Source organism: Falco cherrug, chromosome 11 (assembly GCF_023634085.1).
Source record: "Falco cherrug isolate bFalChe1 chromosome 11, bFalChe1.pri, whole genome shotgun sequence".
Lineage (NCBI taxonomy): Eukaryota > Metazoa > Chordata > Aves > Falconiformes > Falconidae > Falco > Falco cherrug.
The window spans coordinates 8,727,615-8,799,703 of NC_073707.1; positions in this window are offsets into that span (position 1 = coordinate 8,727,615).

Here is a 72,089-nt window from a genome sequence, read left to right on the forward strand (position 1 = left end):
AATGGGATACCATTTGTCTAATTTAAGACAACAGTAAACTGACTTAAAAAAACACAGTGGGGGAAGGCTAGACTGTTTAATTTATTGGCGAGATATTTTTCTGAATTATGCTGGTTAATTTTATTATTTTATTAAGAGGAGCCGGGACACTGCAAAAGCTCTATTTCCAGCGTTTAGTTTGTCCCTGGCAGAGTTCAGTGCTGAATTGATAGTGTATTCTTTTGAGGAGACCTACAACTGCGACCTGCAGTGCTGTCTCTCAGCCTTTGTACTCCAGCTATACTTTCTGTAGAGTATGGAAACATACCCCCTTCCCACACGTGTGCCCTGCCCCTGCTCTCCTTGCTGAGGCGTTGGGCTTTTACTGAGCTGGCTGGAAGTGGCCATGACCAGCAGAGAATGGTTCTGGTGGCCCATGTGCCGATCCCAGCAGCCTCCCACTCTCCAAATGCTGCTGGCTATGCCCAATATAGGAGCTTTATAGGTAGGGAGCCCTTCTGTTCTCTCTCTGCAAGAGGCTCTATGGTCTGCTTGGGCTGAATACAAGCCTAGTGGTAACATTTATTTAAAATTGTCCAATATTCAGAGGTTTGTCCATCATGAACTGTCAGGGGCTAAAATTTTTCTGGCTGATGCCACCCTGAGTTGAACCTCTGATAGATTCAGGGCCAGCCCAGGCTAGCAGGGGGCTGTCATCCTGGCAGAGCATGGCACTTCCGTCACTGATTTGGGAAGCAGCTGGTGGAGGAATGCAGGAACATGGCTGTTTTGGAGGAGTGTGGTGGGAAAGCTGCCTGCGGCCATCTGAAATGAAAACATGCCTGAAAACATGGCTGCAGCAGAATCCCGGGACCATCTGGATGTACTGCATCCTTAGGCTTCCTCCTTTTGTAGCTAAATTCTTCAAATGTTTTGTTTGCTCCAGGCATTCAATATTGTTCTGTAGATATGGAGCACCAGTGAAGTTATATGTGGTAGTTTGTCAAATTAAAACCAACTGCTCTGTGCACACATTAATGCAATTGATTTTTAAGAATTACTTGTGGTGGTTAACCTTGGCTATGCCTGACTGAATACCATTTCAGGCCATTATACTTGTATTTCCTTGAACATTTGTAGGTTGTAATGAGCTTGAGGCACTAGGGTTTCGTATGGCTGGGAAAGTTACTAATGGCATAACCTGGAGCCTGTAGCTTTTTTACTCTTTTATAGGACAGAGATGGAATAGAATCCTGTCCTTTAAAGATTTAGCTTTTTTGAGGTAAACCTCTTAACATTTTTTTTTTCCCCAGTGATGATCAAGAGAGTAGATGTGCTTCATCCAGTGTGAATGGATTTTTTTTCACCGAGGTTTTTGCAATGACTGCAGAGGCTGATTCTGTGCTTAGCAGATAAACAAGGAGGCAGGGCAGCTGGAGGATGCCGAATAAGCTGTGTGCACCAGCACTAACTAAAAATCACCAGAGGTGAAAAATGAAAGGCCTAGAGGCCAAGCACTGCAACTGAGGTTTGGAAACTCTAAGGTATTGCAAAAGTTGGTGTGTTTCAATAAACTACTAATGTTTTCCCTGATGGGAGGCAGGAGGAAGGTGGCATTGGTGCCTTTGGGCTGTGACTGGTTTGTAAAACATGGGAATGTTTGGTTCATACAAGTTCTGCAAAGATGGAAAAAGTGAATGCTTAGCATAGAATCAGCTTCATTAGGTTTTCTTTTTGGTTTTGAGGTTTTCTGGTTTTGACTTTGTTGGAGTTTTTTATATAAGACGTAGCTGTTCCTGCTGAAAACCTGTTTGTTCTGTTTCAAATGGAAACAGGAGGAGGAAGCTGGAGGAGGAAGAGAACAGCAGGAACTGAAAGCAAATTGGTAAATCCAGCCTGCTGTTGTGACATGTGTTTATGGTGTGTGAGTTGGACCTACAGAGCCTGATTAGCACATTCCCAGCAGATAGAGCTGTTTGCACAATAGGAGGAATGGCAGAACTAAAGTTAGCTCGCTGTGTATACAGCATGTCGAAAAAACGTGAGCAGGGGGCAATCATAAAGCTGTTTTTAATGAATCTGGTAGTGGTCACTCTTGCAGGGAGATCAAAAGCAGAAGCTAAGGGCTGTTGCAGTATTAAGGCTTTTCAAGAAGCATCAAACTGAACTCTGATTCAACAGGAAGAAAAACATCAATTACATACCATCCTTTTTCTGATGTTCTGTATTTCATCTGCTGGTTAGAAACAACCCACTACAAATAGGATAAGAACTATTAAAGCTGGAAATAGGGTTTCTAATTACTGGAGGAGTTGAGGTTATTGAATATCTTTTCTTTAAGGACAGAACTGTTATGAAGTGAAGAGTTGATGAAAAAAAGGATTTGGGTTTATTTTTCGTGGTAGAAGTTGGAAGAAAAGCCCTGGAGAATCCTCTTCTAGCATTTTCCCCCTTTTGGATGTAACAAGTTTGAGGAGTTTCAGCAGCTGAAGAATAGAAGGGTTGTCTGAAAATCAACCCACATGCATGAGTCAGGAACACCAGGCTGCGGATGGTCTTGCTTGTTACTGAGCACATGGTATGCGGAGAACACCAAGCTCTGTAAATTAAGTAATGATTGATCTGAGCTGTTTGTTAATTTCTTCATAGTATTGTCATTCCTTCTACCAGTGTCCTGAACACAATTAAGTGTGCGCATATCCTATTTTAGGACCTGCTTTGAGACAACTAATCAGAGCAAATGGCTAGAACTTTTTTTTTTTTAAGAAAAGTATTGCAAGTCCTTTTAAAAGCGTGTCTGTAACAATAAGAAACCCTACTTCTGTTCCTTGAGGCAGTAAGCATTGATTAAAGTGAACTAGTATGATCCCTTGGTGCAGGCACTAAGGTGTAGTGTTCCTGAAGGTTATAGTGTAACGCATAGTATTATGCATAAATGGCAACCAGAGAAGCTGTACAGTAGCTTTTTTAAGAGGGAAGACTACATTGTTTCTGTAATAAATGGTAACACCAGCAGTGACAAATTTTACTTGTGGGAAAATGCTAGGAAAATTGATGACTAACTAGAAGAAATTCATGTGACAGTTGTTGTCCAGGTTTATCTGGCAGCTTGATCTGGAGTGTATCATGTTATGATGAGTGACTGGGAATTGAGTAAAATTTTCCTCCATAATGAGAATGTGATTTAGGCGCATTTGATTTGACAGAGATGGAACTGTGTGAATCACAGCAGGTACAAGGGCTGTAGAAGAAGTATTGCTGAACAGCCCAAAGCAGGCTCCATGTCATATTGTAAAAGCTGGGACTATGACCCACACCTTGGACAATCATTATACTTTAGCAACCCATGGATGTGCTGTGTTGCAGAATTAAGTACTTTATTTGGTGCACTACAAAATCCAATGTACTGCATCAAGAACCTTCTCTGTTACATTTTCTGTTTTCTAAGAAGTTTCAATTTATTTTGAGGCACAGGCTCTATTTATCGGATTATTCAAATAGGAGAGTCATTCTGTGCTCACCATAGAGCTTTCATCATGGTATTCCAGTGATAGAAGAGATTGCATCCTTTTTCAGAGGCACCTTTGGCAGTTTATAATAAGCCAAGACCTATTTTTATGAAATGTGAAAATGACAGCATTTCTCAGTTATGAATGAATATGATTTCAGTAGGAAAAACTCTGTATGTCTTTGTAGAGGAAGATGAAGTATTGTTGTTCTGTTAGAGCTCTTTGAAGGAGCAGATTGATAACAGTGATCTTCTTGATGGGGTGTTTGTATTTCCAAAAACTCGAAAAAAAAACTTTTCACTGAAGGCTCCTAAAGTAACCAAACCACTACAGAATTAGCATTTGTAGGTGAATGGTATTTAGACATCAGTTGTAAATAAACAGGTTAAAACCCCAGGCAGTTACAGGTATTACAGACCAGATTTCATTACGAGTAGCGTAACTAAGAGTTGCAGCATTCACGATGTTCGTAACTAACCTGGAAGAAGTACTGAATTAGGGAGGAAAGAATCTGAGTTATTCCAGAGTGTTGAAATGACACCAATGTGTGGGTAAAGAGTTGCATAAAATATCATGAATGAAAAATACAGTGCCAGATGAAACTCAGTGCTGATAGACACAAAAATATGTTGAGGGAAAACCAGTCCTAACTATCTGTACATGTTAATGGGTTTAAAATTTGCTATTATTGCTTATGAAAGAGATTTTTTTTTAATAATTTTGGGTAGTTTTAAAATACCAGCTTAATGGTTTGGTAGCATGCAAAAGAATAAGAGAAGGTTAGAAATTACTTGTGAAAAGACCAGAGAATGCAATATGCCACTTTTGGAATGCGTAACTTGAAGGGAACCGACGAGTGCACAGAATTCATCTCAAGGGTGTGTTAGAGCTGCGCAAGGTGTGAGCAGGGGAGCTCAGGAGTGTTAAACATTTGACATGGAGGAGAGGGGAAATGCCAAGGTCCGTTTGCTTTACAGAAGGGACAGATGAGGAGGGCATGGCAGATGTCCTTAAAACTCTGGGTTGTTGAGAGGGAGTAAATGAGAACATAAATATGAAATCTCTATGAGAACAGAGAGTATTCACTGATGTTTCAGTCTTCCGGACGCTGAAAGACAGTGCAGTAGCAGGGTGGCGCCCCAGTATGGGAATGCCGTACAGTCCCAGACTGTGGGTCCTCTTACCAACCGATCAGAGCGAACGTCTTTGGGTAAAAGCTCAAGCAGCTGGGAGTGCACCTCTAGCAGTCTGTTAAGTGTGCTGTATTTCACTGTTACCTTTCTGAGTTGTCTCTGCCACCTTCTCTTTATCAGCTGGTAAAGTTGTTGCTTTTATCGCTGTCACTGTGAGCTCAGGAGTATGAACACATTCCTGTAGTGCAAAAGAACAACAGGTTCTCTTCGGCTTTAAATACTACTGTAGTAGTCATTAATGATGGTCAGTTGTTTAGTGACCTAGTTCATAAAAACTCTGGATTTTTTTCCTAGACTTTTCTCTATAGATCTCTTAGCTTAAATCTATGGGTGCTTTATTATTTCACATAAATATTAAAAATGCATTGGGCTACCTTTTTATTTAGTCTTATTTGGTATTATATGATGATCACAATCTCAAATACTGTATCCTTAAGTACATGCCCAAAGCTAAATTTATATTGAATAATGAATCATACACTGGGTTCTGCAGAGCAATAACATTTATGCTCAAAATCAAGCACTCATGTGACATCTCTCAAATACTTTGAGCAGCAAAGGAGAGCACCATCCTTTAACTTCTGCTTGTAAGATTCATTACTTTTTTTATGCCTCAATCAGTCTAATTAAATTATTTTGCCATTGTGTCACCAGATGAAGGCAATGAATAGTGCCAGTAGTGTTGCTAATGCATTACCTAAGGAGAAATGGGTGCAAAGATATGTTTTTCATGTGTAATTGATACTAACAAGACTGTCAACCTTCTTTTGTTTAGGGTTATGTTTAAGAGCAGGAGGAGGAAGAGGAAGGTTTCTTCATCAATAGTCTTATGTCCCTGATGGCCTAAGGCAAGGAGCAGTGACTGCTGTGAGCCCCTGTGCTCTGCTTGCAGTCTGCCTCCAAGCCGCTTTGGGCTGTGTTTAGCTGCTGCTTGGGACTGCTCAGCATGTGATCCTGTGAACACTCCTGGAGGCTGGGTTCTCCATTGCCTAGTGCTTTGTTAAAGTTAATTCCCCCCTGCCCTGGCTACAGTTAATTAAAAATGCCACCATTTAAAGACAGTAATATGCTAGATCCTCTTGGCTGGTGATATCTTTCACGCTTTAGAAATCACTGGGTTAAAATTAAACCCACTGAATTCCATGGCATTGTTTCTGTCCTTACTACAGGATTAATATTTGGATTTCTGCTTCAGTTTGAAATTAGCACTTTCTTAAGACACTTTAATACTTGCTTACAGTTAAGCGTTTCTGTCAACAGTTCCAGTAAATCCATTAATCATTTCCAAAGTACAAGAGAGTAATGCAGCTAAACTGAACTCTCCATCGTCTGCACAGATTCAGCTTCCTCAGGGTTTTTGTAACTGTTGACATTGAAGGAAGGTAAAAGTGACTGGAGAGCTGCACTCTGGGAACACCTCATTGCTCCTCTCGGAAAGTGGCTGTCTTGTCTGAGGTAAATGATGTCATAACAAGAGAAAAAGTGGGCTCGTGTTATAGCAACATAGCTTGTGTGTTCAAATATATTCTTGACAGTGTTATTGCCTAGTAATTTTACATTTCCCATACTTCTGCCTCATACTTATCTCTACGGTGCATATTTGATGTTGGGAAGAATCAGATGTATCAGACTAACAGGTAAGCAGAAACAGTACGTGGTATTTCTCTTCTGCCAGCCCCTCCATAAAACCAGAAGTGGTCCTGGAAAAGTAATTCTCTCAGAAGATGAGACCAGCCTTTGAGAGGGAGACCATGACACAGGTGAAATGAGGGCAAGCTCATCCAGCTGCAGAGACAGGGCCAGGATTTGGGTCCATAGTTTGTAATGATGTACATAAATAATAACGAACAAATAATGTGGAAGTAGTTTAGCTATAGACCGAATAAACCAAGGAGGGTGGCTCTTTCCAGCCTGTGTTTAAATGAACATTCTTAGACTCAGTAAAATCCTCTACAAGAAGAGTATTAAAGTAAATTATTCACATCTTTATGTCAGTTATTTATCTGAATATAGACACTATCAATCCTCAGAGATAACTGTTGGACTGAGAGCAGGGGAGGAGGAAAGGAAGAGAGAGGTGGCTTCCTTTTTCCTTAGCCTGTACCTGCTAGTGTGACCAAGTCATGGGTGCCGTGTAGAGATGATCTGGGACCATTTCAGGTCACTCTTGCTTGCAGCAGTGCCAGAAGGGTAACAGTTCAGCCCCCTCTTCCGACCACGTTGCCATTACATGTAGTTGGTACCAGAACCGCTTGTAGATGATAGCCAGTAGACTTGTGGATTTCTTTTTATCTGGAGTTTTAAAGTCTTCCATGTTGGGGCTGTTCAGTAAGTGCCCGTGTCAGTTTGAGTTTTCCCTGCTATTTGAAATACTAGGTCAAGCTGTGTGCAGTAAAATAGGTAAACATGGAGAACCATGAAAAAACCCTTACGAACCCTTAGAGTACTTAAACTTATGAAAGATTTAATTTATATTATTAATAGCGGCCTCATTTCAGTCCATACCATAAGTACCAAAACTTACTAAATCAGTTTTGTACATGTCCTGCCCCTTCAGGAAGATGCAAGTCTGGTGGCTGCCGTGATTCTTGAGGCTGTTAAAGAGGTACAAAAATGCAGCAGATAAGAATAGTGTTGCGCTGATAGTAATTAGCATGATAGTTGTAGCTGACTGTCACCAAAGTTTGAGGTGGTTTAGATATCTAATAAGTCATTGCATTAGATTTAAACGTAATCACTTAAACTTTCAATATGAAAGGTAAGGCTTAACCATGTTTACCTGAAGTGCTTCTTTCAAGGCTTGTTTCACCGGTGATCTGTCTTTTTATTTGCTTCTGTTTTCAAGCAACACAAGATTTTCTTTTTGAAGTGGGAACAAGGTAAAGGAAAGAGAAAAATAATTTCTACTCCAAGCTCTTGTAGTTGAAATACATCTTTATTTCTTTAGTGAAGCAACTTTATGCAAATAAAAACTACCAGCAATATAGTACCCAAAATAAAACAGCAAGCACTAAGTCAAGTAGGAAAGTTGTAAAACAGTGTTCCATCGCTGAATGTTAAATATTCAAATAAACATTGTAAAAACTTCAGGAAGACTTTATGGGGCCATAGACGCACAGTGTAAAATCATTCAAGTTCTGCTATCAAACCGCAGCAATTGCTCAACATGTTCATATCAGTCCAAGTTGGAAGTGAGTATCTTAAGGGAGGGGAGTACTTAAGCTAGTGCATATGTATAATTCATCTCACCAGCTGCATGTATCCTGCTGCTTTCCCTATTACACCTTTGCATACAGAATCAAGATGATGATTAATTGCACAGAACACTGATGACAAATAAAATGTGTGCAAACATACATCAGTATCTGGATGAAGGAGACAGTTTGTTTCACCTAAGTGTGCTGTTACTGCCCTGGGTGCATGCTGTGTGTGCATTGGTAAGCGCCATAAGGACAGCTAAGGAAGCTCTGTAATCGTACTGTGTGGGCAAAGAATTGCAAGACTGCCTGAAAAAATACAGAAGAAAGGCAGAATAGCAGCAGGGGGGGTAAAAAAAGAAAAAAAAAAGGGGGGGGGGCTTAATATTAATCTAGAGGTTTTTCCCTAGATTAGTTTGTTTTTTTCTTTTTTTTCTGTAGTTGCAATTTATTTAGTGGCAGAAATGCCTTTAGGAAAGACTTCAGTAGAAGCATTGGTTGAATTTGAAATGTTTTAAAGAACTGGCCTTGTTCTCTAATGGCCTAGGATTCTGTGGCTTTGTATTTCTGCTGCTGGAAGTAGACTTGTCCAGTAATGAATAATAGGGAATGACTTGTTATCTGGTGGTCAACATGCCTATGGTGAATGGAACTCCCAAAGCTTACATTGCTCATGCAGAATTTTTTTGAAAACGTATTGACAGACAGAACAACCTTTATGTGTTCAGGTATGTTTTGACCTCCTCACTGGGTAATACTTTATTCTGCAAATAGTCTCACTCAATGGGACTCTTTTACTGGGGGAGGGGGGCGAGAAAACAAAAAGTGGGAGTGGCAGAGCCAGACTGGCAGACTGAAGTAGATGAACAAGATACCAGAAGTGAAAAATACTTGTTAAGTAGTTATCCAGCTCAAATTTGCTAATCAACCACATTGTGTATCAGCTGGAGTAGATGCGGTATTCCCATCTGTATGCTGCTTGTGCATGTGCCCTGTTTCTGTCTGTCAGATGTCTGCTCTTCTCACCCTATGTGGGAGATGACTAGGAGAGACCATCTATGGGCTGACTTGTAACACCTTTGGTTTTTTACCACAAAAGCAGATAGTGTAAATAGATAGCCTGAGCTTACTGAATAAGGTTACTATGTGGATGTGGATTTTAGAAGAAAGATATTGTGGAAGCTTGAATATAGGCTGAGACACTAAACTCTCCAAGACTTCAGGAATTTTTGGTTAAACATCAGCTCGAGGTAGAAAATGTGCCAGAGAGAAATCGCACAGGTGTGATTCAACAAAAGTTATTGTACTAACAGTTATTTAATGGGCTATTTCTATAATGAAGCAGTAGTTCTTTTAAGAGTTTGGTTTAGCTTTAAATAAACTGAAAAGAGGAAGGACAGAAATTCTTAAATGTAATCAATATTTTATTTTAAGAAACAAAATCACACCTTGTATTTGTCATGAAGGACCTGCACTACAAGCTGAAACCTAATTTGTCCTCTGTTTTTTTGGTTTTGGCTCACACAAAGCTTTCTGTTGACAGACAATAAATGATCTTGTGGAAAAGACGTGCGCTTGGGACTTGCAAGATCTGTGCTTAGTTCTTAGCTCAGTGCCAGTATTCCTTGAAATCACTTAATCTGGATGTGTTTCCCATCTGTTCTGCTTTTCTAGGTGGCAAACTTTTGTGACCATGTTTGCATACAGACGAATACAGGGGATCCCAAGTGTTACTCAGAGCCTCTTCTTGCTGTTGAAAAGCCTATGCCAGTGAAATAAATTCTAGTTTATGTCTTTTAAGTGATTGGATCTTAATTACATGCAAAAGTGTATCCTCCATTTGTAAGGAATGGTGGGGAACACTTACAAATGTGTTCCTCCTGTACAAAAAAACAGATTAAATAAGCATGAGGGGAAGGATTTAAGGGTAGCAAGCTGTATCAGAGTTCACAGAGGACTTCTTGAAGGAGGGAGCAGAGCAGAACTACTTTGGATCACCCACTCCAGCTGTTTATGTCCTTGTGACTTTGCAGTTTAATTTTCCAGCCATGATGGCCTGGTCAGACATGCTCAGGTCTCTTCCTGAGTACAGGATGCTGCAGTGTAGTGTTGGAGAAGGCTGAGCTGGGATGAAGTGGTTAGTTATGTACTAAAAGCAATCATTCCTAGTAATAAGGAGTCCCAAAGAGTTTATGCTGGCAATTAAAAACACTGTAGCTATGCTTTCCTGGGTTCATTAGAGAAGATATATTTTTGCTTGATGTAAATTGATAAAGCTCTAGTTAGATATCTAACAAGTCATTGCATTAGATTTAAACATAATTAACTTTTAATATGAAAGGTAGAGCTCAACCATGTTTATCTGTTACCCTCTCAGATAAGCTGAATAGTCAAACTTCAGAATCTCAAGTATCATTGAAATAAAACCACAGACTGTTGCTTTATTTGCTAGGGGTAAATTAGAAATAATCCCAGAAATTTGTCTTGATGTCCTGCCATATTGCTAGATTGTCCCCTCCCCAGTCCCTGCCTTTTGTAAGCAGCCTTTGGTTCTAGAGTTGTGCTCTACCGTACAGAAGTATAGCTAACGTAGCTAACCTTTAATGTCATGTAGTATGTTAACTGCTGGCTTTAAATGAAGTTTTTCCTGTAACAGATATCCTGTGCTGCACAACTTTACTTATATCCAGTTTATTTGAAAACAGATGGTATTTTAAATTTACTAAATAGATACTAGAGCTGTGTGGTATGCATACTTTTTGGCAAGCTGCCTTTCTGATCTGTCTTAAAAAGCTGTTTAAAATATATATATTTATGAGTTTGTGTGCCTTGCATCCCCTCACGCCTGCAGAGGTGTGGTTTTCATTTTTGTCAGGTAATGGAGAATAATGGCTACTAAAATTGCTGGCCGTACTTCACATAAAGGTACTATTAGAAATCCAGGCAAATATTTGCAGACTACTTATATAAGGAAGAGCAGCTTCCATCTGACTTTAAATAGTTTCAGAAGTTCTTGGTAGTAGAGACACCTTCCCCATGTGTGCTGCTCCTTGTTTCCTTTAGCCTAGTTACAGGGAATAGCAATTTAATGCTAAAATAAGTAAAGCCTCTGAGTTCAGTTGTGTCCATTGCTTTCAGACTTTTTACAAAACCCTGTGTGTAGCTTTAGACTGCAGTTCCCAAATATGATTTGTAATTTGTCAGAATAGGATTTTTAGGTGCCATTATGGAGAGATTCACTACAGCCTGGACAGTAGCAGAGAGTGAATGTTGTTATGGGATGTGAACGGGACAGAGAGGCCAGCACTGAGCATTTCATAATATTCTTCCTTATCACGGATCACTTCTGTTCATCAGAAGTGATGGAAATTGGGTGAAATACTCAAGGATTCTAATTTTTTATCTCAACTATAAGATGAGTCAAAATGTGCTCTTCAATATAACCATGAAATTCTTTGATTTGAGCTAAAAGATAAAGGCAAAACTTTGTCTGCAGCTGTTTAAGAACGGAAAAGAAATGGTCACAGGGATAAATCAATAGCTTTTCTTCACTACCAAGCAACACAAATGATGTCATGAAAAGCAGTTTTGGTAAACAACATTTATCTCTGTTTCTCTATTATCTGTGGTTAATGACAATTATTCATGCCAATTAAATATTCATTAAATGATTTGAAAATGCACTTGTTATTTTAAGTACACTGACATCTATTAAAATTATATATTTTTAATGAATTTTTTTAAAGTGAAAGGAGCAATGCTCTGAATATACTTCAAAGAGATGACAGACCACTTACAATAAACTTTCTTGATACATTTTTCATCCCAGGATCTCACAGTTAATATACTAAACCTCATAGCTAATATGCCTACCCTCCAAGCTTTGAAAATGATTCATTTTGAAATACAGGGAGCTCTCTGTGAATGTGGTATTAAAAAGGGAATGGATTATTTTTTTTCAAAACTTCTCAGCCTCTGTGTGGGGAATACAGTCTAGTGAGTACCAGGTGCTTTGAAAATACTGGCCCACTGCATACTGAGTCAGTTAAATATATTTACGTTCACATTTTACTATTTGCTGTCATATTAAAATATTAACAAGCATACTCTGTGTAGGTGGAACCAAGTGCTGGCTGCTCTTCAGTACACTCCTTCTGAATTGCTATTTGTGAATATATCTGTGGATATATTTGATTGTACCAAGTGCAGTGTGATGGATACCCAAGTCCTGATGGATGCCTGTGGATATCAACGTGATTTGCATATCTTAGGTCTTCCCTAAGTCTCGACTAGTTGCGATGACATTGACTCATCAGTGCAAATACCTCTAAGGGGGACACTTTATTAATAAAAGCGCATTTTGTGTTAGTGCTTTGTACACGTGGGATTATGTCACCATAGCATCCTTAGCATCACTGCAATACTACCAGTCAAAAAAAGGAAACAGGTAAAATGGAATAAAGGGAAGGTGGAAGATGAGACTGGAAGACAGCATCTGGTATATAATGGGCACTTCCTGTAACTCCCCAAGTAACTAAGGCATCAGTCTCTGTCCTGGTCTTAGTATTAAAGGTGACCATAGTTGAAGTAGAAACTTAGGTCTTCTGCTAAAAAAGGTAAAGAAAATAGTTGTTGTTTGTGTATACTATGCCAGAGTCCAAAAGCCTGTAGAGGTTGCTAGCGTGGGATTGCCAAGGAAGGAGTTGGGTTGTGGAGGACAAGGAGTGCTGCTGACAGAAGCCATCATTGCAACTTCTACCCTCTTCCTGCACCTCCATCCCCGTCACGAGAAGAAGCTGTGACCCCAGGCCTCCTCCTCCTGCTGCTCTGTACCTCCCAGCTGCTTGTCCTGCTGCAGGAACAACTTGTCTCCTGCCAGGCCTTGGCCCCTCATTTCAGAAGTGGCAAGACTTGGTTTTGCCTGCTATGAAGGAAACATTTACCAACCAACATGATAAGATTTACTTAATTATTTTTAGTCTTGGTGTTTCGCATGGATAACATCACAGTGTGCAGAACAATATTAATGCTGGTCCATGTTTTCTCTCAACCTACTTTCATTTCTTTTCCAGCAGCAAGGGGCTGCACTCATTGAGCCCAGCGGTAGCTTTCTCCAAAACTCACAAGATCAGATTTGTATAGGGTACAAATATTTGTATATGGTACGAATATGGTATACAGTGCTTCATTCTATGCAGACAGATTCTATTGCAGCTCATTGCTGTGATCAGCGATTCTGGTTTGTAATCGGTGGAAAGAACAGCTCCATCTTACACCCAAATACAGTGGACCTGATGGGCTCTGCCTTGGCCTCTCTGCCCAGTCCCCCAGTAGAAAATGAGATGGAAGCTGCAGTAAGCGAGGAGCTCTGAGATTTTGTTGCATTTTAGAACTGGCACAGGTATCAGGTGGTTGCCTGAAGGTAGTGAAGTTTGGTGGCTTTTGTGGTTGAATGTCATGAAATGAATTTGATAATGGAATTGATTATGGGCCAATGGAATTGATTCAAACCTCCGTTAGCCCTAGGTTTGTGACTGCATTGCTCAGTGTGAGTTACACATAGCATCTGGGTGTGTATTCTGATGGGTAATTAAATGGGAGTGAGAGAATTTACAAAAAAACCCCAACTACTAAGTAACCTTAAAAAAAAATAATAACTGCAATGACCTCAGTAGGCATTTATTTGTAATTAATGAAATGACAATTAATGGGCTAAAGAAGAAAATAATTTAAGATTATTAAATTGGTGCCTTATATGTTATGGTTAGACCAGTAGAAATGTGATGTCTGCTCTTCCGTTGCCTTGACACTGTGGTTGGAGTGGCAAGTTTGTGAGCGATGTGTAGGGGTTACACAGCCTTAGTAGCAGCACTTCAGGCGCACTTTGTACAGGTGAGGGTTGCTTGACAAACCTCAGGGACGTGCAGAGCATGTGCTTAAAAGGTATGCTTGGCTTTCCTTTAAATGCTTGGGTAACTCCCAGTGCTGCTAGTAGGAAACAACTCTGTTATGGCAACAGCAGAGGCCACATGAACTCTTCATTTGGAGTTCAGCTCGGGTAAATTACTTCTGTTCCTTCCAGCCTGTCTCCTGGATGGGAGAGGGCCAGTGCAATGCCAGGGTTCTACCCAGAGAGAAACATCAGGAAAGCATGGGGAAAATAAAACCCCAAAATTGTTAGTTCTGTAGCAAAGGTGCCCAGCTTAGCTGAGCCTCTGTAGGTTCATTTGCATACCAAAGAATGTTTAAAAATAATTGTTCTAAACGTTGACTAGCATTTAGAAGTAAAATATTGTAGTTTAAATTATAGTTTGGGAAGCTAGGCGAAATCAATTTTAAATCTCTGGCATCTCAAAGATTAATACCTTCTAGGATATTATTTTTTTTCTGTCTTGAGTATTATTTTAGAAGCTAAATTAAAATGAGCCAACAGCTCTCAGGTTTTAAAGTTGTTTAGACCAAATTTTGACTAGTAAAAATGTTTGAAATTTTGTAGGTACACAATTAAGCAAATGAAATGTTTGTGCACCCCTAGAAAGGCTTAAGTAAGGTAACTTCAAATACTCAGCATCATGGAAAGGTCACACTATTTTTCCCTATATAAAATTGAACAAAGAGCAGTAGAGCTGTGTTAATTTTTACATCCACAAGAAGTAGCATAGAGCTTCACATCAAGGTGTCTCCTGTCAAGTCGCAGTCATTTCCCAGAATGCCTTCATAAGTACAGAATTTTCTATCACAAAATAGAAAATTACTCCTAATTTCATAGCAGAGGTTATTTGAGGCTTTCTATATAAAGGCAACTTAAAAATTTAGGGAAGACAGGTGTACATTGTGTGTTCCCTTTGCACACCTGAAAGGGCTGTGCTCCAGAATTCCTGATGGGGAACACAGCTGTGTGTCTGTCAGTTACATACAGCTGCAGTGCTGTCATGACTCACTTGTCTTTATAAGAAATTCAGAGTTTAGATTAATTTTCAGGGATGTTTTTAAGTGTGCCCAGGATTCAGAAGGACCTATTTGATGTGGCTAGTGAAAAAAATTACCCAGTGAAGTAATTTCCCTGAAGACCATCTTGTTTCAGCTGTCAGTCTTTCCTCCCTTTATAGCTGTTCATTTATCATTTGCCAAGATGTGTGATAGTGATTTTTTTTCTTAAGCAACATTAAAAAAAAAAAAACAAACCAAAACAAAACCTCAAAACCACAAATCAAAATCACACAAAAAACTCTTTGGTGAAAGTTTCTGTCAAAGCACTTCCAAATAATTTATTTCACATTGTTAGCATTTGTACTCATTATTCTATATATCCTTAGATCTTCTAAAATTAAGACTTGAGTTCTGAGTTCAAGAAAAGAAAATAATTTATCAAAACTATGCAAAATTATGAAAGGTATTTTATTCTTATAAAATATTATGATCTATGTTGAGCCATTTACCCACATCAAACTCTGTATTTTCAAGTGGACTTAATCATTCAGCACATTGGATTGTCATGAGGAGTTAGTAGACAGGCAGTTGTTTTCCACATGATTATTTTTAAGTAGAGGTGCCACAGCTGTGTAGAGGCTATTAGTAAGGTTTCTTTTCTCTAAGATAGCTCTGCTTATCATCCTTGGTTAATTTTCCAAGTCTGTCTGTCTACCTAGTCTTTGGAAAGGTGTTTTTTTCAGAGTATTGCCACTAACAGGCCTGTGCTGAATCAGATGATTCTTTAGTGGTTAATATAAAGAACTCTCTGATCAATGGGAAGTCTCTTAACCTCTGCTTCCTGGGCAGAATATCTTGAAGATCCTTTGATGGTCTGGAGACTTTTAAAAAAAAAATATTATCAGGATGTTATATATTAGAGCAACAGAACAGGAAATTAAATCAATTAAATAATAATGCAAAATACACAGAAAAAACCTACTTTAGCATAAAAATATGCAGACAAAGCACTATGTAAAAAAGATAGTCACCCAATTAAGACAGTGTGTACAGAATTATCTCACTGTGACGTTAAGCTGGACGAAGGGCTGTGATGGGAGGCAAGCTGTCAGATAGCGTCCCTGACAGCTCTGCAACACTGAGGTCCAGGTGATGAAAACCTAGTGACTATGGACACCTGCTTTACAGCTCTGTCCAGTGTTGTTTTTGAAAATCCGTCAGTCTTGGATGGGATTCCTGTCATCATCTCTGTGGTTGTGCTTAGCTCTGTTCTCTGTATTCAATTACCCACAAATGCTTGTATGGATTTAACTTACACTGTGGGTATGATGATCCCAGTTTGCACAAAAATCTCACAGGTTTAACAGGATTTTTTTAGAATTTTTTGTTTAGTTTGGACTTTTCAGCATGAAATGGTAAGGAATACTGCCAAATGCATCCAATTCATGTACCCGGTTATTCTCTGGTAGTTGTCAACTTTTCAGCTGACTGATCAAGATAGACTCTTGAAATATTTCAGGTAGTAAAACTGTTTCCCATTGGAATAACTGTGCTCTTTACGCATTAGGACAATATTGGGCCTTGGGGTTTGGCCAGACAAAAACCTTTCCTCCTGTTAATTGACTGCCAATTAGCCTGAGAGCAAACTAGCATTTATATAAACGTCCATCAAGATACTTCAATTGTATAAGTACAATTTGAAAGTGCTAGCAAGGGCTCAAGCTTACAGTCTGGCTTCTGTTTGGCCCCTGAGGTATTGCAGTGTTTTCAGAGCTGCAGTCTCTTGAAAGGCTTTGGTTACCGGCTTTTCTCCAATTTCTCAGCATCTAAAACCCTTCCTGCAGTTTTTATGCCTGTTGTGAGTGCATTGGTTGAGAAAAAAGAGGTTGATAAAGTAATACAGCTCCCATGTGTAGATGTAGTTACACACACATGTGTAACTAGATATATGCTGGCAGTTAGGATAGCTTCATTATCGCTGTTCCTATACTATATGCAGTATGATATGAAAAATGTTTAGTCAAAAAGAAATGTAGAGGCAGCACTTCACATTGTGAAACTGTTCTACCATTAACTGAAATCTTAAAAGCCAGCTTGGGTGTCTCTGGAGTGCAGAAGGCGTGTACGCTATACATGTACTGGTAAGTAGACATAACCACAGAGTATTTTAAATGTACTCTTTCTATCAAAAATCTGCTCGTGATAGCACCCTTATTAATGAAAAGCATTCGTATTGCTTTGTTCTGTTCATAAGTGGTGACGAAATAGAGGATCTGAAACATGTCTTGCATATTTGCTTTCCTCCAGTGCTACCCACAGAAGGGATACTGGGCTGTTCGCATCCAATTTTACAGACCGTGGCCAGAAGTGAGTCTTGAAAGATAAAAGCTATTCAGGTTTCAGATTCAGAGTGTAACGTGCGTTGACCTGCCTGCTAGCAGCATCTGTATTGCTTAAGTGTTTTATTAAAACTGCATTCAGTTTAGAGATCATAAAGTTAACTACATCTTGTATGGAAGACTATGGATGAGAACCATACAGGCCCGGCCAGCGCGGGGTTATGGCAGGCAGGGCCTGCCTGGCTGCCCTGATCTCCTTGTGGGACAAGGTGACCCCCCTGACGGGTGAGGGACAGGCTGCGGGTGGTGGCTGCCCGGGCTGGAGCGAAGCCTTTGGCACCGTCCCCACAGCATCTCCTGCAGCCACCGGCTGCTCCCGGCCAGGCCGGGGGGGCTCTGCGCGGGGTCAGGAGCTGGGGGGGCGGCCGGGCCAGGGAGCGGTGGGGAATGGAGTCACATCCCGCTGGCGCCGGGCACACGGGGGTTCCCCAGGGCTCAGCGCCGGGGCCCGTCCTGCTGCGTGTCTGCACCGCCGGGCTGGGCGAGGGGAGCGAGTGCCCCCTCAGTCAGGGCAGGGGGCACCCAGCTGGGGGGGGCTGAGCTGCTGGGGGGCAGGGGGCTCTGCGGGGGGCTGGGCAGGCCGGGCCGAGGGGCCGAGGCCAGCGGGTGAGGGTCGGCAGGGCTCAGCGCCGGGCCCTGCCCGTGGGGCACAGCAGCCCCCGGCAGCGCTACAGGCTGGGGCAGGGGGCTGGGAAGGGCCCGGCGGGACAGGGCCTGGGGGGGCTGGCTGGGCCGGCTGGGCGGGAGCCCCCCGTGTGCCCAGGTGGCCAAGGCGGCCAGCAGCGGCCTGGCTCGTGTCCCAGGCCGTGTGGCCAGCAGGGCCGGGGCAGTGCCCGTCCCCCTGCGCTCGGCACCGGTGCGGCCGCCCCTGACTCCTGGGCTCAGGGTTGGGCCCCTCAGGGCCAGAGGGACATGGAGGGGCTGGAGCGTGTCCGGAGACGGGAACGGGGCTGGGGAAGGGTCCAGAGCACAAGTGCTGTGAGGGGCGGCTGAGGGAGCTGGGGGGGTTCGGCCTGGGGAGGGGGAGGCTCAGGGGGCCCGTATGGCTCCCTATGGCTGCCTGACAGGGGCTGCAGGCGGGGCGGGGGGGGGGGGGGGGGGGGGGGGGGGGGCGGGCGGTCTTTTCCCCTAGATAACTAGCAACAAGAGGAAACAGCCTCAGGTTGTGCCAGGGGAGGTTTAGACTGGATATTAGGAAAAAAAAAAAATCGATTACTGAAAGGAGGGTGGTCAATCATTGAGCTGGCTGCCCAGGGAAGCAGTGGAGTCACCATCCCTGGAGGTATTTAAAAGACATGTAGATGTGGTGCTCAGGGTCATGGTTTAGTGGTGGCCTTGGCAGTCCTGAATTAACAGTGGGATTCAATGGTCTTAAAGGTCTTTTTCGTCCTAAACGATTCTGTGATTCTATGAGGCTTTCATAGTTCTCTTTATTTGAAGCCCTCTGTTTTGGCATACTTCCTGGCCGGCTCCTTAGTTACCGCATGTGGAAGTCTGTCTGCCCGCAAGCATGGCAGTGTCTTTACCTGCAGCTCTTCACTCACTATTACAGGCCTTTGTTATTTTATTAAGGTTAGAGTCAGCAGTTGCTGATTAGTCTTTCTCATATTTGGCATGTCTGGAGTTGCTCTAGGATCTGTTTTACTTGCATGTCTAGCCATGTAGTTATACTTCACTGTATTAATTTTTGCCATTCTTTCCCTTTATACGGAATTAAAATCTGGATATTTTACGGTACTTTATCTGATAGTGGTTTACAAAAAAGGGGTTAACATTTTTACCCCTTTTTGCAAATGAAATACTTAAGGGAAACGGGGACACATAAGGCAGATCTTTGAAGATCACCCAGTAATAAGGAATAAAACAAAGAATTAGTGTCATGCTGCAGTGCCTGAATATTGCTGTCTCCTTGATATTAATGTCCAGAAATAGCTAGATCATTACTGATTTGGAAATACAGTTACTTTAATTTTAATCTTTTCATATCTTTTTCTTTGGAAGTTTGCTCTATGAAATCCAGGAAGTTGACTTTCAGCTCAGTTATTTTTCTACCGTCACTCAATTTCTCCTAGTTAAGCTGTTTTTATGTAATCAGGTTTATGTTTCAATATAAGAATTCCAGAAAAACCATTAGAACTTAAATTCAGGAATCAAATGACGCATTGTTTATCCATTCAAATCAGTGGCAAAACTCTCAGTTACTCCAAAATGCTTTTACAAAAGTGACAGACAAGGTGAAATTCCTAAATATTATCTTTCTTTGAGAAAATTTTTTGATCAATCATTAATCATGACTGTCTTGAGTCAGTGAAGATGGAGGAACATATCAGTGACAGAGGAAAAAAAAAAGTTCAGTAAACTGATCACGGGTTTATTGGGTTTGGGGGATTGGTTTGTTGTTTGGTGTTTTTTTTTAAGAAACACCTCTTTAATTCTGGTTTTGAAGTTATATATTAAAGCACAGCACCATGGCTGTTTTGAGAAGATTGTCTAACTGGAATGAATAGGATAATTCTTGTGAGATAAGCAGCATGAGTTGTATATCCACCTTTACAACTGTCCCTTCTAGATTATTAAGAACAAAAATAGATAATTTTCAGGTCTGTTTTCTAAAGTACGCAAGCATATTCTCAATCAAAAATAGTGTGGATTGGAAAGACGTTTATATATAGACAGACATAGATGCAAATGTCAAATCCTTGTGTAGGTAACATTATACAATCAGCAGTTTCTACAGATGGGAAGGCTACATGCAGCGTTGGCAGTAAGTTAGTAGGCTGGATACATACTTACACAATACAGTTTTTCTTTATTCAACTTCTTGCCAGAAGAGCTTGTGTTGTATTTCCAGAATTACTCAGCTAGAGAATGTAGTTACCCCAAAGAACAGTTCGGCAGTGTCTTTCTAGTAATGGTGCTGTAATAGCTAAAGCTAACACAGCTTTGCTGTAGGTAAGCAGGATGCTTCCATTCTGTCATTGCCCACCTCAGTCGTCATGGTACTTACCTCAGGCATTTGGAGCACAAATTTACTGCCTTCAACTGCCCACATGCATATAGATTTGCTATTAAAATAAAAACAAATTGGAAGGCTTCCCTGAATTTAGTGGTGACAGCCAAGCCTTGTGTTCCGTTTGAGATCAGCACATCATAGTGTTTCGTTCAAGGCTGATGCTGTCCAGAGGACTGTTAGTAGTTCTGTTCGTTTGTTCCTTTAAGTTAGTACACACCATCCCAGTGACGTGTCTGAATTCCAGTGTCACAAAACAATATGAAATGGATAGAAGTCACCGCTACGTGCCGTAAGTGTAGAAACTGATGAGCTGCTGCAAATAGTCGGTCATCTATGCAAAAGTGACCATGAAATGTTGCTTAAAGTGGTCCCATGCTTGGCTGTGTGAGATTTTGCGCTGTCAGGTTGGTGGAGGAACATAAAATCAAAGTTTGTGCATGGTTCTCTCTGTCCCCCAGCTGTAGGATAATGTTCTGGAACACAGATACTGTGTGAATATGGTGCTCACAAAAAGAACTGGGAGTTTCTGTGTTAGCCTGGGTGGGAGGAGGAAGAAGTAAAAAAGCTTCCTAGTCCTTATGATTAAAATAATTTTATTCAGTATATTTTCCTGGAAATCTGCGTGCAAGCTGTGTCTTACTGGCTGTTAAGAATGTTCCACTTTGGAACAGGCAAATTACATGCTCTAGAAAAAGAGTTTGAGTGCCATTTGAAATACCTCAGAGGTATTCCCCCCACCAAGGAGGAGGAGATCTAGGGGCTTTAGGGATTTGTTCCATCTGTAGCAGGGTCTAGCTGAGAATTCTCCTCCCTTGGCTCACCCTTCCAAGACCTGTCATTCAGCCCTGTTCCTGTGTTTTTTCAGCCTGGGAGCGGAAACTAAAATGGAAGGCTTGCTTATAAAGACTGCACTTCCACCAGTATCTTTTGGAAATGCCCCAATATCAGCAAACACTGATCTTATATTTATCCTTTGCTGTGGATACATTTTATCTGCATTTCTTTTTTTTGGCTCTGAGCACTACAGAGCATTTATGGACCAAGTACCTGTACCTCCTTCCCTAGAGTGCTAGAGACAAGTTGCCTGCCTAGCCTCTCCAGCTGCCTAAACTTGAGCCAGATTTGCACTACCATTGGGTTATCTCATGTTTTAAGTACACTAGAGACAGACCTCTCCTGGTCCTTTAGGTCTGGTGTTCCTTTTAAGCTGGTGAACAGTGATGTTTTAGTCCGTGTTCCTAAAAGAAAAATCAGACCTGGAGTGGGGCGTTCAGGGGCTGTTTCCTCTCCCAGCACTATGTTAGAAAGATTCTGGTGTGAAGATTTAGCTGCATACATGGTTCTCCTTCTTTATTTGTTGGTCTGAGAGTTAATACTTTTGGCCACATGCCTAGGAGATGTGGGGCAGCTTATTCAGGGTGAGTTTTCCTCGCGTTCTCCATTAGTGTAAGCTCACAGTGTGTATGTTAGACCCTGTGGTAAAGCTGGACCAGTGAGTTTCTCTATTTCATCTGCTACAGTGAGAACTAACACAGAGTGGAAGCTATTGTAGATGTGTACTTGACCCATCTGACTTCTGACATTGAGGTACCTTCCAACTTTTCAGGGGCTGAACTTCTCTGAAATGTAACCACACAGGTTCCATACCTGTTTTGCCACCCTAAGAATCAGAAACACTTGAATTGGAATTATTAAATATATAAATGCTACACTTTTCAGCTGGATGAAAAACTGCTTGTCCCATGAATTGTCAGGAAATGAACCTCAAATTAGGGTCTCTGGGTCTTGGTGAGTCTAAGATGAGTCTGAGCTAACTGAAAGGTTGTTGTAGCTTGACTTCAATATTGGTGGTTTGCAGCTGGGTAAGAGCCTGAGTGGATCTTGTTCGTATTTGTCTGCAAGTCTGCTCAGGCACAGTGTGGTGGGTAATTGCAGGTATCCTGCCCATTAACTGTAGCTGCTGGGAGCACTGGATTTTTTTAATGCACGTGTGTTGGGGATATATGTCTTGAATGAGCGCTGTGTGGACAGTGCATTACCTAGTCCAAGAAATAAATATTGCTGATTTATTTTATTTGCAAGAATTAATATCCTTGAGAGCACTCAAGAATGTGAGAGGTTAATGTAAACAGGACTCTGAAAAATAAATACTAATTTTGAATGTCGTAAGGCAAGTATTAGAGGTAGTGGGCCTTTCACAAGACACTAGGGTAGATTTTTAGATTTTCTAATATTCCTATATTCAAAATCCAGACCAAATATATTCATTTTATCTTAGACGTTTGCTCTTCTGTGAACACTAATACCACAACTGTGTTGTTCTGTCATCATGCATCATGTATCATTTGGACACAAAACAGCTTCCAGATCCTCTTTCCTGCAAGGAAATTGACCTTCTCATTAGTTGAAAATAACACTATGATAGGTAATCAATATTTAGTTGAAATACCAGCATCTCATTTTAGGCATTACTCATCCTTATTTCTGGAAAGTGTTCAGACTAAAAGCAAAATGTTTAGACTCATCTGTGTATGGCAAATCTGCCCTTATACACACAGATCATGTGTATACAAGTGTTATTTTGAATGTACAAATTGCAGATTTGCATCTCTGAAGCTCGTTGTGTCAGTCTGACCTTCCACTCAAGACCCTGTATCAGAATGTAAAACAGTCCCCCTGGATGCTGACAGGTTTCCTGGCTGACAGGGACCTAGTTAGAATGACAGCTGGGACCTTTAAGAAACAATTTAATGGCGCTTTTTGTTTTGTTTTGTGTTTGTTTTTTTTTATGCTACTGTAGAGACTTGGTAGAAAAATCACTGGTTTTCTCCTTGCACTTTTAAAATAGTGTCAGATAAAAATTGATGCAAGTATTGATTAGCATTTAGAATTGTGAAGTCAATTCGGTTTTGGCATTTTAAAAGAAAATGCACCTTCATCAATCCATTTGCTGTAAAGTTGAAGGAAGAACCAAGCAACTATCTGAAAATGGGGCTTCAGCTTTTAATGGAAGTGTGACCTAATAGGCCCTGGCTCAGGTCAGATCTGCTTGATCTGTAATCACACTACAGGTTTTGTGAATATAAAAGCCTCTTTGTCCCTTATCTGTAATGAGGCTCTGTAAATTGTACATCACCATATATCTGTTTCCAGCCAGATTGGAGACCCTTCCTTACAAGGTTGCTTACACTCTCTGAAGACTGGATTCCCTTTAGATTTATTAATCCCCTCTAGTTTTACACTTCTTGGCATTTTTTTCCCAAAATTTTAATAGAGGTACGAATAAATACTGCAGTTATTGTAGGAGGACTCAAAAGGAGTGTTTCTTCTATCCTGTCTGCAGAAACACAGGGTCAAGGTAGCTGCTGAAGTGTATTCCCTTTTACCCCACTGTGGCTCAGGTATCTATTCACAGCTCAGTCCTGAGAGCTACAAAATCAAATCTGTGTCCAGGTCTGCTTATGAGAAGTTAATCCGAGCAGGCTGTATGTTTAACAGCTGCAATTAAATGGTGTGGAATGCTTGAAACAAAACCACCTCAGCCTCCCTTAGCTTAGGGTTGCCATATGTATATCAGGAATGCTATAGGCCATAGCATCAAAAAGCTTTTTGCTCCTGCATGGGCCATTTCTTTTCTTAACGAGCATAGCAGAGTAAAAGTATATGTAGACTTGAGTCTTACTCTGGTACCAGTGAGGAAAACTTTGGCAGATAGAAACCCAGACCCTCCAATCACTGGTACTTGTATGGGTGGCTCTTCTCTCACGGTAATTATGGTTACTGTGGTTCTTGTGATGTTCAGGGTTACATCCTCAACCTGTCTAGTGGCCAGATTGGACCTCAGTATAACACAAAAGCAGAAGAATCCAGGCCTTAATGTGACATATGCTTAAGATGTGGCAAATCAAAACTGTAAAGTATGCTTTGCTTTTGTTCTGGCAATGTCAGTAGTAAGCAGAGAAAGAGAAGAAAGTAATGGTCATGTGTTTTTTCTCAAGAAAAATGCTAAGGTCAGGTTAAAAATAAGTGTTCAAGAATAATCTGTACTGGAATAGTTAAGTATCAAATAGTTCTACAGGTTAGTGATGTGAATTTCCTTGGCAGAACTGAGAGCAGCTCTTCCAGAATGGGTGTCTTGCCCTGGCAGAGCAAGCCCAGCTGGGCACTGGTGGAGACTAAACTGAGGATCAATCTGTAGGCATGCCTTATGCCCACTCTGATCAAATATAAAATTACCTAACCGATAAATGTAAAATTACTTTAGAATAAGGATCAATATATGTATCTTAAGCTTAGTGTTAGTTAAAAGGTTTTTTTTTCATTATCATTCACCTTTAATTCTCTACATGCAGTGAAAGGTACCTAAGCATGTGGGAAAAATACCTAGCTGAGTATTTCATTCAGATGATAAACCATAAACTGTACATAAGGGCTACGGCATCTGCTAAGGATAGATTTCCTTCAAATGCTGTGAGAATTGATCACAGTAAAGAAGAAATTATGCTTCGTTTTGTTTGCTCTTCTGACACAGAATTTCAAGCAGTTTGACGGGATAAGAAACCCTAAACAGGCGCACACACACCTAAGGAGCTACAGACTGCATTTTTGTTCCTCACTAGTGGTTTTATGTGGTTTATAATGGAGTTTGGATGCTTTATTTTCAGGCATGTCTTTTTGTACAATGTGATAGCGTCAGCGTTTGAGCGAGTGATACCTGGTTACCTGATGCAGTCATGGTTCGGATGCATTGCTTTTTGTATTCTGCAGTTGTTTCAGGCAAGAGAAGCGTGCATTATTGTAAAACGGCTTTCCGGGAATCACTGCTTTTGTTTGTTCATCCACCAGTGGAAGCCTGTGATAAGGCTGAGTTTATACAACAGTAATACAGGATTTATGACACACAATAAAAAGAATGCCTTATTAAGGCCAATAGCAGCAGAACTAGTGATTAATATTCTCAAAACAGTTTTGAGTTTTGAAGTGTAGGTGACTACCAAAGTAACGCAAAGATTGAAAACAACCCTTTAAAAGTTTGAGGCTTAGCATAACTTAAGATGTAGCTTTTATCTGAATAAAGTTGGAAATTACACAAATTTAAATTCTGCAAGATGGTGATGATTTTTCCAAACCTCTCTTAAAATTAAGTAAAAAAACAAGAAAAATCACTTGCCTGTCTGTTCAATGCTTCATTGCTCTTACACGTGATGAACATGCAGCTGCTTTGTGGGAAATGCTGGTATTACTGTAACAGATTTGATCAGTGACTTGGCTAAACTAGTCTCTCCAATCAGGAATCACGGTCTAGATATCCTGACTTCACTAGAATGCCAATACACAGGTAAACCAGGATGTGGGGTTTTTTTGAGAGGAATCGTTTCCAGTGAGCATTGCTGCAGCTTTGCTCTTCCAAACGAGGCTGAGGCACACAGCACCACGGGAGGGCTCCTGCCACCACTGGCGGGTTTTGCTCCCCATCTGTTTCTTCAAAGTGTCTCAGCTTTACCTGCATTTCAGCCTAAGGTGGTAATACCATTTTATTCTTCGGTTAGAAGTCTTTTTGACTGTTACACTATTGCTGCTTGTTTCATTTAAATTGGAGAATTTATTTTAAGGAAGCTATTGCAAACAAACCAGTCCTACCAACAACTTGTACTTAGTTCCTGTTTTTTAGCCCAAACTTTCTCCGGGGAGGCTGTTAATGTATGTAGATACTCTTCTAAGAGGCAATATTTTCCTCCAAATACTACTAAAGTGATTTGGTCCTATCATCTTTGATCTCCATACTCCATTGTCCCCCTTTGTATATGTCTTTGGCAGTTAAATAGTTGTTTAATTGTTGGGAGGTGGTTTTTTTTTGGTGGGGGGATGATCATATTCTGTTTTTTTCTGGGAGTTATTTATCTTTCAGACATGGTTATCTGTTTAACTGAATTTCAGATGTGAAAAGAAATCTGAAAAGAAACTCTCCATCTATAGGGCGATTTTGGCTACATAGATTTTTTTTTTTAAATAGTTCAACTTTCAATGACTCATTAATGATTACGAAATATCTGCTCGTCAGTGATCAATGATGCCTGTGTATTTTTGTTCTTAAATAAAAGTAGATACTGTAAGAGTGTGCTGCTGCTTTCAAATTTATCATAGGTGGCCTTTTGTTTTTACATTAAACTTGCTCAATTAGTCTATTAGCAACTTTATAGAGCAGAGAAATATGCACATTTTTCTCCATGCCCAGAAGAGCAAAGGAAGCATAATATAAAGCATTAATCTACATTGGTGATGGATGATCTTGCTTCTTGTGGTGTCTTATTCTCACCATTTGAGTGCGGATTTTGCAGAAACTGAATATGACCCCTATTTCACCAGAAATAAATATTAAGCTTATCTCTTTCTTTTGAACATATTTTTCTGGTTGTGGGGAGAGGGAGAATGCTGAAGCTGCCTTATAAACCTAACTGAAAGCTTCTTAACATAGTGTAGGTATCATATTAAAAAAATTAAGTACAAATTTATGTGTTATAAAGGTGTTGCATGTTGTGCTAGGTTGAAGAAAATGGATTTTTTCTTAATCTGTCTCATAAGTGTTAACTGAGTAATGTAATAACTTTATTCTCAGGAAATCTTGACTATTGGGTATAAAAATACTTATTTACAGTATTCTGATCATTACTAGACAACTGTTTCATATGCATTCATAATGGAAAGTGATTCATCAATAATTCAGGAATCATGCTTAGTTGGTATGGTAAGTGCAAGGACAGGTATGGAAAGAATATTATTAGAGGGGGCCAATAAAAGAGTAAGAAAATCCTGGAATATGAGTATAATCACCTGTATTCTAAAAAGCAGCCAGCACTCAATTTGATATGCAGTGGATGTCACCTTTGGAAATGAAACACTGGAAGCTTCCTTAGCAATGAATATAAAAAAGTGAAGATCAGTTATGCAGAAAAAGGAAATTAAAACCTAACTTTTATCCATAGGTGTGATTAAAACTGTAGAATAGTTTTTAATCCTTTTGGGACAGGTATCCTGATGTGTCATTTATTGACGATAGACTTTGCCCTTAGGATTCTCTCCAGGCCTCAAGGAATTATAGTACATACAGTAAATTATTTTATGTTGAAACTTACAGACAAGCGGCATGAAGACTAGCCCTCTTGGGATCAGTGTGGCTGGGGATGGGGTGGAGAAGAAAAGAATGGCTTTCATTTGCAGCTAACATTGTAGTGCTATAAAGGGCTGTATGTATATCACACCGGAATAGATTTTCAAAGGATTTGCAATGAGGTATAGTGCAGCAACGAGAAGCTACAATACAAGCACAATAGAGTACTTCATCTTATAGCTTCAGGTGTGACCAATAGTAGATATTCCCAGCACTTGGATGCTGGCTGCATGGCAAGTAATGCTAGGCACAGAACTGATCTGAAGGTTGCTCTAGTCAAACCACTAGATGAGCTTTAAATGGTAGAATAGCTGATGTTTGGGTGTCACAAGCATCTCCCACATTCTGTAATCTCATGCCCTACAGCAAGTAATTTCTGAGGAGGGCTGATTGAAGTTGCAACCACTTTTAATTTCTAAAATGTTTCATATGGGTATCCTTTCTTCTGCACCAAGACATTGGAGGAGTAAAGGAGTTCTATGATGTGCTTATCAGCTGCCTTTGTGGAGCTCCAGATTGAACTATAGTACAGAACCGTGCCTTGTTACTGGACATTAAAGGTGTTCTTAGATGCATCTACATAGGTGTCCTCCTCTTTAGAACAGTTGTGTTTTTACATGGAGGACAAATGGTATTTAAGAAGGTCAGAGACTGTCTGTTTCCTCTTTTGGCAGTAGTGGTAAAGGGAGTCGGATCTCTGCTAACAAAGCTTGAAGCTTGTAACCCAGTATTACATGTAAGTACATAGGACGGTCAAGCATTCATTTCGGTACTTGTATTCATAAGAAGATGGAAGGGGAGAGCTGTCTGACTCATATGTCAGGCATACTAGAAGTGGGAGGCAGGAAAAAACCATTACAGCACAGCTATTGCACTGAAACTGTTTTCTGACGGGGATCGTTAACATCACAGGGATTAGGTAGTTGGCTATTTTTAGATGCCTATAACTTTTAGAGGCAATTTGAAGCAGTAGATATCACCTAGGGCATGTTTTTGTGCTTCCAGAACAGCACCTTGAGAGAAGCAGGACTTTTCTCAGTTTGGAATCCTTAATTTCTTTCAGGACAGAGACTGCATAAATTCAGACTTGCACGTTATGACCTCTCTGTCAAACAGCTTGTGAAACACTCTCTGAGAAGGAGAGCCAGCTGGGCACTTCGTTGAGTGGTAAGAAGGGAAGAATTGGCATCGACTGTAGCAGCAGCAGCAAGGAGGCACATTCACAGATGCTCATTTACTTTCTCTCTCCTGCAGGGCTGACATGAAAAGAAATAAAGGTCAGAACCAACAGAGGAATACACATTTTTAATTAAAACAAAGATGCAGGGTGTGTCAGGAGATAATTTTAATTTAAAATTAGAGGAGGGGAGGAACAAGTTAGTTGATCAACCTTGGCTTCCCAATGCTGCTCTGATCTTCTAAAACAATGATTGAAATTGGGTTAAATAGCTCATAGCAGGACCTGAACCCCTCCTCAGATGCTGTCATTCTCAGATGTGTAAACGTGTGGTAGTTGTAGACAAGAGAAATTCGGGTAATAGAATTGCTCCAGATACTCTGCGCTGCTCCCTGAGCAATGTAAGGCAAACAAATCACCGAAACAGCACTCCTCAGGTTTTATGTTGTCATGAATGGGAGAAGAGTTTGGTCCCTGCTGTATGGTAAGAAATATCACTTCAGTGACGACTGCATTTGCTGCATTTGTAGTGTTTGTTGGCACTGCACATTCCACCTAGCTGCGAGCAGACAAACTGGCTTGCACAGCTCATCCTTGAATTTGTGTCCCTCTTACCTGCGATACTGAGTCATTTGCAAATAAATCAGGGCCTGACTAACACACTCAAGTTGAGATTAAGGTCTCCTAAGTGCTCCTTTTAATTTTGTCCATGCCTGCTTTTTTTGGACTGATTTGAGTTATCAAAGCAGCACAGCACAAACTAATCGAATTGTATCAGGAAAACCTCCATTTCGATATCAACTGGTCGTGTGCTGTAGCAGTCCAGCATTAAGAAAATTGATCTGGCTTTGATCGCTATGTGACTTGGTCAGACTTGCTTGTTCAAGCACCAAAATGAATCTGGCTTGACTGTCAGATGTTAGGTGGAGTTCACTTTTAGCAAACACAGCTTATTAGTTGTGAGATAAGCAAACTTGATAACGAAGCTGTAGAGAAAGGCTGAATAAGGAAACTGCTAGAGCTCTTATTACAGTTTTGCTGATGTCATTACTGTTCAAATTAGATCACTTAAGCCAGAAACTTATTGCCTTCTTTTCCTTAGACTCTTAAGTCTGTAATCTGACACGGAATTTAAAAACTTGTCATCCAGGAGTTCTAGCAGAGTAGAGACATGAATCCAGATCCTGCAAGCCTTGGTTTGGTTGTGTCATAAGCAATAGAGGCCCCTTTACCAGAACATGCGTTTCCAGGAGTGTAAGTAAGGCTTTGCTTTGTCTGAGTGTCTGTGGGAACGGCACAAAGCCAAAGGTCACAAATTTTTAGAATGTTAAAGGGCAAGAGATATACTCTTTCACAGAACTTCACTGAAAATTCATCATCCCATTTGCTGAAGGTCCTTTGAAAAGAATAGCTAGATAATTAGATTTTATTTTCTAATATTTTATATTTTCATCCTTTTTTTTTTCCCCCCAAGTCCCTTTAAAAAAACCAAACAAACCATACAAAAGCCCACAACAACAAAAAGCCACTAAATTGGAAATAGTGGAAAGTAATTGCAGGAATTACAGATTTGTTTTTCTGAAGATGAGTTGCTTTATAACATCCCCAGCAGAACTTTAGAATTAAATACTCTTGAACAGCACTTGGCACTTGTTATATTAATGATAATTGATTCTCAAACACACACAAATCTATACTATGGTGCAAGCTCTGTAACATCCCAAAATGCTTTGCTTGAATTGCAATACCTGAAGTATTCCAGGGTTTAAATCAAAATGTAATTATTTTGTTCCTCATAAATCAGCATCCCTGAAGATAATACCAGCTTACATAAGAACCCAATGGCTGCGCAGCCATTCGTCTTCTGAAGAGCCAGGGTGTTTTTCATAGTTGTATAAGAAGTAAGTGACTCCTCGGACTTGGAGACTACTAGTGTTGTGGCAGAGCGGTGGTGTACTTTTAATGCAGTGGAAGTGCATACCCTAGCAGTTGGACAGACCTCTGACGTGTACAACAGCTGATTCTGCAAGATAAAGCACTTCATCTCTCTGCAGATGTAACCATCTTCCTCCTTCACCTGTAAAACATGAAAAGACGTTTTCTATTTATGCTGTGAGAGCACGGCTATGAAATGCCCGGATACTGCACTGAGAGCCTGAGTATTTATATATATTTATATATATAAAATACAATATTTTGGGGTTGCCATTCTTGTGCTCAATGTACACTGTGCAGTTCTCCCAGTGTTGGTAGGGTTTAGTTCTGGTTTTGTTACACAGTGTTGGCATATACTGGAAGTAAGGAATTTGGGGTTTTAAGGCATTTCAATATATTGGATAAAATTATCTCTGTACTTTTGGTCATTGACACCATAGTAGCATACAGATTTCAAAAACCTCATCTGTTGGCTAAAGCAAAGAGTTTATTCTAAACCTTTTGACGTTTTTTTTTTTGGTGGTGTGACGGTGACTTCAGTGAGTTGCCATGGACAATCAAAACTGAGCTTAACTCTGTGTGTGAATGTTCTTTTAAATTGCAGTACGAGGTTGCCTAGGATGCACACACATTAATCATGTGCCATACCAGAAATATCAAAAGCCTATTTTATTTTTTTAAGGTAATAGATTCTTGAGGCAGACCACATGATGGTTGTTCTAAAGCTTCATGCTTTGAAATGTGTTCCGTGTCGTAATTAGCTTTGTGCATGCCCACGTAGCATATGCTTTTAATTAGTGGAATCCATATGGATTTTTACATACACTGAAGCTAACACAAGACACATGGACTTGAGGAGGGTGAATTTTTAGGCTTGGGTTGCAGGAAAGGCTAAGCCCAAAGGTACAACAAATCAAGTCTTGTTTAACATGATTACCATGTGACCTGGCTTTGGCTAATAATTGTGGGTTTAAGCAAACATGAAATGCAGTTTTTTAGTCTGAATGGAAACCAGTGACGGTAACATGAGAATTCTTGTGCAGTGAGGTAACTGGGAATGACTCTGCAGCTCCTTTCCTACACTCCTGCTTCTTTCCTAAGATTATCATAAATTAAAAAAAAATAATAATGCAGGCTCTAAGCATCTCTCTGAGAAGCACATGCATCTGCAGAAGTTACTATTGCCATGATACTCTCTGGCTGAACCATGTCTCTTTCACGGTTGTGGGCTTGGAATTGTGTTCTGGCCCTGGCAAAACCAGTGGGTTCTGTGAGCTTGGAATTTGCACTGTAATTCCTGGAGCATCTGGCTGATGCTCTGCAACGAAACTAGTGCTAGAGGCATATAAATCTTATAAAAATGCAGTTATTGCCAGCACAGCACAAGACGATCTTCAGTGGATCAAGTTGCATCTGGGTGTGCTTGTGGACTGAAAAATAAATTCTCTATGGAAATAACTTCCATCAGGCTTGAACTTCAAATTCGCATATATGATTCTGGCTTCAAATTCAACAGGGAGGAGGATGTAAGTGAAAAGCTGGTGCTGTAATCGCTTTGCTCTGTCTCAGGCCCTGCATCCATGCCATCAGTCTTGTGTGGCTTCCTAGTTTTTCATTCCTCCCTCTCCTCTGACTGTGGAGCGGCTCCTGATTACAGAGCAGGTGGCCCCAAAGGCTGCTAATGTTACTTCCGAAGCTGCAGTCCCTTCTTTCACAGACCACATCCTTCGGTTAAACTAAGACTTTTGCCATCTGCTTGTAAGTAGCTGGAACGTACTGCTTTCTGTAGCCTTTGCTATTTAGTAGCGAGGCCCTGACAGAAATGCACCAGTGCTGGTGACGTTTAGTCAGGTCCTGCCTGAGATGAGACACAACCGCTGTCAGCTCAGCCATCTGCTTAACAGGTTTGGTGGGAAATAACTGCATCTGCAAGGGAGCGTTATCAAGGGTGCAAAGCGCAATGCTTGCGAGAGTTGAAGCGTGCTTTCTACCTTCATCTGGTTGCCTCTTCTGCCTAAAAATGTTATCGCCGTTCAAAGGACTGCCTGCCTTGCTTCATTTAAGCCTTTCTGTAAGATGTCTGGTCCTATGCTTTATTTATTGCATGCTATTCACACCTTGTTCTGATCAGAGAAGTATTGATTTCCTTATGGGCTTTTCTGTGTACTCATCATTTTGAGATGTTTCACAAATGCTAATTGATCCTCAGCTTGCCCATTAGGTGACAGGTTGGTGGGTATTCTCCTTCTCCAGATGAAGAGCCAAGACTCAGATTAAGCCCAAAAAAAAAAAAAAAGAGGCTGCTCATTTCTATTTGCCTAATTTGATGTGACACTGCCCTGGCTTCTCACAGCACTCCAGATCATGTAACAATTCCGACGCTGACAGCCTGCAGTTCTGTGACCCCAGCTGCAGCTGTGAGCACTTAAGACTCTTGCCTTGCAGACCCTGGGGTCTTAGAATACCCAAAAATGAGCAATGTGATTAGTGGCCCCTGTGGGAAATTTGGTTAAAACTATGCATTTGGTCTGTAGGAACTCATACAGAGTGGCAATAATAACTGGTGTTCTCTGGGAGCAGAGGGTCTGCCTTAACCATGGGAAAGTCCTTTCTTTCCTTGCTCCCCACTCTTTGCACCTCTGGTTAACCCCTCATGTCTCATGGCCAAGTCTCCTGCCACGTGGAATGGACCTGTTCCATACATCCACAGCCTTCCCCCTCCCACTTGTACCAACCACGTTTCTTTCCCAAAGTTCCTTATTAATGTAATTAACTTGAACTCAGAGCAATTGTCCTGATTATTAGAATTTGATGCTAGGTTTCTACAAAGCAATGCATTCTGTCTGTACTTTTAGAGGTGAGGTAATGACATTAAAGCTTAAAATGTAAATCCATGTACTGGGCCTTGGGTACGGATGGGAATACAGATCTGCTTTCCTGAATCCAAGTCGAGTGTTGTCTGCATTGTGTGTATCCTTGCTGCCACCCAGAATTATTGCAATGCAAAACTAATCCAGCATCGACTACTGCTGAAATATGCTGCAAATCTATACAAAGTACCTAATTTCAGGAGCAAGGTAGTTATTATCCATGTGCTGGTTTTTTGTTGGTTTGGTTTTTTCCTCCTTACTTTAAACAGGTAATAAAAATGAAGACATATATAAAGTATTCCCTATAAGAAGGGAGCCAGTACAGCCCATAAAACAAAAAAAACCCCTTCATTCAGACTAGCTGTTTTTGCAGACAGCAGCTGTGCTCGCCCCTTGTAGTGGTTTCAGGGATATTGTTGAGAAGCATAGAAAGGTGCTGCACGTCTTTGTTTAAAAATGTTGCTCCCCCATCCCCCGACTATTTAACTTGTCCAAAGGAGCAGGTTTGTTGGTCTCACCGCCCCCCCCACCCACCCCCACCCACCCCCACCCACCCCCACCCACCAGCCATTTGTGCTCATCATGAAAGGACTGTGCATTTTGCTGCAAATGGCTGCACTGGAAATGGCAGGGGTTGCTGCAGATAAGGATTAAGGTGCATTGGTGGCAGGAGGGCAGTGTGAAGAGGCTTGCTGCTTCCCTTGCTTGTTATAACTAGCTTTTGCTAAAGGCTGTTTGTTCTTGTATTTCTAGAGCATTTACTTCAAGATTAATTGAGACACATCATCTGAGACTTAGATTTATTCTGCCTGTTTAGGTGAAAACAAAACTTTTCTTGGATTCTCTTTTCCTCCTAACTAGCAAGCCTCGGGTCTGGCATCTTTTGATATGAATAAAGGGCAAATAAAGAAGCCTTTATTTAGCAACTGCAGTCTGGAGAATTTCTGACATTAAAAATGGGTAGTTGTTACCAATGGAGGCTGCTTTTTTGCTTTCTGAAAAAATTAACCATGCTCTGGATGTGTGTTACAGTAGGAAAGAAGTCAACTCTACTGGTAACTTTTAATTGCTACGACATAGCATAATGCCCCTTCCTTTTCCTTCCTTACACGTGCTTTCTTCAGCCATGCAGCAATTGAGGACAGGAGAGTATGTATAGGAAAGAAAAAAAAAAAAGAAAAAAAAAAAGATTTTTTTTGTGCAGCCTGTCATTTATCTGGTATTTTGGGATAAGAATATTGGCATCTTTATTTGGGAGAATGATAAATTGGCTATCTGCTAAATGACCAGGGGCCAACGTTGCACACTTGTAGCTGTGGAAGCAGAAATCTGTTACTTCTGGCCAGGCACGACCTGCAGCAGGGTAGGAGTTCTGGGGTCTGTGGGGTCCGTGGGACAGGCGAGTATCTCTCACAGGGGAGCGTGGCCTGGGTGACGGGAGGAGACAGGAGGGTGCAGCACTGCCAGGCTGCTCGCGGGGGCTGAGCTGTGGCACTGCAATGCACTGGGGGCAGCTGGGGCAGGTGATCCTGTTTTCATCTGGGTTTTTGTAAGAGTTTGGTGGAAGCAAATATCTTTGTCTCTAGGACAGTACGTGAATTCTTCCCACCTTTGTGGGGCGCTGGCTGATGCTGTCCGTGTAACCGCGGCAAAACCGTTTGCTCTGAGAGACCTGTCAAATTTTTCAAAGCACATTTCATATTGAAACCTTGCCCTCACCAGAGAGGCACTGGTGGTGGGTGGGAGCCAGTCTGGTTACAGCACAGAGCTGATATTATTCAGACATGAGGCTCTGGGGGAAGAAAAACATTTCCTTGCTACAACTGTACAATTCTGCATCTAGCGGTAGGTACCTGATGGGAGCTCTTTGTGCTGCTTCAGTATACATAGCTTGGGTCCTTAGAGCATCCGCAGCATATCAAGTTCCTCAACATTATATTGAAGAATCCCAATGTTTTCCCACAGCATCATACTCTGGTTTGTGTTTAGTTTTCCCATAATGTTGTCTGCCCTTCCATGTAAATATCAAGAAAGAGGGTGGGAAAAGGTTGGGATTTTCCAGATGGGTTATTAGAGGGGAGCTTAAAATGCTGTAGGAAGTGATATTCTCTTGAAGCCACAAGGGAAGGTTAAGCACAAGGTCACTGTGAGCTCTCTAGCACTCAGTACATAAAATGTGTGACACAACTGTGCGTAAGCTTTGCCACTGAAGCTAATTGCCCCAGGCCAGCCCCGCGCTGGGGACCAGGCGGGCTGTGCCTGCACTGACACAGCATGTGTGCATCGGCTGTGGCGGCGCTGAGCTCGGTGCTCAGCCTGCCCTGGCATTTGAGGCCAGTTTGTGCCAGCTGGGACACCTGGCTGTGTTCCTCTGCCCCCCCACCATTATTACTCCATTTATTGATATACTTATCTTTATTAGGTGCAGTGTTTTAAAATTTAGTTACATTAACTGCAGCATTACAGCACATGGGGTTCTTGAGGTTGTTCTTTTTTGTTCTTTTTTTTTTTTCCCCATGAGAACAGTTTGTGTAAGAAGCTTTGAGATGCCTTTGCAGAAGATATATCATATTAGGATTGGATGAGGAACTGCTTTTTCTTTTCTCTTGCTTTCCAGGCACTTGCAGCCTTTTTTCTCCCCATATAATTCAGCCCCAGGCACAGCATGTGAGCAGTTTTTATCTGTAGACTTGTTAGCTTTGCTTCTCCAGCTTTCAATCTTTGCTGTTTCTTCCTATGACCTGCTGCTTGTTTGGCAGCTTTGGGGTCAATGTTTTAAGGGTGGTTCCAGTCACCTGGACTGCACAAGTTCATAAGAGAACAGCTGTTTTGAGTGTGTTTTCTTGTTGTTCCCAGGCTGGTGAATTGCCGCTGCTGCCAGCTTATAGCCCTTCTGGGTGTGAGATGTATGTTGTGCCCAACCTTTGGATAAGAACAGAGTGACAGAAAGAGTAAGATCATTTCCCACAGTATTGAGAATCATGGATTTGATTCTGATAACTCTTCTTTTTCAAAAATTAAAAATTGGATGAAACTAAAGGCTTACAGGGTTTATTTCAGTTTCTGTCCTGCTGTAAGGACAAAGTGGGGAAGGAGAACATGGAAAGAGCTTTAAGAGGGAAAAGGAAACCTTTTCACCTTGTAGTCTTTTTCAGCTGTCCTTGTATTTCCAATGCGTCTGGTAAGCTGCTTTTTTTAGAGGATGCTTTTTCTGAAGCTTAGGAAGAAAAACTTACCCCATCCTTTCTATTGAGGCGATCTCCCAGGGTGGAACTACTGTTTGAGAGCACTGTCCTTCTGTTAAGAGCCAGTAGTGACATGCAGAACAGGGCTGTAAGCAAACTTAGTTCCCTTTACTCCTTCTCCCCAGGAGGCAATACTTCAGCTGTCAGCGCAGGAAGATAGCTGCCATATTGCATTCTCTTCATTTTGTCACTCAGGACATTGTAACTTTAGCAATCTAAACTTAGATTTTTAGCCTTGGTTCCCAGCAAGAAGAGGGGCATGTTTAAAAGCGGATTTATGCTCTCCTAAAACAGATAAACAGATGTTTGGATGAGGTAAAATCACCCTCAGGAAAAAGCTTATCTTTCCCCACTGACTGTAGAGAAAGCAGTAAACAGACTAGCTTTGACCATCTTCCAAAAACCTATATTTTGCCTAATTTCGGATACTTTTCTCACATTTAGTAACCTTCTAGGTTGTTGTCGATGCATCCAGGAGTCCCTCTGAAGCAACGCTGGTGATATTCATTTGCACCTCAGGTTACAGGATGAGAGGAAAACGAAATACCTTTTCATGATACTCTCGAGATGAGGTTTCTTCCTGGTTCTGTACTCCAGTAAAAAGTACCACTGCTGGTTTCATTGTGTGTCTCCTCCACCCAAAGCTCAACACACGCATTTCTGAGTTAACAGTGGTTTTTTCAACTTCACTTTTAGATAAGTAAGAAACAAACAGAGAATTTCAAAGTGAAAAAAAAACCACCAAAAAAAAAAGGATTTAGGCAAGCTTTTCTCCCTGTTCTCTCATGTACTTTGCAAAACTTCTCTAGCTTCGGAAAAGTTAGGGACAAAAGAAAAATGAAATGCCACCTTCTGCCACTAACTTATTGAAGTTGGCAAAGCTTTGAAAATGGAAAAGGTGAGGCAGGAGGAGGAGAACGGTAAGGAGGACATGAAAGAAATAGTTTCCGCCAAATTTTTATTGCACTGAGATGAAGAAGGAGAAAATGCAGGAGGAAAAATGCTTAAAAAACAAGTGGAAATGTCATTCCTCTCTCCTCTCCTCTTTCTGAAGTGGTCTTGCAAAAAAGTTCATATTAGAAGAAAAATTTGATAAAATAGTTTTATCTTTTTTTACCTACTTGTGACTGCTGTCATGTTAACAGAATAACAGGGCAGCAGTTGTATTTGTATGCTGCTGCAGATAAGACGTATGTATTTTTAATGATTTTGGCATGTTCCTCTACTACATCTCAGGTCATGTTACTGTTGTATTTGGAACACAATGACTTAGCAAAACAAAGAAGTCATCCATCTTTTTATGTGTCTCAGTGGGGAATGCTGCCATACTCAATATTCTTTTTTATCTCTCTTACGAGTTTTTCTGTGTGTTGGATACCTTGGCAAACTGTCCTGTTCTGGAGGGAACTAACAGCATCAAGAATTCAACTAAAGTAATTTCTATTTCAGTCTAACTGCCATACTGGGCAGAAATAACTTGAATAATTGGGTGAATCATAACGCTGGCACTGCAGCTGTCTAGATGAATTCAGTTGCGATAACGTTCAGCCAGCTAGTTCGAAACATGCCCCTGGAATTGGCAACTAAATTCACAGAGATTTGTACGTAGAGCAGTGTAGTTCAAGGGTGAAGTTCAAAGTTTTCATCCTGGTTTTAGGGTAGCAGTGCTGGACTTCCACTTTCCGAAGCACAAGTTTGGAATTTGCAACTTGTAGAGACTGGATGGACCACTGTGTCTCACTGTTGTCCTCTCTTGTCCAGTCCAGCTATCTTTGCTCCCTGCTCCACTGTCCTTCCTGAAAGACTGCAAACACCACAAGATGCTTTTTGTATTAGGACACCTTTCAAAAATCAAGTATTTAATTTACTTGGGATCATAGTAAAAAGAAAGGGTAAAATAATGCACAGAACCAGACACTGTTTTGCATAGACACCTCTTCTCTGTCTGTTAAAGTGAGGTTTCCCTGGCCCACATACCATCTAGAATTTTGCCTGTAAGATGTACTGCATACAACATTTCCCCTTCTAAGAGTCCAGTCTTGGGGGGTGTGTATTAATGCATCTCTTTTATTAAGTCCCAGGCTGAAGTGTATCCACTTTTCTTTTTGAGTTCCCAAGCACAGAATTTTGCATTTTTCAGATCAAAGATTATATTCATTCCGTAGCTAAAACATAAGAACAATTATTATACTTGCATTTGCCATCTTGTTTCAGTTTTGATAGAACAATGGTAAACAACAAGATCTGAAAATTAAGTATAGGGCCAATGTTTTTCACAATAATGAGACTCTAACTCAACATGCTAATTTTAATGGGTTATCCTGAATAACTTAAAGTCATTACTTATATCTAGAGACATGTATCTGTCCAAGTTCAGGTTTTTTAGTGTAAACTGAGGTGGATTTTTGAAAAATTTTGGCCAGTGAGAACAAGATCCAGTTGTAATCCAAGACAACTAAAATTTTAAATGTGTATGTTGCATCTACTGCATGAATCACTCTGGAAAACTGTGTGATGCTATTGATAATCAGTTGTATTACTGTCATCTTTGTGTTCTCTGAATTTTTTATTAGTTTACTTTTCTCCACAGTCAGAATAAAAATGCATTAATTTAACAAGCAAAATCCTAAATAGCACGTTCTTCCAGGGTGGTGGGTTGAGTGTGCTAGTTCTATAATGATCTACTGCAATTGAGGATTACTGTTCAATTGTTTTTCTTCTAAAGAGGACAAAAATATCAGCAATGACAATTTTTATTCTCTTTGAATGAGTTCTGCTTGGAACGTGACTCATCATTGAAACAGAAGGAGCTTCCCAATTCAGAGTCCCTAAACAGTGTCACAGGAGATACAGAACAAGAATGTTTTTGAAATCTTGAAATTTTTTCCCAAAAGAGCTGTTTTTTTCTTGAAGTTTGTAAGCATGAAAGGGAAGAATGAGCTTTGTATCTGATAAACCCTGTTTTGTGATAATGATATTGTGGCAAAGCAGTACCTCTGCTATAGGAAATAATTTTGTTGATAATCTGCCTCTAGACCAAGTGTCATCATGCTTTTGCTGAAAACACCACTCTTTGCAAATATTCATCAAGCATTTGTACCAAGCAAACCCCAAACCTTTACCAAGTGTTGTGAGAATAAGCACACTTAAGTGATTTTCTATTTAATTTGAACAGTACAAGCAACTACCCCGATTCTTCTTGACACCTACTTGTACTCATATTGATTTGATTTTATAAGCCTTCCCTATAATTAGAAATTCTTTCTGTGCACAGAGGAAGTAACCATATGCAGATTGTAATCCTTTAGTGTATGCTGTGTCTGGCAACACTCTTGGAAGATTTTCTGAAGTGTGTTTCTAAAGCATTAGAGAACTGTCCTTTCCAGAGAGTATTTCAAGCATTTCTGGGTCTGGGGAGCTTAGACTTAAATTGCTTTTTCACTTCATTTTATTGAGTAAAGGTTCTGTGCCCTTCTGTCTTCGGGGACTATAGCCATATTTCTAGTAGACAGATAATTGTAGGTGCTATTTATGTCAGGTTGTACTCAGTGGCTAGCTCCCAGGAGGTTGTGCTGAAGTGATGTTATCCCTCACACAAAAACTTCAGCAGTTCCCTGGCTAGCTTGTCTTCAGGATTAAGAGAGGCTTGACCCTTGTTAGGGGCTGGTGTGAAAGGATAGCTGATAGTCTTTGGCATCACGCTTTGTGATGATTTAGAAGTATCTGGCAAGAATATCACAATGTTTATACTTCTGTCTCAGACTTGAGGAGAAGGGATTAAGTCAGTCAAAAAAAAATGCCCTATGTTCAAACTCATCCCTAAAAGGCTGGTCCTATTCTATGAGTAAATTTAAGCCTTTGTACAGTGGAGTAGCTTATTTGTCAAAGCCATTGGACTGTCATGTTGGAGATCTTGGTTATTTTCTCTGCTAGATTGCAAGGTTTTAAAATGATGTTGAGGGAGACCACCTCTATTTCCACCCATGAAACAGGAGCAATACTTGTTTTCTGTCATTGCCTGCCGGTTTCAAGACAAGGTTTTCAGAAATATGGTTTGTCATCTATTCCTGTACTTACTACCATGTCAATGGCAGGTTTCTCTTTACTAAGTGATAGGGGAGATAGGTCAGTGCTAAATGCTCTCAAAAAAACCCCAGAATGGTACAGGAAGGAGAGAAATTCCTATGCTTACAAACATTTAGAGCTTAATAAAATGGGTCCCTGATTTTGGTTGTGCACTGAAAAGAGCTTCTTTATAATGCCACAGAGCTAATAAAGAAGCATCTTGGTTCGTGGACAAATTTCATACATCTTAATGATACTTTCCTTTAAAGGATTGCTGTAGAGACTTAGGAAGTAGGAAACGGATCATTGCTGAAAGCTTTCCTTGGGCACCAGAAATTGGTGCTGTCACATTCAGCTTTGTTGAAATTCTTTCCAAACAATTTGGGCATCTTAAAGAGAAAATAAAAATAAAGATCACATTATCCACCTGTGTTTTAATCTTTCTTCCCCTTCATGCATTTAACTTATTTTTAAAAATGAGTTATGTATTTAGGCAAATTCCTTTTTCCCTTCGTAAGCAACTGGATGGCTCTTTTTGCTACTGATTCATGGTTTCATTATTGAAATGGCAGCCTAATCACAGGACTGAGAGCCAACTGTTTGGTGTTGCAAAATGAAATGTTCAGCTGAACAGTGATGTTTTAAATGAGAAATATTACTATGGCAGCTTGAAGTTCAGCTGTTACAGAAGAAAAGGGGAATGGTTGATTCCTGCTTTCTTCCCCTCTGTTACTTCCCGTTACCTCACTGACACTCTCAGAATCAAGTTGTGCAGCAACCTAATTTTGTATCAGATCTTTCATTTCACTCCTTGCCATTATTTAGGATCTAGTTGCAGCTGCATTGTGTATGCTTAACAAATAAAAGCTTTCAGAGAACATCATTCAATTCCCACCTCCTGCTAAGGGTTTTCGAAGTGTAATACATCACAGAATCAAAATGACTTTCACTAAAAGTTCATGCTGTTTAAATCACACCAAATGTTATATTGAGCTGTAGCATACATAATTCATGTATCATTAACAGCTTCTACGAGTCTTTGGCTGCATGGCATACCAATGAATCAGAATGTGTGGATATTTTTTGATACCTGCCTTTACTTAAATTGTATTTAGAAGCAACAGCATGTAATTGTACTAACTTGGAAAATCAAAAAGGCATGTAATAAATTTTGGGTTGTGACTGACATGGTAAAGTAAGTCTCTTTCCTGATGTTGAGTAAGCAAGCTGTTTTAAACAGGAAAGACTCAATAGTTCTGTGCTGCTATTAGTATTATAAATAAAAATCCATTTTCATTGGTTATACTGTGAGAATTCTCCTGCAGCCACTTGATTCATTACATGGTTGATGGATCAATAGTGTCCTTTAGTAAGTAAGGACGTGTCTGTTTGGTCAGTTTGAATCTGTTTCACAAGATGCTGGCTTGGACAAGGGAACATGGTCAGGAAGATGGCCGTGGGATTACTGATGTGTTAGCCTCTTACTTATGCCCCGAAGAGATGCTTGTCTTCCAACAACGCTCACAGCTTAATGATTGCATATGTCTGTCATTCCTACCATTATCCTCCTTCTGTCACACAAGTGTCAAAGGCTTCAATTTAAAAGATCTGTGAGTGCCAACTGGAGCGCTCTGAAGCTGGAAAAATCCCTGTGTCAGGTTTAGGAGCACGGTGCAGCCCTGACTGCATCAGAAGCTCAGCTCTACCTGCGTGAAGGGACTGTAATTCTGTTCAAGCATCTGAACGCAGTGATATATCCTGTATGGCTCAGTACAGGAGGATGTTAATCTGATTGCAATAATGGTGCGGGAGAGCCCATTAGACAATAGAACTACCTCCCAACAAAAAGAAGTGTTCTGCCAAAATTAGGGGAGACTGTACCTTGCAACTGGTGGTCTTGTGCTGGGTACGTGAACTTGATGACTAGGAAGTGGAGGTCGCCAAGGTCTTGCAAAACGCATGTTCTTCTAAAGCGGGATTACGAATGTTGATTGTAGCTCCTGACCAATTGACAAACAAGTAGGTTAGAGGTTTCATATTCAGAAATGTGACTTTTCTAGTAAGTGTATTCAGCCCTTAGTCATTGATATACCAATTTATTTAAGCAAAACTTGAATTTAAATATATATTTAAAGTAGATTTCGACCCCAGGTGCTTGTCTGTATACTTGTATTTAACAGACTTTAATAATAGATTACAACCTGGGAAACTTTTTGACTGGTTACCAGGAGGCAATTATTTTCCAAAATGATGGCATATATCAATCTTCAGATTGCATGGGAAACAGCCCCAGAACTGGATGACTTCTCAAAATTAAGTGGTTGGCACTTTGCAATTGGTGCTGTTTTAACCTAGCCTGTACTTGGTCTTTCATTGTGATTGCTGCTGGAAGTGGAAGCATGGCGTTCACTTTCAAGAAAGTAGCATGTCACCTGTCTACCCTAGCTGACCTTTTTTTTGGATTTTTAGGACATCCAAGAACTGAACAATCAGTAAAGATTCCTCAGAAAAGCACAGCTTCTAACTCTACTTGTTATGCCTGAGAGTTCCCTGCTTCTTCTTAGGACTTAACTTCCAATGAACTCAAAGTTGCAGTGTGAAGGATGTGCAGATCTTGGTTTCCCTTTACGGTAGCTATGAGACAAGCAGCCCTGATCTCACCATTTGCTCACTGGTCATCTTGTTTGGGTGGCATTGGGTTTGTTGCCTTGGTTTTCCTGCTAGGCTTTCTCCGGTTTGCTTACCTTTGGGACAGAATTTGACTATGAGAATTAGCACGTCTCTAACTGTAGCTAGCACACAGACATTTGTGGGGACTGCATCGTCTCGCGGGACACTGGGTACTGATGACTCATCACCACCTTGCGATGAAGGTTATGTCTGAGACAAAGCTGCACAGAACTTTAAGGGATGTTTTCCTGAGTGGACAAGTTGGTGAGTTAGAAAGCGTTAATCTAGCTCACAAAAACCCAAATGTGCCTAGTGCAGATGCGCCTACATGCGAACCAGTAATTACATACCTGTGTGACCCGCTGGGCATAGAACATAAGGTGGCTGTGCAGTAAAACCTCAGATGGTCCTGGTATTAACCCGTAAATTGTTTACTTTTGTGAAATGGCCACTCAGAAAATGGCCACACCTAGAAAAATAATAAACTATTAAAAATGTCGGTACCTTCTAAGTCAGAAAAGGCTTATGCCAGTTTATTTGTCCCTAAAGCTTCATGCTTTTAAAGAGCAACTGAATGAGCATCCCTCTGAGTCTGGGCAGAACAGAGGAGCTGCACTCCATCCTTTCACTGTAGGGTCTTTGCTCCTTCTTTCCATTGAAATGTGGTTAAATGAACTGGAGCAAATTATACTCACCCTAGCAAGAAATGTGTGTGGGGGGGAAATTACCTGATTAAAAATTGTTTTAATTAAATATCAGGACCTACCAGATATTTTTACCAGGTATCTGCAGCATAACGTGAAAAAATGGAGAATGTCCCTGTGAAAAATGGTACAGTTTTAATATCATTAAAAAATAATGTAACAGTCATGTTATTATTTAATTTACCTTATTATTTAATTTACCTTAAATTTGAGAGTCTTTCTTTTAATGCTGATGTACCACTGTTTATAACCAGGAAAAATTATGCAGTAAAATAAGAGCTAGGAAGATATCGAGAGGTGAAGCTGCAGGAGCTGTATGAACCATGCCTAAGAGCGGTGTGTTCAGAGCTGTGGGCATTTCTAGTGTGACTTTTGTGCGCAAGGCAGTAGCCCTCTTGGGCACTGAACTATTTATTCAAGTTCTGATCTTCTGACTTTTCTCTGCCTGATTCAAACCATATTTAAGTCAGGTCTGCTTAAAGCTGCAACGAGGTGTAACTGATTTTGCTGTCAGCAAAAACAGATCTACTCAACTCCGGCGCCTGGAGAGCCGGAGAACATGTCCTGCACCGCTCTGTGTGCGGCTGCGCTAATGCAGAGGGCAGCGCTGCCCCACACAGCAGCAGGTCAATGGCTAAAGGGATCGCAGAAGGCAGAGAATACACCTGAAAATGCTGTTATCTTCTCGCTCGTTAGCTTTGTTTTACCTCCACCTGTTTGGCTTTCTAGTTATTTTTGCTGTAAGCAAACAGACGACATGGTAATGAGTTCGCTGTCTGGTTGGTTACTGCTGAGATCTGTGATTACCACTTTAGAAGCATCATCTCAGAATTTAAATGAGTCTTTAACTGTAGGAAAGTACAGTAGCTATCTGCATACAGGTGTGTGTACAAATACAAAAGGGTTTTAAAATGTTTTGAGGAACAGCTCCTAAAGATACAGCAGTGTCAGCCACAGGCTGCGGCATTACCTGGCCTAGCTGGGCGTGAGCTCCCATGGTATATCCCTAGTGTAAAACATACTTAGTATTTAGATAAAAATAACATTTATTAGTAAATGTTAATCAAATGTTAACCAAATTCTCTATAGTTTTCACACAGAATTTGTTTTTTCTTGCCGGCGGCAATGCGTGCCTGTATTTTAAAGATGGGGAGAAGCTAACTAGGGGTTTGCAGGATTAGCTACAAGAATACATTTGTGTGCTGAGGTGCTGCCTGCCCTGAGGACCTATAGTTTTAAAGACTGGGGGAGGTGGGGAGGAGAAAAGGAAGCATTTGTGTTCATTGTATAGTTTGTGTCTTCATCAGCTTAGGATTGAGCTGCATGAGTGAGAGTAGAACTAGGATTTTTGTGTGATTTGGAAAGGTCAGCCTTCCTCTTCCAGCCCTGATATTCGGGCAAGCTTGCTTGCATGCTTGATCACAGAATTATTTTCAGCTCAGTTTCTCTTTTCTTTTGGTGTTTGAAGGAACTTGCCCCAGCTGCAAAAAAAACTTAGTGGTAAGAGGAGTGGAGACATTTTCAGCTAGCAGGCAAGTCCCTTCTGATTTTTTTCTGCAATATCTGCCTCTGCGTGTCTGCACATGTGTGTGTGTGTTGTGCTTGGGGAGTGGCGTGTGCTGAGAAATCAAAAGTTTGCCAGGAAAGTAATGCAGGTGTCTGGGAAATGAAGGTAAGTGTCCCAGTGATGGACTTGTCTGTCCTCATGTACCTTTTGCGGTCCTTCGGGATTTTTAGACTGGAATTTCAAAAACACTGGTACTGTGAACCCCACTAATGGAATTTTCTCATTTTCAACAATAACAATCCCTAAATCTTAGGCAGATGAGAGTCAGGGGTAGGCATTTCTTTATTGTGAAGGCGATCAGCCTCTAGAGCTATTTGAGCCTGGACCCAGTGCTGTTGCCATATGTTGTAGTAGGCTGACACTAGTCTTAAATGTGTGGCTTTGGGCTACACGTGTGTTGTTATTAGTGTATGTTATTAATAGAATACATTATTCATGAGGGCTAGTGTGCTCAGATATGAGGAAGAAATTCTCCCCCGTGAGGGCGGCGAGGCGCTGGCCCAGGCTGCCCAGAGCAGCTGTGGGTGCCCCATCCCTGGCAGTGCCCAAGGCCAGGCTGGACGGGGCTGGGAGCAGCCTGGGCTGGTGGGGGGTGTCCCTGCCCCTGGCAGGGGGGTGGGACTGGGTGATCATTAAGGTCCCTTCCAACCCAAACCGTTCTGTGGCTCTCTGATCAGCATGGCGTGTGCTTTGCAGCAAGCAGTGTGGCCACACAGCCACCCACCTCCCTTCCCACCCATGTGGGACACCAGCCGCTGCTGTAGCAGGGCTAGCAAAGCAGCTGCCTTGGGGGCACGTGGGGACAGGCCAGCTGGCTGGTGGGAGCAGGACCCCGGGGGGGACCTTTGGTGCTCCTAGTCACTCGGACTGCTGACAGAGCTTTTATAGCGCTTGGTGCTGTGGTCAGTACTAGGAGGTGTACTTGGAGACAGACTTTCCCTAAAGTTCACTACCCCTGATCTTACTGTTTCACTGTTTGCATTAGGCAGTGATCAAGGACAGCGAGGATACTATAACATGGAAGGAATAGAAAAGCGTTGTGAGCTGGGCTGGACCACCGACACTGGCTGGTTTGAGCCAGTAGCCAGGCCAGCCTCCATATCCCTTAGGGAAAATGATGTCCCTTGACTGAAACTGTGTGCTTCCCAGTTACACTGAATCTGCTCCCATGAGCTTCTCCCCCAGCGTCATTCCTCGTGCAAAGAAAATGCCACTCCCTTGACTCAGAGTTGGTACTGTTGTATCTGTGGTGGTTGGTAGTATTTGGAGTTGAGAACAACTTCTACTGGATTTTTTGTGCAGTGTAAGCAGAGAGAGGTGACAGTTTGACCCACAGACTGTGATGGTAATTCCCCCGAACTCCGGCCTTCTGGCAGTTTGGTGACAGAATATTTGGGGATTCAGTGGAGCAGGAGGTTAAATCAGACAACCAAGGAATGGCTTTGGAAGCATAACTCTACCCCGAGATGTTAAGTACAGGCACAGTTGTGATCTGAGAAATTCATGAATGTCACCAACACAATCTGCTGAAGTGATGGCTATAAAATGAAAGATTTAAAGGAGGCAATCATAATGGTTAACAGCGGTATGAAAAAGCTTAAACATGTTCATAAATTTCAATAACTGCTGAGCAATATACTGGATTCATCTAGGAGAGATTTAATTTGAAAAATGCTAAACAGGAGATACAAAGACTGGAAACACAGACATTTCTCCTGAAGATGGAGTCTTTTGGTGAGAAATTTACATTGTACTTCAGCTGAAGTGATATTAAATGCAAGTACAATGTGATAGAAAAGGAATTATAAAATAAATTATAGAGAGAGTTTTTAAATTTGTACATTAAGGAAAAAAGCTTTATTTTGTATTCTCACTTTGGATGGTATTTGTGTCTAGATCTATAAATGACCATACATGCTGAACGAAATGAGATAAAAGATTTTGGTGTCAATTATATAGATATTTAATAGAAAATAAAAATGACTGAAGTCTTACCTTATGGAAGTATAACCACACATACTTTTGTGCAAGCATCTAGAATATATACATCATTTAAATTAATGCATTCTATTTAGGATACAAATACTTCAAATGAATTTTAAATTTTCTGTGTTTAATTGTATTCTGAGGCAGAACCTTTCATTGCACATATTTTTAGCAAGATGCATCGGTGCAGTAAGATTTTTGAAATGGTGAATACCTTCTTTGTGTTGCTAATTGCAGCTGTGCAGTCTGCAAATGAAGGATATCCAGCATCTGATTTCCAATTTCAATCACTTTATTCCTGTTGATAAACAGCCCTTATCTTCTTCCCACACACCAGATAGATTTTACATTATTTTATAAATGTGAATTTTCCATTGTGCTTCAGCATATTGTTAGCAAGCTTGAGCTTTATTAAAAAGAAATAGAAACACAGAATTTGGAAACTTTCTCCTCATTCAAGTGACTTATTTTCATATGCAGTAATGCTGCTTGCAGTAATGATTTAAATTAATGGAGGTTGTGTGGTCTGAAGCAGCAATACTAGTGATTACCATCTTCTGATCTAAACCCTGGTGCACCCTTATCTCAGTCAGAACACCAGCCCACTTCGGATGGGAGTGGAAATGATCACAGCTCCGACTGCACTGAGGTTCTTCTGAACTGTGGGCCTGAATTTCAGAAAGGTGGGGCACCAACTACCCCGGTTCAAACTGCTGCTTGGCAGGTGTGTTGAACATCCCAAGCCCTAGTGTCCTCATTTCTTGTGTTATGGTCACAGGAAGATGGCGAATGCTTATGAGCAACCAGCTTGATCTGGGTTTCTGCCTGTGATGGAGGTACGTTCTGCTGTATATATCCAACCCCCTCCAAGAAGCAGCACAATCCTATAGATCAGTGTGTTGCTTATGGAAATGCCACCTCAGAAGTGCTTTAGGAGCTGAATCAGTCTTTTGAAGTCATACGGGAGCTGACTTACAAGATTTTGGGGGAACATCTAAGTAGGCACCCTTGTAACAACCTGTAGGTTTGGAACACTGAGGACCTTTCTTTAAAGCAAAATGTTTGTGTTTTCATCTTGTGCCTGCTTGTAGTAGGTAAAAATACACAGGGATTTTTGGACTTTGGGCTAAATTTCACTGTCTGTCCTTGCTAGTTTGATGTATCTCCTTGATCCCTGGCATAAACAAAAGTGCACACTTAGCTGAGAGTGGAAACCAGAATGGCTGAAGTTACAAGGCAGGTACCTTTGGGACCAGCGCAGGGAGAGCAAGGCAAAGGGAATTTCCCTTTCTGTGATCACCAAAAGCTACTCGTAAATTCTGGAAGTCATGAGTTCTCCTCAACTGAAACAGAACGTGCTCTCCAAGTTTGATTATTGAAGGAAGATGGCAACAAAAACACGTGTTAGAGAGTTTGGAAAGAGGAAATACAGCTACTGGCAGAAGAGTGATTAACCTAGCAAGGAGCTCAATACCAATGTTTAATTCTCAAGATAGGTTACATTTCTGCCATGACACTTTTTATTCTGAATGGCTTTACTGGTGCAGTTCCATTTGCTTCACAAACCACTCAAAATACAAGGAGATTTCTAGAGGGTGAAAATAATGATTTCCAATAACAGAATGAAATATTTTAGCTGACAAGTTCAGTGCCATGGCTCTGTGAATCCTCCTACATTACCTGCCAAATACCACATCAATTTTGTTTGACTTCATGCAAATCTGGATGGAGAGGAGGGGCCCTTATCTCTCTGTATACTTACATACACTCTCTCTATGTGTATAAACATTCCCAAACACGTTTGTGCTGGTGTCTTAGCAAAGCATATGGAATTTCACATTGATTTGTGAACTCAATAAAACACTAATGGAGCTGCTGCTTTAGCTTTCAGTCAGTTGGGAAAGACTCAGTGATGAAAAGCAGGCGAATTCTGCCTTTGCTGGTCCCAATAGTGCCTTCCTTGTAACTTTAGCCATTCTGTTTTCCACTACCCTCAGATTCCTTTCTCTCATTTGGGAAGCTACGCAAACTCATTCATGATACAATTCAGAAATGAATTCTATCTCACTCCATCTGATACACTTTATTTATTTCTAAGCTCAGCTCTCTAAAAGGGAAAACAAGCTACACAATTCCATACATAATGTGTACACCTACAGTGCTGTAAAATGCTTCATCAGGAAGAGATGGGGAGCATTGCTCTTCTCTCCTTTTTATTCTGAAATGAATTGTACTGCTTTCAACAGCCTACACATGCAGATTTGTTATCCCTGTGCTCTGCTGAAAATGATCTGCATTATGTGGGTTTTATGTGTGCCTGAGGGTACATCAGTGATGCCTTAGACTGCTGTTTAGGGCACAACCTCAAGACACCTTGATATTCAGAATCAAGTTCTATTATAAGAGAAGTCACCTGCTTCCAAAGAGCTTTTCATTGCCATGTACTTTTTGCAAACAATTTTGTTATATTGTTAGTCCAGTCACTGCTGGAGCAGTTGTTTTTGTAGTAAAATTATGCTATATCACAGCACAGTTGACTGATTGTCACAGGCAGTAGCTAAAGAAGAAAGTTAAACAAGCAAAAATCTACCTGCAATGTAGATAGTGCTCAGAATTACTGACCTTGACCTCATTTGTGAGAAGCCGTGAGATGTCTAATGGCAAATTGTATCTTCCTCACTCAGTATCAAATTGGGTTTTTTTTTCAAAAAAAAAAAAAAACAACACCCTATATATACAGCGGCATGATTCCCTCACATGCTGCACACAGGTGTTTGTGCAATAGTGAATTCAGCATACGTGCTACCCATTGAATTTGTGCCATAGTGAATATAGGATACATGCTATCCTACGCTTCTTCCAACACGCATAAGCCAGCTTTTCTCTCCAGAAGCTGGAGGAAGCAGCAAGCTGGTTTGTTAGCATTTGGGGTTTTTTTTTGAGGAGGTGTGAATAAAACCAAACCAAAGCCATGCAGCAGTGAGCGTGGGCCAGTGTGGGGGCTGTAGTTACTGAGGTCTAGGGGAAGGTGTGCTTATCGCTGGACTGAGTGCAGGGCTTTGCACAGCAGCTGACTGCTTTCAGAGGTTTGACATAATGCTCTCAGCAGAGGTCATGGGTAATCATAGATTCATTTGTGTTGGAGGCTGGAAAAGAACTTTAAGATCGAGTCAAATCATTGACCTAACATTGCCAAGCCCACCACTAAACCATGTCCCTAAGTGCCACATCTACACATCTTTAAAACACCTCCAGGGGTGGTGACTCCACCACCTCCCTGGGCAGCCTGTCCCGATGCCTGACCACCCTTTCAGTGATTTTTTTTTTTTTTCCCAATATCCAACCTAAACCTCCCCTGGCACAACCTGAGGCAGCCACCACCCGCAGCCTGTCCCTCACCCGTCAGGGGGGTCACCTTGTCCCACAAGGAGATCAGGGCAGCCAGGCAGGCCCTGCCTGCCATAACCCCGCGCTGGACGGGCCTGACCCCCCGGCTGTCCTGCACGTGCTGGGTGATGGCGCTCAGCACCGTCTGCTCCGGCACCTTCCCCGGCACCCAGGGCAGGCTGGCAGGCCCGTAGTGTCCCGGATCCTCCTTCTGGACCTTCTTGTAGATGGCTGTCACACTGGCTGACCTCCAGTCTTCTGGGACCTCCCCAGTTAGCCGGGACAGCTGATAAATGATAGAATGTGGCTCAGTGAGCACTTCTGCCAGCTCCCTCAGCACCCTTGCGTGGATCCTGCCTGGCCCATAGACTTGTGAGTGTCTCAGTGGTGTTTGAAACTGGTCATTGACCGTTTCCCCTTGGATCATGGGGGCTTCATTCTGCTCCCTGTCTTCCAGCTCAGGGGCTGGGCACCCAGAGAACAACTGGTTTTACTATTAAAGACTGACAAAAAGAAGCCATGAAGTACCTCAGCCTCTTCTACCTCCCTTGTCATGATGTTTCCCCCTGCATTCAACAGAGGATGGAGATCCTCCTTATCTCTCCTTTTGTTGCTAATAGAAAGGATTTATAGAAATGGGTTTTATTGTCTTTTACAGCAGTAGTCAGAGTAAGTTCTAGTTGGGCTTTGGCCCTTCTAATTTTCTCCCTGCATAACCTCACAACATCCTTGTAGCCCTCCTGAGCTGCCTGCCCCTTCTTCCACAGGTCATAAATTCTCTTTTTTCCCCCTGACTTCCAGCAAAATCTCTCTGTTCAGCCAGGCCGGTCTTCTTCCTTGGCACATGGGGATGGCCTGCCCCTGTGCCTTTAAGTTCTTCAAGAACTTCTTTTTTTTCTTGAAGAATATCCAGCCTAATGAAATGAGCCACTGGATCTGGTCTGACTTCTTCCTAACTGGTCTAGCGCTAAAGTTGCACTTGATGGACTCGCAGTTTTTAAATCTAGAACCAGGCTTTTCACATTTCAGTAGCTGCTAGAAGGACTGTTTTCTGTTGGTTTAAATAGAAGTATCTGTGTGCAGGACACTGTTAAAATAAATGGGTTTAGACTGGGAGAAATCCAGACTACTTTTCTGTGTACACACTGAAGACTATGTATTGTGATATTTCCTTGTGATCGCCCTGTGAGTTGGTGGAGAGGAAGGGTGGCACTCAGAAATGAAACGGATTGTCTGACTGTTGGGTCTGACTTCTCCCCTAGCTGCTTTTCATTGTCTTTTTTCCTTCCTCTAATCATGTTTGTTCATTTTGATCATTTGTTTTCCCCTGGACATAGTCCCCTGTGGGAAACTTTATCAGCTGAGTGAACTGCTGCACACATTTCATTATGCATAAATGAGCAGGCTGAGAGCACCTTATTGATCACAGATGCTTCGTTATCTGTGGTACCCTTGTTGTGATGCCCTGGGGGATAGGGGGACTTTCTACTGTGAGTCTATATGCTATTTTTTCCCTTCCTTTCTTTTCTTATTTTATGTGCACAAATAATAAAATAAATGTATCGTTATAATTTAGTGTTTTCATACTGTAATCTCTCTTCTCCCTTCTTCCCAGTAGGAATAATGTAGTTCAGATTTTTAATTTCACCTTTAAGGTTATGTGAAGGCTTCTGATTTTGTTCTGTACTCATACTCTTTGCACAAGCAAGCCTGGTGCTAGTAACAGTGAGATTTTTACAGTCAACATGGAGAACCTGGCAGTGCATTTAATATGCTCAGAGTTTAGAGGCAGTGCAGAGTCTTCAGAAGTCTGCTGGATATTTATTGCTTCTAGATAAAGAGGATATTTAAAAAAAAATAAAAAAATCTATCTCTCTTGCTGGTCCCTAGTGTTTGTTGCAAGACCCAAATACCTGCTGGGAAAGAAATATCAAACCTGAAACTCTGTTGATCATTGTCACCAGGAAAAAAAACCCGTTTTCAAAGTGAAAGGTGGACATGTAAAAGCACAGTTTTGTTGATGTCATGGCCTGATTTAGGCTCCGTGACCTTTTCCCAAACCTACAGTGGCTTTGAATGTTCCTGAAAATTCTCTTCTAACATCTTGAATCTTCACTGATAAAACTTTAGGCATTAAAAGCCTCCATCTTTCCTTGCTGTTATCTGTTTACCTGACACACTCATCTGCTCTGGGCTTGCTGAGGCCTGCATGGGGTAAACCTGATGGAATCTTTGCAACTGATAAAACTTGCTTGAACTACACTTCCCTGGAGGCAACTTGATGTAAACCAAAGTGAATGCAGAAGTGGACTCACTTCTTACCAATCTCTCTCTTTGAACATGGAAATCCTCATAATGGTTCCTGGTAGCCCTGCTGCTGTAATGGGATGGGGATGGATCTTTGATGTGCAGCACACTTTGCTTTTTCACTGTACTAAAAGCCATGTAAGAATCACACAAATTGCATTTGGTTCATATTTTCAAGCTTGTCCAATTTGCAGGAGCTAGGGGCTGTGATGTTAAAAATGCCAGCATGGGACTCCAGTGGTTGGTATTTGGTTTTGGTAAAAAGACTCAATTTGCTAGTCTTGATTTGTCTTACTCTGAGTTTAGTTGTGTTAGAGAAGTACTCAAAGCCTTGACTTGTATTTTCTAATTAATCTAACTTAAAATCCTCTTTTTTATTGCAGATAATGATGGCAGCAATGGCGATGAGAAATCATTGCATTCAGTTGCTTTTAGCAACTTTGTTTAAAAGAAGTAATATTAATATGTAAGAAATAGATTTACAATGCAAATGGAGCGAGTTAATACCTAAGTCATATACCCAGCTTCCCAAAATTCAACTCGAAACCTTCAGCTCCAGAATACTGTATTTAGAAAATCAGCTTTCTTTCCAAGTCACTGCTTTACGTGGATAGCAGAGTGACCCATTAGTGGGAAGTCAGCATTGGTTCCACGTATATATCACAAAACACATGGTACAGTTCACTTCAGTGCGCACTTTTGCCTTACAACTCTGGTTTTCAGTCCAGAATATTACAAATAAGAACTTCCAAAATGTTGGGTGTACAACACATACAGTATTTCTTTTTCTTTTTTGTTTTTTGTTTGTTTGTTTTCTTTTCAGCCTGTGTTCCTCTTACTACAAAAGAGCAAGAGGACAATCCACAGTGCCAGAGTCTGGCACAAGTGCGGACACAGCATTTCTGTTCATGGCATTTTTGTAAAATATCTTGGTATGTACACATCAGCTTTCTAGAAGCTGTCAGAAAAGGTTTCCAAGTGTAGTAATTGTATACCTTTCACAAGTATACATTAATTTGTTTTGATTTTAAGTTCACTGAGAGGTGAAATTTTCAGTGGGCCTGCTGGTGAACAGTCTTTTCAGTTTGTGTCATTCATCAATTTACACATCACTTAAATATGTCTGTCTTTGACTGCGTTGTACAAATAGAAAATATTAAGTTGAAAGTTTGCCTTGTGAACCAGAATTAAAGTTAGCAAAATATACACACTAAAATGTTATGCTTTGCTGTTAAGTCTAGGTATAAAGTGAAAGGTTAATAGAGTATATTCATAAGTTATATTTAAAGAGCATGTTTACCCAAGATTGCAGCTAGTGAGTATGAAAACTCAGAGCACAGCCCTTTCCTCAGAAGCCTCCAGCCTGAATGGACAAGGCAAGTGAGAAGAACGAGGAGTAACAAAACTCAAAGAGCTTTTTTCTGGGTGCTGATTCCTGTAAGAATGGGGCCATGGCTCTGGAAGACTGTCCGTAGGCTCTGTGTGAGCAAATGGTTTCAGCAGGCAGAGACATGAGAGGTAAAGAAGTCTGTAACACACTGGGAATCAGATTTATCCTTGCGGGGTCCAAATTCTTGAATGTTGTGCAGAAAAACCTTCTAATAACTGATGATTCTTTAGATGACCTATGTGGTGGTTCTCATGCTTGGCTTGGTGAGTTATCATGTAAATCTTTGCTACAAATCCATCAGGTTAGATTCTTTCTTTTTATAGGTTCTTATGTAGCATGCTCTGCAGGACATGTGTGTGAAACTTCAGTGGCTTCACATTAAGGTACCTTTTTTTTAAGGGACATGGACAAACTGGCTTTAGAACTGGAAATTAAACCCAGACTGATGCCTAGTCCAGAGCTTTACTGATTAGACTACTATCAAAAAAATATTTTTCAATTAATGCTGTGATCTGCTGTATCTTTTATTTTAAGCTTTCATTTCCTGTAGAATTGTGTTTCCACAAAATTTGCCCTGCATATTGTGTAGTTGAGTTTTAGTAGCTGCAGCTATCTGATTTCAGAGTGATAGCGATGAACTTGCTTTTGCAGCTGATGTTTCCATGTATGGGCTGCTGGAGATAGCCTAGGGGTATTCCTGGCTGAAATGAAACCTTATGCACAGTGTTGGGTGCTTTGTTGCTATTTTAATATTTCTTCTGCTGAAACTTTCAAATACACTGCACAGAAGAGGGAAAGATTTTGGGGTTATACATAGGTATACCCCATTGTTCCAACAGATCTATGCATTGCACAGTTTTGAAAATGTCATCTGTGTGATAGGCTGTTTTCTATATTTAATCTTTTCTTCTATGCTGGATATCACAGGTTTGTAAAAACCCGTGACGAGAGAAGTGGACAACTTAAAAGGGGATATAACCCACAATGGTGGGGTTACAAGATGCTAGGCAAAGTTATGAGTCAGGATGCAATAAAATTATTTACCAGATTCAATGATCTGCTCTGCCTTTGAGTTTCCATACAAGGTAGAAGGTAAATACAAATCCTGATCATGTCTCATGGCTCTGTTTACCAGCACCCAATTTGTGAGCTGGAATGAATTTATTCCATACTAACTCTGTACGCTAACGTATTTAAGAAGGCCTAAGAGTGGCTTCGTGCTAGGTAACATTTCATTCTGAAGACACAGCAAGGTATCTAGTATGGTAGTATCTCAACACTTCAAGCTCCTTTTTTATACAGTTAACATTAATGACCTGGCATTGGCACCGAAAGCAGCTGAACCACATCAGCCTATGGCTTTGTGTGAACCTGCCTGTTTTTCCAAGAAGCAGCATGCAAGCCAGGAATCTACTCTTTGCTCGTGGGCAACTCGAATGTCCGGTGCTGTGTAGTAATGGAGGACCAGCTCCCAAGGCTGGGTCTGGTCCACACTGACTTCCCAGCTGGGCAGTCCTGAGCTGTTCTTCAGCCTGCTAATTTACCTCTAAACTTCTAAAGGAGCAGGAGTCACTGCTCTCCATGTGGGATGTCCATGCCGGGTGACTGCTGTCCAGAATGACACTTGGGACAACTATGTGTGCACATTTTCTTGTAGGGTTGGCTATGGATCACATGACTGTGCTGTGAAGGACACAAGCCTGTAAAGAAGCTTACATGGTTTAGATTCTTAACTTTTTAATGAGACAATGGTAAAGAAGCCAGGGTCCCCAGTATTTCGTGTTCAGAAATTTAACTGCAGATTGATAGTGACAGTACTGTGTAAAAATATCTCTTAGGGATTTTCTTCCAGTTCACCTTTTGCCTCTAGTTTGACAGTGCTACACTTGTGAAGTGTTTTGTAATAATGATCTTTCAAACCTCTAGTTCATAACATCACTGAGAGAAAACATTTGTCAGAATAGAAAATGCCGTGCTATGTTTCAGGCTTGCAAACACTTCTTGATTTCACCAGAGTAGGATGTTGGGAAAAGGGAACTTTCAGTCTGATATTCTGCTAAAAGCCTGTATTCTCAAGGGTATACTGTTGACAAAGAAAAGCTAGAAGCTGCTTTTGGTTTGATTTGAACAAACCGCTGGATATAGGGGACAATGTGGTAATGTTTGAGCAAGAAAGGGCAAGATTTATTATAGAAGCACAGTTTACATCTTGTGCTTCGGAAAATTCTTCTCCAGCCCATAGTTATTAATGTTTTCTCAGTTGGTCTCTTGACTTATTTGTGGAAACATAATTCCAAAATGAACAGGAGAAAGTCATGATGTTCCAGCAAAAATTGGTTGTATGTTCTTAACAATAATCACTGTTTTCAAACAATTATTTCTACCCCTCTCAGGTAGGGCCTTTGCATTCCAAAATCAGAATTAACAAGAAAGAAAAAAATAAAAGAAAACATTTGCTTAAATATACCAACAGCTGACCTACATTAACTTGTACATGTTTCTTCATCGGTAAGGAAAGACTTGATATCCATTCCTTACTTGTGAATTACCTCCTGCTTCAGAGATGAACTATCTGCTATACATTATCTTCCCTCCCATCACACAAACTGTAGGTTGTATCTGGATATCTATTCCGGGTGTTATGTGCACAGTATAACTTTGGTTGAAGAGTAAATGGGAAAACTTATAGCTTGTGTTTTAATATGCTTGACAAAGCAGCAGGATGCTCTGATTAAAATGACACAGTGCAGCACGGAATGGGACAGCTTCCCCTAATGAACCGCTTAAAATGCTGATGATAAGTGCTCATCTATCGCTGTTACTGCATACCAAACAATTGGTTACAAAAAACAAGCACTTGTTTAGCAGCAGGTGCTGTGCTGGTGCCACAGCTGAAGAAAACTTGTCATCCTGTGATTTTATCCTTGAAAACTTCCTTCTTAGACACTGTAAACCCACATTGTCCCTATGCTTTTATCTTCTAATTCAGCCATAGACATGTAATGCTTTTTGTGCAACTACATGCCTCTAAACAAAGCAGGTCTGCTTCTGCCCTGGAAATCTATGTATAGATTCTCCCTGTGTCACACCGAGCTTGCAGTCAGTCACTAGGTCATCTGCTTTAGATTCCTCAGAGACAACCTCAGTCACACCTGGTGATGAGTGGGTGCATTATATGATGAGGTACTTTTTGTTTTAAACCAGAGTATGAGAGACAGCTATAGATCTCTGATGGACTTGTGGATGTGGAGAGAGCTTTGTGAAGTATTCCTGAATTCCCAGCCCTCTATGGATATGCTTTAATAAAAGAGTGTGCTCATCCTTAAATTATTGTTAAGCACTCAGCTTAGCTTAGCATAAATAATGATATAATCAATATTTAAAGACACTGCACCATTCAACATAGTCACATTTAACTGATTCTGGAGCCTATGTCAAGTTTTTTATGGTGTTTGGGAATTTAAGTCTGCTTTCCAAGTATCTAATTAATTGGGAATTTCAGTGCTGAGTGGAATAGTAGCTGAACACCTTTAAGAAAATGAGGTAAAGCTTCATACTTCTTAATTTCTTACTATGAACCATAATTGGAGAATTCGCTGTACAGGCATACAGAAAAAGGGCTGAGCCTTTTACTGCAGAAGGAAATGCTCCATTTCTATGGCACATCTGCTGTGCTCATCAGTCCATAACTGAAAAGCAAGGAATCATTTCAGGTTTCTGCAGGCAGAAAACTGACTCTCTATAGTCACTGTGTAGTTTTAGATCCTCTTGAGGTTGTTAATTCTCAATTCCTGTTTTGAGGATTCACAATTCAAACCCAGTTCCAGGCTACATTTAAAGTGAGGGAAAAAGTCTATATATTTCCTTCTTCAAAAAATTCTGAATGTTTTTGAAATCTGTGCAAGTAAGTGTCCATGTGAGTGAAGTTCTCCATGTGCTAGTGTTGGCGGCATTGGATCTTGGCTAAGTAGACATACCTATGTGGATAGACTCATCCATGCATACACTTACATGTGGGGGAGAAAGAAACTTCCTGTGCTATCGCAAACTGATGTGGAAAGGAATAAGTATAAACTAAATGAATCAAAGAATTCAAACCATTAATTTCTGATAGTAGATGTGAATGTATTTTAAGCACTACTTCAGTAGTGAAGAGTTGCTTAAGTAAATGTATCAATCTGTCAGTGAGAATTACACATTATATCCTTTACCCATTAATCCTGCCACCTTTCCCCTCTTTGTCTCTTTCTCACTTCTGTCAGTGGCTCTTGTCCATTTTCAGGACTCATTCACAGAGAGATCAGCAGCCATGCTAAAGGACAGGAATAGGTTATTTTATGTGGTGGTCACATTAAAAAAAAAACAAGCAAGCAAGCTTATGAACAAGACTTGGGTGCAAATCTGCAGCAGTAAAGTAAAACTTATGTAAAGGAATTTCAGAACTGAAATAAACCACTCTTCTGAAGAGCAATGTGAGAGTGGCGTTAAGCATGCATGGCCAGTGCATTGTTGTCTGGTCTTGTTTTGAAGCAGAGGTAGTTGGGCCAGTGGCTGCTGCATTCCTTTGATTCTGGAAACGTTTAGTTCTCCATGTTGGTCAGTAAAAAACAAAGCCCTGCATTCTTTAGACTTGCAGGCATCATCTTTGTGGTTGTGACTATCATGTCCTCTAACAGAAATAGGCCTTTCTAATCCAGTCCAGTTAAATAGCAGAGTACCACAACATATATCTACTGTGGCAATAGGCTTATATGTGCATCCTAGAGAAATATTGTGACAGCATACAACCATACACTTTTAATTTATATAATACGAGGTACCAGGGTCATTTCCTTTGAAATACGCAGTGGTCCTGTATGTTATAAAATATGCCTGTTCGGAGGAGTAACTTTGGTTAAATCTGGTGCAAGCAAGTCTTATCAGTAGCTACTGCAAAGTTAGCTCATCCTGGACATGAACTCAAGCTTAAAATTACTTGGAGTGTGGTAGTTTTGTGTGGTAACTGCCATTTTGTGGAGGGGGAATGATACTTGGTGCAGCTCATGGGGACAAGGTCTTTAACAGGCTCATGCTGAGCTCTTGGAGGTGTTAGAAAGCATGACAAAAAATTCATGGAGTCATAGACTCATTTAGTTTGGAAAAGATCTTTTAGATCATTGAGTCCAGCCTTTAATCCAGCACTGCCAAGCCCACCACTAAACCATGTCCCTAAGTGCCACATCTACACGTCTTTGAAACACCTCCAGGGGTGGTGACTCCACCACCTCCCTGGGCAGCCTGTCCCGATGCCTGACCACCCTTTCAGTGAATTTTTTTTTTTCCCAATATCCAACCTAAACCTCCCCTGGCACAACCTGAGGCTGTTTGCTCCTTGTTATGTGGGAGAAGAGCCCGAGCCCGACCTGCCTGCAGCCCGGCCTGCCCAGCCCCCCCGCAGAGCCCCCTGCCCCCCAGCAGCTCAGCCCCCCCCAGCTGGGTGCCCCCTGCCCTGACTGAGGGGGCACTCGCTCCCCTCGCCCAGCCCGGCGGTGCAGACACGCAGCAGGACGGGCCCCGGCGCTGAGCCCTGGGGAACCCCCCGTGTGCCCGGCGCCAGCGGGATGTGACTCCATTCCCCACCGCTCCCTGGCCCGGCCGCCCCCCAGCTCCTGACCCCGCGCAGAGCCCCCCCGGCCCGGCCGGGAGCAGCCGGTGGCTGCAGGAGATGCTGTGGGGACGGTGCCAAAGGCTTCGCTCCAGCCCGGGCAGCCACCACCCGCAGCCTGTCCCTCACCCGTCAGGGGGGTCACCTTGTCCCACAAGGAGATCGGGGCAGCCAGGCAGGCCCTGCCTGCCATAACCCCGCGCTGGACGGGCCTGACCCCCCGGCTGTCCTGCACGTGCTGGGTGATGGCGCTCAGCACCGTCTGCTCCGGCACCTTCCCCGGCACCCAGGGCAGGCTGGCAGGCCCGTAGTGTCCCGGATCCTCCTTCTGGACCTTCTTGTAGATGGCTGTCACACTGGCTGACCTCCAGTCTTCTGGGACCTCCCCAGTTAGCCGGAACAGCTGAAAAATTATGGACATTACACTGATTATATGGCAGTGTTTGAAAAATGTGGTGTGTGCTGTGTATCTCTGTGAGCCTGCAGGCAGCCTGGATCCCCGTCCTGAGGAGGTGCCTCTCCCTCAAGGGCAGGGCCATGAGGCGGCTGCGGCTCCGCTCCCCTCTGGAATCTTCCCTGAGCGGCTGTGGTGCTCCACACCTGAGGTCGCATTCACCAAGCTGCCAGTCACTGCTCTCCAAGACACAATAAAAACTTGACTTTTCAGGTTTGCCTTGAAGGTGAGACTCGCCAAGGATATTTTAAAGCAGGAGGTTTGTCTTTTGTAATCTTGGATAAAGGGCAGGGAGGGATTGTGTAAGTCCCAAAACACTAGAGACAGTTGTAATTACTTCAGGTTTAGCAGCACGATGATCAGGTGAAACTTAAGAGGACTTGTTATTTTGGTTAGTGGCTCCAGGTTTTTAGACTTTTATCTAATATTTGACTAAATTAGTGTGAACCTTCTAAACAATTAAATTTCCTCTTTGCTTTTTCAAAGCAGTGACTTTTTCTCTCCTGCTGCTAGTCTTTTGGGTTGCAAATGAGAACTGTGTGTGTGCAGAGAGTTAGGGCACAATGTGTAGCTGATTTTTTGGTGCGAGGGTAAGAAGCTGTTGTGGGGTTGTCTCTCCTGACTTAGCAGCATGCTGTCCCACTTGGCAGTACTTGTCTGAAGAAAAGATGAGGTAAAAACTTAAGCTTCTCCACCACTGTCCTTGAGTGATGCCTCAGAAAGGTGGACCAACAGTCCACCCGGCCCAGCAGGCCTGTTGTCAGGAAGCAGAGACTAGCTTGCTTATTTTGGGGTTGTGAGTTATATTAACTGTACTTTCAACTCCATTGTTTTTCTCTGCTTGAGAAATTTCAGGATGTGGAAGTTGTTTGCAGTGGAGAAAAAACTGTTCCTTTGATGAAATGTGTTGATTTAGTCAAAACCGGTTTGACTAAATAGTGGGCCTACCTCTGCTTATCATGGTTTTCATAGCTCTAAGAGCATGATGTGGTTGTATGGAATCCACAATTACTTCCCAAAATAATGGGGTTCACAAAATTTTAAGATCCTTTATATAAACCCTGTTCCTCACTGAAGCAATTTTCTCATATATGGAGTTGAACACCAGAAGAGGCTCCTTTGTGTAGTACATTTTCTAGTCATGACGAGACTGTATGATCTGTTCTCTGCCCTGCTTCCAGATTCCTGATGAGAAGACATGAATCAAGCAAGGTTTCCCATCTTTTTTTGTTCGTATTGTTTTTAACCAGTTAATTACTCTCAGTGTTGAAGGAGAATTTGAATTTGTCAGATACAACTTCCTCCTGCAGTTTCTTGTTATACCACCTTTGACAAAGTTAAAGACTCCTTTAGTACTAGATATTTTTCTCCCCCAAGCTGATCTATCTCCTGTCTTTTTAAAATTACTTTTCTTTCTGAAGACTTTAACCCAGTCTTTGAATGAAGTTTTCTTCTCTGAAATCTTTTCACGTATTTAAAAAATCTATTTTGGAAACGTGAGCATGAGAAATGGATGCAATATTTTGATAGCTGTGCCAGCTCTGCTGTATGTGAGCCTAAAAATATCTGTCCATCCCTCTGTGCTGCTGTTTTATATACCTGTAATCAAGTCCTCTAGCAGCATTTAGGGGCAATAATACTCAACTGCTATTCACTTTTAGGACTCTATTTCTTTTAGAATCAACTAAAAGCTTTCTAGTGCATGGATTGTATGTCCTGTATTGTTAAATATACGGTAGGGCTAAAACACAGTTTAGGGCTAAAATGCTTGGGGTTTTTTAATTAATATCTTTAATTTGACCTGTAGTGCTAAACAAGCTAAAGCGCTCTGAAAAACTACCCAGAATTTTATTCACATCTTCTCATTCATCTGTCACCTGCTAGCTTTTCTTTCAGTGGATTAAGATGGAATGAAATACATTGATTAGCATCAGCTGGTTATTACAGCTCTCACATTCCAATATCATTTCTTACTGAAAATGAATATTTTGATTCCTTTCATTATCTGAAATCCATTTAATGTTGGCCTTGTATAGGGTTAGTGTAGTCAGAACATGGCATTCAAATACGTTACTGAACTCTGAGATTACAAGTTTTTACCTTTTTCAGCTAAATTAGTAGGTGTACATCATGTTACTGCTTGGAATATGAATGACATAGTTATTACTTATTTTATCTTAAATGTGTAATTAAAATGGACATGGTAAAGCCTTAAGTAACAGCCTTATGATCCAATTAGGATTTATTTTGTTTTGGTTTCTTTTACAAGAACAAGTACTACTGAGTGTGATCTAGCCATAATTCTTGCAAGACTTAACAATGTCTGTTTCAGTTCACTTTAAAGTTCAACATGACTCTTACATTAATTAACTGATTTTTCTGTCCTCAGCCGATAAGACCTCTAAGTCTGTTTTTTTAAGGAGTACTTGCGATAATTCATAGAACCATAGAATGGTTTTGGTTGAAAGCGACCTTAAAGATCACCCAGTCCCACCCCCTGCCACGGGTAGGGACACCCCCCCCCAGCCCAGGCTGCTCCCAGCCCCGTCCAGCCTGGCCTTGGGCACTGCCAGGGATGGGGCACCCACAGCTGCTCTGGGCAGCCTGGGCCAGCGCCTCGCCGCCCTCACTGGGAAGAATTTCTTCCTCATATCTGATCGAAACCTACTTTCTTTCAGTGTAAAGCCATTACCTATTGTGCTATCACTACACAAATTCACTTCAATATACTTTGTTAGGTGAATGATTAATAATAATAATAATACCCACAGTACTGAGCTTTCTGTGTCCTTGTAGGGAGCACTTCCTGCAGGCTTTGTTCCTCATCAAATGTCAGTCATTTAGATTTAAAGTGCCTTTTGAGCTCTGTACCTTAACCAGCTCTTCTGTGCCACCTTTGAAACAAAAATAAAATGATCAAAGAGAGTAAAATGGGAATGCATTATCCCTTGTATCAGAAAGGTTTTTAAGCCTATTTAACCACAGTGGATAGATAACCTGTCATTCAGATATCAAATAACACATTCAAAATTAAAATTACATATGTGAGAACTGCAATCAATATGAAGATCAGCCATCTGAATTGTCACTAGAGGCTATTTAGTCCTCTTGCCCTGACTTTGCGTTTGGTATATCTCAGGAGGTGTATACCTTGCAGGCAGCAAACAGAAAGAGTTATATTTGCAACACTTGATTCCTATTAGAGTTTTTACTACAAGAATAGATTTCTTTGCCCCACTTTCTCTTCATTGTGATGAGAACACAACACCAGTGTAGTCAGTAGCAAAACTATAAACTTTTAATGCACTTATAATCATATACTTTAACCTTTTTAATATTCAGTGTTTTCATTGGTTGGCCTTTCACCTTTCCTTCATGGGTTATTGAGGCAATAAACAAGGGAGTGGGAGAATAACTAGTGACTCAAACCTCAGAACACTGAAAATGTCACTGACATATACTTCACAGCTTTTCTTCGGTATGTATGGCACATGGAAATGCCAATACAATGGACTCAGTTCAGGGTGATCAAATCCCTTTTTGCTGCTGCAGATCAACCCCAAAACTTCCTTTATGAGTCTGCAGGGGGACCTATGGCTACAGGATACTAGCTTAACCTGCCAGGTATTACCTCCTGCAGGTCCTGTTCCTCAGCGTACCGGTCGTTGTGGAGGGGCTGGGAAGTGGTGTTCTTGACTGCTTGCTGTCGCTGTAGCCTCAGCATGCTCTGGGCTGAAGTGCAGCATTTGAACATTCTGCATTTGAACACAAACTTGCTCTTGATACAAATGGTTTGGATACAGGCCTCATGAGGTGTTTGTGTCGGGTGAGTGCAGAAGCACAGCAGGAGGGAGAGGGCAGGTCTCCCAGCAGTGTCCAAGAGACACCTCTGCCTGAGATGCTGTGAGACACCGCATCTCAAACTGACTGTCTCAAAGCTGGTTAACTGAGCTCCTGCAAGGCTTAACAGCTGTGAACAGATAAAGAGCCAACAGCTGCCTGACACCAGTTTTCAGCCGAGGCCTTTCCTTGCCCCAGTGAGGAATGTGCCTAGACATGGATGATCCCCCCTATCTATGCAGTAACCCCACATGCCCCATGGAGGAATGCAGTAGATGCCATTGTCTGGGAAATGACCCCCCTGAACACTCTGTAAAAGACTATGCCACCAAACAGTGAGTGGCGATCCAGGAGACCACCACCACTGACATGAATGGAGACTATGGACCAACGGGACGCTGCTGTATCCATGGTGCTGACTCTCTCTTGCAACTCTATCCTGACTGCTTGCTAGATTTCCTTCATTCCTATCTTTCCCTCTCTTTCCTATCACTATTTTCTTACTACAACATGTGAACGTTTTGCACAACACATTTCCTTGGGTAGTGGCATTTGACCTCGTTTGTGTCTTAACCTCACTCTGGGCATAACAAAGAATCTCCCTGGCATGGGTCTTGCCAGACTGGAACAGGTGTGTGCTTGTCTCCAGCCCATCATGCATCCCACCATGGCTCGCTGAGACAGCATGCTGGTTGCATTTGGCAGACAAATTACCCTTGTCTTTTTCCTACAGAATCCTAAAGTCATATGCTGCTGAATATTTATTAAGGGGTTCTTGTGCTACGGGATAGAAATGGAATTGAATATGGGATACAGAACATGCTCAGCTTTGGATTCTGTAGTTGGAGCATTGTTGGTGCTTGGCTCAGTAGTACAGAGAGAGATACTTGTCGTACGCCTTGTTTATAGCAATTCAGCTGTGAGGGTACTTTGGGAGTGTGTCTTTTCCTTAACAGTCACTGAATCTGCTAATGCCTTGGAGTTGCTGTTATACCTATTCTTACTGAGCTCATCATGTGTCAAGTGTAGTGGTGTAGTAGTATGTGGGGAGACAACCATTGCCATTTTGTGTGTGTGGTGAGGTGGCTTTAGATGGCAAAGATGAATAAACTGAGCTATTGAATCCTAAAATACTTGGATAGTTCTGGCTTGAGAATCCAGATAGAGAAACAAAAGCATGCTTATACCTTGGACTTAAAGACAATATACAATGAGACCTATAGAATTTGTCAGCTGATACAAGAGATGGCATGTTTAGTTCACTCAGCTTAGAACAAGTTGTAAATCAAAGCAGCCAGATTTTTTTACATTTTAATGGAGACAGCTGTGAGAAGCCAGATTGAAGCCCAAAGCTGTGGTAACCAGGACAACACACAGGTTTTAACAAAACTGAATATTGATAAGGAAAGGAAAAAACTGCCCTACTGCACTATCTTTGAATTTGAATATCTTAAGGACTGACAGAAGGTTTCTTCATAATTGTTTGATTTGCATGAAACACTTGACCTTTTCTGATGAGTTACTAAATATCACAAAGGGGTTTATTTTTACTTTTGGTAAGAAGCATTTGATCCACTTAATTGATTTTTTAAATTTTTTAGAAGCATGACAGCACGGGATCATTCATTTGAAGTCAGGAATTTCACAGTCCAAATAGCTGGACCAAAATAAAAGCTCATGATTTTTACTGCAGCTTTTGTGGCTTGAATATTCTGACCATTCTGACACGCCTCAGCATTATGAATAGCTTAAAGATGTTTACATTTGTTTTACATTTAACAATGTAGTTTCTGATTTTATTTAGAATGTTTCTTTCTGTTTACATATGACATGCTATACCGAATACCACCAACTACAAAGTATATGAAATCTTACAGCTTGTGTATTTTGTAGGAAGTGGAAGGTCTGTAACATTACTTACGCTTGAGCTGCTGGTACTGTTGGTGAACAATGGACTGCAAAGAGGATATATTATAAAAAAAAAAAAAAAAAAAAAAAAAAAGAAAAGTGTGTCACAAGGGCTCAGAATGAGTTTGTGGCCACAGCAGAATGACAGGGGAGAAGGCCAACAAGCCCTAAAGCCAGACAGTGCCTAGTCTTGCAAATGATCCCTTTCCCATTGACTATTTGCCTGCAGCAAGTTGTAGACACTTCCTTTGAGAAAGAACATTTAACTTTTCTTCTTCCTGGGTGTCCATCTCATCGAAAAGAAAGGTGGAAGTTAACTTTCCCTGGAGCTTTCTGTTCATGTTTACCTTCTTTTCTGTTTTCTTATCTCTCCAGACTGTCAGACTGAAATATGGAATAGTAAACTGTGCAAACAAAAACCCTTGTTATTTCTCCAAATCTTTCAACACTGCCTGCCTTTAAAGCTTTTACCATACTGAAGACAAATGATTTAATATTACTGCAATGCTCTGTTTTCTCTAGGTATACCTTTTATGGAATTAAAGAAATGTGACATAAATGATCATAAAGTTGCCTGTTGGTAAAGGCAGCCTACTTGTTAGTTGAATTGCTCCAGGTAAACTGGCTTACTGATCCGCTTGCAGCTGGAGCTAATGAAAAACTTGGGTAGAGCATGTAAATTCTTTAGAATGGATGAAGCAGTTTCTATCATATTCATAGGCCTTGGAGAGTCATAGATATATTCCTTCCAAGAGAATATAGATAGATATATTTTATCAGCAGTCTAAGTCCAGAGTATGTTTAGATAGCTGCACAAGCTAAGCGTCTCCTGTTCAAGGAGATCCATTCTTTCTTGTTTGTTAGGTACAAATGGCAGTATGCATGCGATGTCCCTGCTGCCCCACATCGGACCCCCTGTCAGACTGGCATGGAGGGGGTTGTACAGAACAGCAGGGGCTGCAGTACTTCATTCTCTGAGGTATCGCACCTCTTAATCAGCCCAGGAGCAGTTGCCCAAAGTTAAATGAGACACTGAGAATGCTCTTAGTCGTGCAAAGCACATTTTGAATCCTTGCGAGCACCTTGCGTGCCTGAGCTGCAGTATTTCCCTGAGGCTGAGTGCAACAAACATCAAGCTTGTTTTGATGAAAGCCCACTGAGAGTTGTGAAGGGCTGCTGCTGACAGTATGCTGTGCTTTGCTCAGAAGCTGGTGGTGGTATCGGAGCAGTGCTGGTAAGCACTCAGGCTGCATTCATGATCTGTGTTCAGTTGAGTGACTTGCTGGGGTTTTTTTCAGGCTGCTTTAGCATGCAGTTTGTTTGACTCTATAGCTTCCATGAAAAACTAGCACATGAATGCATAGACTGATGCTGTCTCCACTAATCAGTTCAGCTGCTCCAGGTCTCAGTCCATGCCCTGTCTCTGGAAACTGTTGGTTGCTCAAGTGAGAAAGTTTTATTGTCCAGTAGGATTGGATAGTCAAGTGTACATTTTGTCCAGAGAATCTCTATTTTACTTCAGGTGGAACAGTTTCTAGCATAGCTGGCCTCAATGCATGTTGACCTTTTACTCATGGTGAGATGGCTATTTGGAAACATAGGAAGTGTCTGTGGCTGCCAGAGTGCTCTCACGCATATTTTGTTTGTATAAAAAGGGTTGAGACACCTAGTTCTATAGCCACATATTCTTTTTCTTTGCTTGTATTTGACTAAAGTAAAAAATACTGACTGCTGCCACAAGTCTGCTGCTCTGATTTGTGTGGGAGGTTCACTGGGTCTTGAAGAACTGCATGGAGGTATGTGTCCTGTGGGATCCGGTCAGGTCTGAGTGGTTCTAAAGAGACATAGAAGCACAACTTGGCATTTGGGGTGCAAAATATTTTGGTAGTAGACTTTTTCTGGACTTTATGTATGGCTTGGGAATTGCACCGTAAATGGAGCACAGAAGTGTCTGCCTCAGGTTCCTTTTAGATGATCAAGTTCTTCTGAAAATCTCGATTGATGTGACTTGCTCTCAGCTGCCACGTGCCAAAGTCAATTAGTGGCAAAGCTGAGACAAGTCACATCTGATTTGAAGCCTGTTAAGAAAGTTCTGAAGACTGAATTTCCATGGCCTTCATTTGACTTGGGCTCAATTTGGATCCAAATTTGCTCTTTAGTTGTAAGACTGTTCTTATTCATATTTGCTGATATTTTCACTGTACCTTCAGTTAGCATGAATGATACATCAAGTGCTGCACAGGAATGTTATGGAGTGTGTGGACCAGAAAGGCAAGCAACATTATTAGAAAACTTGTGTCTTGCATGTGCAATTTACTGTTATGTCAAATACTGCATATTCTGTCCAAATTTTGAATCTTTTCTTCGTAAAATTCCACTAAATATTTGATACAGCTACATAAATATAAAAGTACCAATAAACCTAAAATAATATGGGTCTTAACCCATATAATTATGCATAATTTTGTAAATTTTCTTCGTTATTAAATGAAAGCTTACATAAGGGGCCATATAAATCATATGCAACTCTAATTGATACACTTGGATGGAAAAGTTTTTACAGATTGTTGAGATACATTTTCAGCTGATCTGTGCCTGGCAGCTGCCGCAGGCTGAAGGCAGATGTGCTGCTACCATTTTCTCCTGGCAAACAGATGAAAGAACAGTGCTGCTAAGCCCCTTTCAACTGGTAGTTTGTGCCCTGTGCATATATTGGCCCATGCCAAGGTATAGATGCCACTCTAGGGTCTTTAGTAGAGCTCTGCTGTTCAGCACCAACAAGGGACCTAGTCCTTTGTGGCTGTATACCAAGGCATGTTAGCTCGTCGGGTTAATAGCCAAAATTAGGGGGAAATGAGATGAAATATTTCCAGGCATTCTTAAAAGGACTGCAGCCTCTGTTGTTGTCACTCTGTGCTGCTATCGTGTTCATATAAACTAAATCTCTTCATATCGTGTCTGTAGATGGTGAAGATTCTTGGTACTCCCAATATGAATAAGCACACACTGTGTTTGGCAATCATCTCTCTTTAGTAAAGAGTTGGTGATTTAATAGGCTAGGAAATAGTTTTCACAAGGGAATTACTCTGTTAAATTCTGTCCTTATGTTGTCATTTGTTCTTCAATGGGAATATATTTGTTGTCAGGCTTGCCATACTGTCTGGAGGAGAGAGCAAGCTGATTTCATTTAATGGCAATCAGTGTGATCCAGCTGAAATCCCACACTGTATTACAGACAGAGGTTTCTCATTAATCTGGCAAGGTTTTCTGCTACGATAGATCTTTACACATTTCCCTCTTAGAGGATTTTTTTTAAACCTTGAAGAATTATCTTGCAGGGTTTTGTGTATAAAGGCTAATATTTCTTAAATTCCTCAATTTAAGAAATGGAAGGAGTGGTCTTTCCCAGCACTGAGACCATGCCTTCCACAGACTATTGAATGGCCCTGGCCTTGTCTGAAGATCAGTATCAGATGGGCCTGGTATAACTTCTGTTTTCTTTCCACATCCGCACTGGGGATTGTGTGATCTTGACAAATACCGTTACCAATCTGTGGGTCTTTCCCTTCTTGTCCATTGCCTCATCTTTCCAGCTTGCAAACTTCCCAAGGCTTGGATTATTTGTGATATACAGTGCCAAGCACAAAAGGCATTCTGGTGTGGGAATTCAGATACAGACTTTAAGGGACTTTGTATACATGACAGGGTGATGGAGCCAACAGATTATATCAATCTTACACTGGTCCTCCTTGTCAAACATATTCAGTCCTCATGGGCACAGCAAAAGTAAAGAATGGGACCCGGGTATTAAGTGCAATAGGGATCGGTGCCTTAGGCTGCAGGTTTTCTTGGCTCTTGTTAGGCTGCTCCATGCTCACAAAGACTCCCTAATTGCCCCAGGGGGAAAGAGTATCTTAATCCACCTAGCTCCAGTTAAGAAATTTCCGTGGTGACTTTATAGCTAGGTAACTTGATAAGCTACAGTATAGCTCATCATTGTAATAATCCTTCCCACATTTTAAATCATGTTAGGCAACAAGGGTAGAATGAAATCTTGATCTCACTGAAATCAGCAGCAAAAGTGCCAGCTGATTTATCAGAAATTCCCACCTAGTCTAAAGGATTGCCAAGTACTGGAGTTCAAACTGTCATTGCAGAGACTTGGAAACTGAGCTGCTTTTATGGCTTGTCATGTCTTTAAAGAGTAAATGCCAGTTAAGAGGATAAGTAGAAATGATACGTAATCCAGAAAAGCTGCCAAGTTTCTGTATTCTTAGTTATGTCATTAAGGTTTTATAGGTGTTCACTGTCTAAGGTTTGCATCTAGTGCTCAATAAGTACATCAATTCTGGGTACAGGACAAAAACTAACAGTGAAGAAAAAGGGAACAAAATATGTGTTATACATTTTAAAAGAATAGTGTTGCCATTCACAGAATTTTAAAATCGTGGTCACTGCAGAAAAGGGGGTGAGTTGCCGGATACAGTGCAGCTGTCTCAGTTGGCAGTTGTGCTTTGCGTATTTTACATACAATATCAAACCTTGCGGAGAGTTGATCAAAGTTTAAGTGTAAATTAAGACAGTATGTTTTCTGGGGGAACATGTATGAATAATAGAAGATGTTAGCTTACCAAGAGCCAGCCATTTGGTAGCTGCCATAATTTGCAACTAGAAAGGGAAATTAAAACACGTGTGGTTCCACTTCTTTGTCATTTGATGTTTTTAATAATGTTATTAATTCACTTTATATTAAGCAGTCACCAAAGACGAGGTGAGTGACTAGACGTTAAATTAGTGGACTATTTTTTCTGTCCATAAAACCTGTTTAATACTAAGCACCAAACCCTAAAGATATTAAAGAACTAGAACTCCTTCGTTCTGCGCTATAGCACTTTAAAATAAAGTTAATCTAAGTCATGATGTGCATCTATAGGTTTTACAAGAGCCTATAAATTTCAGGAAATTAACTTCCTCATAATCACATGTTCAGGCTAGTCTTTTTGAACAGGCATCTTATTTTTAGGTTAATCACTGCTGATTTTTTTTTTTCCAGAAACCTGTTCACATTCAGTCTCTTGAAAGGGTGAATAAAGTTATTTTCATTTTATTTATCAAATTGGGATTTCTTTCAATCACTTGTATCAGGAAATCCTCGCTGCTAACGAATGTACAGGCATGCATCACTGGATATCTGCTTTCATGCTAATTAGCTGATTATTCAAGTACTATGCAGATCAAAGAATTTGTCATGGGTTTTTTTGCAAAGCAGGGGGACAAATTTTGAAGTAAGGTGAACCAAACATAATGGTATTGATTTCATTAGTGTTGGGCAGCTTTCAGTTGAAGGTCTGGCTTAAAAATCATAATGCAATTATATGAGGTCATCCTGCAGAGGGTTTTAGAAGGTCTTAGTTTATTCGCTTTACTGATACTTCTTCGTGTGTTGTCTGACATTCCTGAGTTGACTTCTGAAAGTTGAAACAAATATAAGCTCTGTATCAAGCCAGTGGCATTATGAAGTTGTCTCTGACACTTTTATAAACATGCACAAT